Below are 61,282 nucleotides of genomic sequence, written 5' to 3' on the forward strand. Positions count from 1 at the left end.
ATACTGTCTCTTATTAGCGTAACACTCCTACCGGGACGGCCTGTTTCACTGTTCGGGGGAAGCTATTAGAGCCCCCGAAGACACAACCTGCCTGAACACCCCAATACCCCCAATCACGATCAGACTGGATACCAGGCTAACCTGGAGAAGTCTTACCGTCACAGTTTGTCTCGTCCTCTCCCGTTGAGCAGTCTTCTGTGCCGTCACAAGCCTGACTGTCGTGGTACAACTCATCGTCCCCACATGAACTGAACTGGAGGTCAATTTCTACAAGACAAAGAAGTACGGTGGCCAACAAGTACAAACCTTCGACGTCTGTGTACGACGCAGGTGTGTACTTGTCGGCCACGGTAGAGAAGTTATAACCATTTCTGTCTGATGAACTTCCATACATGTAGGTAGCAATGTCATCTCCATACAGGACTTCAGTGTTATGAACAATTGAGATTATATTACATTTCTGTCTGGCACCAAGCATGCAATCCGCGCTCTATTGTTTCTGTACATACATGTAGTCAACATGAAAGTTCATCTGAGTTGGTAAATTACATCATGAAAAACTTAAACTTTTCTTAATAGAATCACCGGGACACACAGTGGATCTGGAGGGGGTCAGAATGTTGGATACCGAACAGGATTACTTCAAGAGAGGCATAAAAGAGGCCATATACATCAGGGCACTTCAACCATCGCTCAGCCGGGACGGGGGGCGATATCAACTTCAGAAAACCTTTGACCCTTTGCTGACGTCACACGTGGGAAAAATCACGTGCCCACAGCATTTGGGTCAGATAGCTGAGGAAGACTGAGTGATTCAGTCGAAAATTTCTGGTGAGTCAAATTTTGAGTTGGAGAAAAGTTAAATTACGCCCTTAAATACATGTTACGCCCTTAAATACATGTAGTCAATGTAGTGATATACATGTAGAAGGTGAACCAACAAACCCAAACATCTGAGATGCTCCAACTTCACGGTCGCTAGCCCACACTCTTCCTGTAGCACGTCTTCGCAAATAGGTCTGCAACAAAATGTGAGTCGTTTTATAAGATCCGGTGGTTTGGGGATTGTTTGCTTGTTTAGCTGTTAGAACTCAAACACTAACTTAGGCCACACCAATTTAATTTCTTGGTTAAGGATTTGTCTAGGAAAAGAATGGAGCGGGTGGGCGAAAAAAAAAATAAAAACAGGCCTAGGCATCCTATTATGGCCTAAAATGCTACGATAGGAGCCATGAAGTCAACACACCAGGCTGGTTCAAAATTTAAACTTTTAATTTTGAACTTTTAATGATACCATTGCATTGAAAGATGGAATAACTGTAACAACAAGGATGAAAAGGACTGTTTTCAACTGTTCAGGGCGAAATATGAGCATTTTGCAGTTGATTCTGAATTTTTATTTTTATTTGCAAATCAGAAAAAAATTGAAGCGGGCGAATCCGTTAACCAAGAAATTAAATTGGTGTGGCCTTACAGTAAGTTTTTAGTAACCTACTAATGTTATTACACTTTCCTAATGATTCAAACTTCATCGCAAAAATCATTTAGGACAGCTGTTATGATGTGCCATTTATGTATGTAAGGAACGTTGTAAAGTGACTGCATTTACCTGTCTCCGTAGTTATAGGCCCGAGGCACACAACCGTCAAAAGCCGGGCAGAGACTTTCCCTTGGCCGACACGTCCTGTCACAGAAGACGCTGTGCGATGCACACCCCGAGCCTTGTGAAGAATATCAATTATGGTAAGTGGTGCCGATAATATCACACGAAATAAGGTTTCAGTTCTGTTTATGAGAGAGCGGACAGATTAACTCTAGAAGGAATCAAATGGTTCGGTGTGAAATAAATTACAATCGTCTGGTACGTATGGAATTGTAAAACAAAAGTCTAAGTTTTTTTTTTTGTTCCAACATGTAATTACCAGACGTGGTGACGGCACACTCAAGTTTCTTCAACTTATATTAATGCCGCCACCAACACAGGGGACAAATACATGACAGGACAATACTCATTTACACCTGAGCGAACTGAAGTCGTGTAAAGTGCCTTTCCCAAGGGCACAAGATCGGTGGCATGTTAGGACTCGAACCAGGGACCTCTCGGTTCCGAGTCGCGCACTCTGCCGCTACGCCACACTACCCCACAAGTTCAGAATGACGTTTTGTTTCTTTCTGTATATTCTTATCCTGCATATACAGTTAAGCTACTGTAGAATGCAAAAGCCCCGAAAGAAAATCATTTTATTCAAGGAAGACACACATGGATTGATGAAATACATGTCAGACTTCTTACCATCTATGACGAGAATCTCGACCCTCAGTGCAATCCGATTTTTGAAGCTGAGTGGGTAGAAGCGAGTGTAGAGTGCAAAAGTTGGGTGGTCCAACATGTTACGAGCATACCGGTGGCTATCGCTGTTCCCTTGGAACACCTTTAAGAAATCAAAGAATATTGTATTGCACACCTGACAGTGTAACCTGGTATCCAGTAGTCTATCTAATCTCCAAGCAGATCCCTTTCGTGGCAAAAAGCCAGTATCAAATTGGCCAGGCAGTATCCATAAGCCAGAGAAGGTCGCCGGCCACCGACGGGTGGTGGGGGTAGCGACAAAAAGAAAGAAAAAAACGGCCATACATAAAAAGGTAACAATCATTCCCCCACAACCTCTGCTTGGAGAGTAAGCCTATCGTGGTTGGGGCAGGCTGTCTTCGGGGCTCTGATAGTTTTCCCCCCGCTGAGTACAACAGACCGCCCGGTTAGGACCCTTGCTAATAAATGCCACTCCGGAAGTCAAACTCCCGCCGTGAAAAATTCCCGGCGGAACCTTAAGCTCAGGCGGGCGGGGAAGAGCTTCAGCAGCCCCGAAGAAAACCCGCCCCAGCCACGATAGACTCGATACCAGGCTACTGGTAGTGAGGAGGCTCCGAAAGTCTTGCAAACATGAAAACTTAGAAAAGTCTAAAAACAGACTCAAGGGGGCGTACAGATATTCCTTTCACATTCTGTTTTTACAATGTGAAGTTGAACTGACCATTTCGTTGCTGTCCTTGGCGCTGTATATTGTCCACTCTCCATTTATAGAGAACGCAAGCTTGTACGACGTGACCAAGTAGTCCATGTTGTATGCCCCCTGGGTGATGACACCGGCAACTTCGTACACTCTGTCATGCTTAATCTGGGGTATCAAAGGGAAGCCGCATTTTTTGAAACGAAATGACGTAACATCTGTGTGCATAACATCACCAGGGTCCATAATATCGCCACCTTGAGAAATAGTGTGCTGAAAGATATTTTTACTGCAACATATCCTAGGTATGTACATTTAAGGTGTGCAGGAGTGCATACCAAAAGTATGTTGCAGTAAAAATATCTTTAAGTCTGTTTCTCAAGGTGGCGATATTATGGACCCTGGTGATATCATGGACACGGATGTTATCGTAATGGTATTAGAAAGTCGAGTCAAGTATCAAATTTGTTTGATGGCACTTACAAAAAAGTTAGAAAATCACATTTCACTGGCAATGCAAAGTAAAGAGCCAGCAATATGTTTGTAGGTAAATTCCTACCAGAATTGAGCACTAGACTAGTTGTATTGGGTGGGCCTGTTACTCTCTCTTTGCAAGGGCTGAATTGTGAGAAGCTTACAATATACTAAAATTTACAGGTATTGGGGCAAGGGTCTGGAGCGGCTCAGGTTACCTCAATACGACCCCAGGTGCGGCCATAGGACTGTAAGGTTTGAACCACTCACACCGGAAAGGTCCCCTACTCTTTTCGATAAGTGTGGTGGGATCTTTAACGTGCGCGGGGTGTGGCTCTCCCCAAACACGGGACCTCCATTTAACGTCCTATCCAAGGGACGTCCCTATCCGAAGCTAGGTACTCATTAATATAATAATTTCACACCTGAGTGAAGTAAGGAAATTCATGTAAAGTGCCTTTCCCAATGGCACAAGATCGATGATATCGGGCAGGATTCGAACCCGTGACCTCTTGGGTCTAGTTATGATGACCAGGCAATAAGTACCTGCAGCCAATGTTCTGTGTCAGTGCGCAGAGCCGGAGACCAGCACGCCCCCTGCTGCTGTCCCTTCCCGCTGTTCAGTCGTGCCTGCCACGGGTAGAAGTCGTCCCTTCGCGATGAGGCGCTCACGGCGAGGTCGGGAACCTTCGGAGCCGCAGCGGGATCGTCGGGATCAAGTCCAACTCCCAGTGGGACGTACTGGTCCTGCTTCAGCCACGTGTTTTCCTCTGGAGAGATCAGAAAACTATGAAATAACTAGAGAAGTAACATTTGCAAAGCAAATGCATAATGTTTACCTTCGGACGTGGTTTACTCTGTCAATTCTTACTCAGACACATTCACATACAGTACTACTGATTAGTATATGGTGACAGGAGCAGAGCAGACCATGAAATTGCAACATTATGTAACCCAACACCAGTCACCATGGTGACAGATGTCAACAAACACGGCACGAAAAGTGATATTTAAGCACGCTTAAACTCATCGTAAAGGTGGCGTTTCTTCCCACTTCCCACTTTACGACCCCTAAACGTGCACGTAAAGGTTGCCTTAACGTGGACTTTCCGGTTGCCTTTCCGATGTCGTAAAGGCTGCTTAAATATTTCGCCGCCTTTAATACCTCTTAACGCAGTTCGTAAAGTTGGCTTAAATATGTGTTTTCGTGCTGTGAAATCAGGTCATAGGTCACTGTTTGGAGAGGAAGAAGAGGAAGAAACTGAGCAAAAACAACATGTTTTCCTTCGGTAAACATAAAGACGCAACTTTCTCTGGCGACACTACAATGAATTGTGACAGATAACTTGTGTCGCCCCCTGTCTCTGCTCAGGGTAGGTCTGTGAGCTCTAATGTAGACCGGTAATTAGGTCACAAGTCATCATAGTGTTGGCAGAGAAAGTTGAGTCTTTATTTCATATTATGACTTGTACCAGCACAGATGAACTTTCATGCTAAGATTAGAAAACTTATTAGATAGTGGACTGAGCGATAGGATACTTTAAGTTTAATGATTCTCTTCTTTTTTAATTCCAAAACTACTGTGGTTATGTTTAGAGCCCCCTAGAAGCTTCTTATAAAACTGCAGCAGACTAACCGTTTGTGACGTACACCTCTATCACCATGGCAACCCAGCCCGCATAGCCTGCCGGGTATAGACGGACGTAGTGTGACGTCACAGGAGCTGAGAGAGAACGGCTCACTTTGTTGTACCTGTCTCGGTTTCCTTGGAAAACCTAGGTAAAGGAAAAATAGTCTCTTTCCTTTTCCTGGATGAAAATGGACATATTGCCTGTACAAATGTGCATAATCATAAATGTGCAATTGGAACTACAGATCCTAATATGTGTTATGTCACATCTTTATTGAACAGCCCCTGTATCAGACGTATCTGTGTAGCTGGTATAACCGCCTTTCGGCGTAACACACCAGCTTCGCAGGCACGCGGCGCGGCGACAGCTGGCTATATTACACCGATCGACTTGTTACACCTAACCCTTGAACTTCTAGCTCTAGACTTTGTTTAAAGCTGTCTTGAATGACAATGCCCCTAATGTACTTGGTGACAGTGAGTTCCACTCTGCAATAGTTCTAGGAAAGAATGAATTCTTGAACACCTCAATCCTTGGTTGATAACTCTGGTACGTGAAGGCATGACTATTTCTTATTCTCTTCTGGGCTGGTATTAGGTACTTAGTAACAAGGTACAGAACTACATGTATTTTCCAAAATCCCTTTCCGGTCAAGAAAAATTCTTCGTACCTGAACGTCATCGCTGCTGTCCACGTAAGGTGCCCACGAAGCGCCGTCCATGCTGAAGGCCAGAGTAAATGACGTCACCCAGCTGCCCAGGTCCCAGTTCGAGCCACCTCCACTGATCACCACCCCTGTGACGTCAGTCGTCTTGCCCAGGTAAACCTGAAGCCAAACATGTACATAACATAAACTTAAACATAAACTAGAGAAGTAACATTTGCAAAGCAAACGCATAATGTTTACCTTCGGACATGGTCTGCCCTGTTAATTCTTACTCAAACACATTCTCATACATGTACTACTAGTATATGGTGACAGGAGCAGAGCAGACCATAAAATTGCAATATTATGTAACCCAACACCAGTCACTATGGTGACAGACGTCAACAAATCATGTCATTGGTCAGGTCATAGGTCACTGTTTGGATAAGAAGAAGAAGAGGAAGAAACGGAGCAAGAACAATATGTTTAATAAATACAGACGCCCAAAACTTGCTCCATTCAGCTTGCTACTGCATGTCTGCAACATGCTAGAACATGAGTAAAGAGACTTTTTTTACACAACCAAGTCTTTTATTCAGCCGACGTTTCGGTGACCGTCTGTCACCTTCCTCAGGCAGTTCTGTGTAACTGCTTCTGTTTAATAACTGACCACAATTGTGCATATATCCAACTCCTGTACGTTTGGGACCAAATTGTAGACAGTTTCCTGTCTTTTTCTACATCCATGCTGTAACCACGCATATATGTAGATATGTAAATATTGTACGTTTGGGAATGCATCTATAGCAGCGACACCTGTGCTGCAGTGCAATGTGAACGTCAAAATTGCCCTGAGGAAGGTGACAGACGGTCACCGAAACGTCGGCTGAAAAAAGACTTGGCTGTACAAAAAGAGTCTCTTTACTCAGTGACTTACCAACCTGATGAAACTATTCACGTACAAGAACATGGTCTTCATATCTAGGATCTAGATTCAACAAGTAAAATCTTAGAGTTGATACCTCCGGGCTTTTTATTGTATATTTTTATACAGTGTTACAAAGAATTTATCGAGACCGGACACCCGTGAGGGGTCATATACGTGGACCAGACCGAGAATAGCTTAAACACGCCAAAGGTCAACGGTCGCGACCACTTTCACGCTCAAAGGGGTGTTTTGGGGCCACCAAAAGGCACCATTTTCACGCCCGAGACACATATACAATAAAAACAAAAGCATCTGCAGCCCAATAGCAAAACATATACCGAGTCTCAAAAGAATCCGTCCACCCAAACGCGAGAAACAGCTGCGAACATGAAAATCTAAATCTCTCACAAAACCCTTCGGCGGAAGGATGTCTCCTCCCCCGGAGGTAATGACCATGAGATACCTGAAACCATTGGTCCACCACAGAACTCGGTACCCAGCAGTATCCTGGTACAGTTGTCGGTGTGTGCCGAGCCTGGAATGGGGCGAACTCTGACTTGTACTCGGAGCTGGCGGTGACATACACATCGGGAAGGTACCGACTGGTCAAACCAAGTGGGAATCCAGGAGGTGGAACATCTGTTAGGAAAAAAATAAGGTCAACAGGGAGACTTATTTGAAAGCTAGAAAGTGTACCCAGAAAATTGAACTTCAAGACGTGGCGTCGGTTGGCATAGTGGTAGAGCGTTCGACTATGAAACGGGGAGACCCGGGTTCGATCTCGAGTTGTACCCGGGACATGCCTGGACATGCGCCCCGACGTTGTGCCCTTGAGAAAGGCACTTTACACGACTTTTCTCACTCCACCTAGGTGTGAATGGGTACCTAACTTCGGTTGGGGAAAGTCGTATTGAGGTCACCTGGTGGCGCCGAATAACAGCCGCAAAGACCCTTGCGACAGTACCAATGGAAATGCGTGTGGAGCAAATATGTATCATGTGTATTATGTGATTGTATACCCTGCATCAATTCAGGCTGCGATTGCACGGGTAATGTTTGACCCATAAACCATTTATTGTTCCTTAACATCAGTGAAGCCCACTGTCTTTCACTATTATAGTAAAGTAGCTGGTGCGCCTCGTGCATAGTTAGACCAACCTGAAGTTAGCCTTCGATTCAGCCGTCGATTCGCAGCCTTCGATTGAGCTTCGATTCAACTAGGTGCGCACTTTTTTGTAGACGGCTGGCTGCAACCTTATACGAAAAAGTGTGCATCAAGTTGAATTGAGGGCCCAATCGAAGGCTGCGAATCGAGTGCTGAATCGAAGGCTAACTTCAGGTTGGTATAGTTAGAGCTGACCTATCTTTATCTACCTCCACAGTCTTCCTCATCCTCCCCTCCACTGCAGTCCGTCAGGTTGTCACACAGCTGAGACTCCAACAGGCACGTCCCGTCTGCACAGTAGAACTGCTGGGCACCACAACCTGTGTGAGTGTACGTTTTATCAAAATTGTATGTCTGTGATTCATGCATACAAATTTAGTTTGATTGCAACGTTCATCATAGTTTTCTATCTATGATAAGGCCACACCAAGTAAATTTTATGGATGACGTCCTTTGGAGACCCTAAATCTAATGCGAGAGGGCGAAAAAAAACAAGAAAGGCCCTGAAAAACAAGATGCCTAGATTTAGAAATATACTAAGAGACGACAAATGTTAGGACACAAATTGAATGAGGTGACACAGTGTAACAAGCAAGAAGTCGTTTATTCATCATCAAAAAAGCAATAAATCAGGTGGAACAGCAGTTGCCGTCCTGTCCTGTTTCTTTCATCACATTTTTGCAGGCCTGCAGAAACAAAGCATGTGCTCTTTACCCATTTCGTGTTACAAGGTTCACGTCAATCTAACGATTTGTGGCACTGTCGTGACTCTTTGGTCATAGTTACAGGAAGCCGAATTTCTTTTTTTTTTCTAGGAACAGGCCAAAATCAATGCGCGCGCGGACGTCATCCATAAAATTGACTTGTTGTGGCCTAAAGACACGTTAACTGACCCCTACCTCTGTCTGTACAGTTGATCTCGTCCTCCCCGTTGGAACAGTCCGTCACCCTGTCACAGGCGCGGTACCTCGGCAGACATCCCCCGTCACACTCCAACTGGAGACCGTGGCAGGGAGCTGTAAGTAACGGAGTGTGTGTGGGAGTCAGTGCAGTAACAACAGCAACAACATCATTGAAACGCAAATGAACAACTAGAGAAGTAATATTTGCAAAGCAAATGCATAATGTTTACCTTCGGACATGGTCTGCCCTGTTAATTCTTACTCAAACACATTCACATACATGTACTACTAGTATATGGTGACAGGAGCAGAGCAGACCATGAAGTTTGCAACATTATGTAACCCAACACCAGTCACCATGGTGACAGATGTCAACAAATCATGTCATTGGTCAGGTCAGAGGTTAGTGTTTGGAGAAGAGGAAATTGAGTAAAAACAATATGTTTTCCTTCGGTAAACATAATTAAAGTGTGTGTGTGTGTGTGTGTGTGTGTGTGTGTGTGTGGGTGCGTGTGTGTGTGTGTGTGTGTGTGTGTGTGTGTGTGTTTGTATGAGAGGGAGAGAAATAGATATATTGGTAGATGTATGACTTAGTTTTATAAATATCCTTGTCTAATGTACACTGCATATTTGATCCGATCGGTTGTGTTATTTGTGGTACATCGTGTCACACCCGCGAAGCCAAATCGGAAGCCAAGACACTTTGCGTTCAAAATCGCAGTTACGTCCTATCCGGATCCGTCGCAAACATCTTGAACTACCTCCTCGAGGTGGATTACTTTTTTATTCGGATCGGAGAACATCAATCCGGATTGGAACATTCACACTGCAAAAAAAAAAAAAATTGATCCGGATCGACGCTCAATCCGGATTCATTATTTGAATGTGAACGGGGTCTTACTGTGGCAGTTCTTCTCGTCTGTTCCAGAAGAGCAGTCCTTGTCACCGTCACACACCCAGGCGTTCTGGATGCATTCACCGCTCTCACACTGCCACAGTCCCCTCTCTGCACAAGACTCTGGAGGAAACATTCGTGTATAAATGAATGAATGAATGAATGAATGAATGAATGAATGAATGAATGAATGAATGAATGAATGAATGAATGAATGAATGAATGAATGAATGAATGAATGAATGGATGAATGAATGAATGAATGAGACTTTATTTCCGTGTCGTGCGCTATCCCACGCCCAGCCCGTGTGGGCTTATACGACACCGATTCAATAATTTATACATGAACAAAAGAGAATATTTTGTATATTTGTCAAATCATCCATAATTAGAAACGTTTGGGAATGCATCTATAGCAGCGACACCTGTGCCGCAGTGCAATGTGAACCAGTCAGAATTGCCCTGAGGAAGGTGACAGACGGTCACCAAAACGTCGGCTGAACTTGTCGCCGACACCGACTTGGTTGTGTAAAAAGAGTCTGTTTAATACTCATCTATAATTACGATCTATTGACGAATCAATCATGACATATTTGCATATTCTGGATGAATAACTTTTTCCTATGTAGCTCCGCTCAAGGAGATATTCATAACTACATTTGCCATTCCAGACAAGAACATTATATATTACAGGTTGTAAAATTTTCAAGCAACCTAAAGCTGTTCATTTTGAGGACTCTTTACATATTTTGACTTTTTTTCATGGCTGCGTTAGGTCATCGAAGCCATTGTGGTACATGTCTTTGTGGCCCTAAACACTCATTTTCGATTTTTTTGGTGGTCCAGTGTCTTTATACAGGCACTTAATTGTCTATTTATGCCATCTTTGCTAACATTTAATGTGTAGCTCTGGGTCATTATACGATCTAGTCGGGCCAAATTCTATACGATACGCCGGAATATACAATAATGCGCTATACAATTATGCATTGTTTTTACAATGGTGTGAATGGTAAATGGTTTGGTGTTTTAGAATTCTATACAATTACCCGAAATATACAATTATAAGAAATACAAATAAGTGGAATCCCCTGTATTTTATTCTATACATCCTTGCATAAGACTTACGGCACAGCAACTCGTCCGATGCATCATCACAGTCGATGACGCCATCGCACACTGCAGATGGTGCTACACATCTGCTGCTGTTTGCACATCGGAACTCCACAGTGGTACACACTGTACAACATAAATAACTTTATTGCGCAACAATATGGCATCTACTAACTTAAGCAAGTACATGCCAACTACATTTTCATAAGGCTAACCTAATACAAAAGTGGGTGGCTAGTATGAGATAGGTCTCAACTTATACAATCGTTGAAGGAGTTTCTAATATCCATACAGTCTTAAATATATATCCCTAAGTGTAGCATGTAGGGGTTGTCACAAGTCAATATGTATTTAAATTTTCTTTCCACGTTCATTGTGGTGAATGCTGGGAAAGAATCTGATAATCTAATGTATAGTGCATTGCGTACATCAATACATATAGGACACACAATCAAAAAGTGATATTCGTCCTCATATAGATTTTTCTTATATTCCAACTTGTAATCACAAGACGTGGTGACGGCACACTCAAGTTTTTTCAACTTATATTGATGCGGCCACCAACACAGGGGACAATACAATACTCATTTTCACCTGTGCGAAGTGAGGAAAGTCGTGTAAAGTGTCTTTCCCAGGGGCTTTCCAACGTGCCTTTCCCAAGGGCACAAGATCGGTGGTATGTCAGGACTCGAACCCGGGACCTCTTGGTTTCGAGTCGAGCACTACGCCACACGACCCCACATATAGTTTCACACCAAAGAGTTTGTGCGTAAACGGCTACATATTTGATACCAGGCATTATTAAATATTCAAAACACTACAAGAATTTTATACATATATTAGCAGGCCTGTGGGATCCTTTTTCTTATCTATTCAACAATATTTAACCTTCTTGACAATATACAGAACAAATCACAGGGTGGACAACTCTAGCAGATCGCTAATTTTAGTCACGCTAATAAATAACAAATAACGAAACAAAATTACAACTAACAAAACAGCAAATGTTTGGAATGACAGGTAATAATGTATCAATATAAATATTGAGTGATTTTCGCAGACAGTTCAAATGTTTAATCGGGTATGAATCGCTTGGTGTCTACAATGAAGGTTTGAGTCAAAGTTGTGGGGTCCTTCCAGGTTGTGGTGTGGTCCATTTTTTTAAATTTTTTTTATAAATGGTTTTTATTGTCCAAACAGTACCTGTGCAGTCGCAACCTTTATACGGCTGAATTGATGCAATCAATTCAAATCACAATCAAATAATACACATGATACACATATTTGTTCCACAATTTTTTTTTTTCGTGGAACTGTCGCAAGGGTCTGTGCGGCTGCCATTCAGCGCCACAAGATGACCTCAATACGACTTTCCCCAACCCATTCACACCTGGGTGGAGTGAGGAAAGTCGTGTGAAGTGCCTTTCCCAAGGGCACGACGTCGGGGCGCATGTTCAGACATGTCCCGGGTACGACTCAGAATCGAACCCGGGTCTCCCCGGTTCATAGTCGATTGCTCTAACCACTACACCACCCGACGCCATACCCTACAGTTTCCGGGTTGACATTTTGAAAAGGTACGGATAATTTAGCCTCCATCAGGGACCACGGATCGCTGGAAGAATAGTAGAAATTGGCCAAAATAAAGAGAAGAGTGGCAAAAGTGGCAAGTAAAAGGAGATTTTCTGTCACCCCAACGTATTCTGTATTTGGAAGCGATTCAAAGGACTGATCTATATATGTGAATGGACTGTAATGAAAGTAAAATATTCACAAGGATTGTTGAGCTTACAAAATGTTTTGAGTGACGAAAGTGGTAAGTAAAAAGAATTTGGGTGGCAAGGGACATAAAATTCCGACAGACGAGCAAGAAAAACAACAGTAAATGTTTCATGATCATACATGATGTCTAGATCGACCAGGTGGTTTTTCACCAGACACGCATAAAACTGCGGACAAAAATTCCACAGGAAACACTCACCTAGCCTCGGCTAAAGCCGCCAGGGAACGTTATAGAAAATTGTTCATCAGTAAAACTGGCAATACTGAAACGTCACCAAGAAGCCTCGAACGGAGGCTACAATTTTACCCCTATCATGGTAGTTGATGGGTCAAAATTGGCTAAAATAAAGGGAATAGTAAACCAGTGGAGTTAGCACGTCAGAGAGGGTACATTTGTACGTCGCAAAATGTACGTACCCTCTCTGGCCGGCTAACTCCCCTGGTATACTATTACCTTTATTTCGGACAATTCTGCTATTTTTCCAGAGATCCGCGGTGCCTGGTAGAGGCTAATAATAACCCGCTTGGAACTCAGATGGACCAGACATTAGGAACTGAGCCATCCTGTTTGTTTGCGAAGTAAAGTCATAGTCTTTTGAAACTGACTGACAGTATAGTAGTAGCCACTTGTTATAATGTTAAAACTTCCACAAATTAGTGAAACCTCTGGAACAAAGGATTTGCCAATTTTGTAGCTCAAACAAAGTAGAAGATGGAGCCCACTTTGTTATTATTGTAGATTATATAGTAATGAAAGAAATGACCTTTTTAGATATATTACTAGTATTTCCATACTTCCAATACTTGAAAAATTTATCTTTTTATGCGCTTTGATCATTCTGTACTATACAAACCCATCTCGAATTATATTTTTAACATCACAAAGAAACGAGAAGAAGCCGAACCTCTGTATTAGAGTAGTTTTAGAGCTGTTTGTAATACAAACATGTATATTACCTATTTCATCTGTTGACCTGTACTTAGCCCGATAGGGCATGGATGTACAATAAAGGTTATAATTATTATTATAATTATTATTATAATTATTATTATTATTATTATTATTATTATTATTATTATTATTATTATTATTATTATTATTATTATTATTATTATTATTATTATTATTATTATTATTATTATTAAAAGAATAAGTAAACTGAAGGTGAGCTTACCACAGCCACTCTCATCGGACCTGTCGTAACAGTCACCGACGCCATCGCAGCGCTTTGTGCCAGCGATGCAGTGATCACGGTGTCCACAGAAAAACTTGGGCGAGGGACAATCATTGGCTGTGCAACCTTCTTCATCTAAGCCATTGCGGCAATCAGGGACACCATCACAATGCCACTCTGGGCGGATACCACTCGTCATGGTACACTCTAGACAATTTTGCTCATCTTCACCGTCTGGACAGTTATCAAAACCGTTGCACAGCTGATCTGACATTTGGTCGATACATGCTCCATTCCGTTGGCACCTGACGTTGGGAGGATCACAAAGAATACTCCAGCGGTCGCAATTGTCCTCATCAGAGCCGTCTTCACAATCGTTCCTATCGTCACATTGCAAGGTTCTGGAGACACATCGCCCACTGTCACATCTGAAAACGTCGGGGCTGTCACACCCTCTGTTTTGACAGTTTTTCTCATCTGAACCGTCTCTACACACTTCCGTACCGTCGCATTGCAAGTTTAAAGGGACACAGAATGATCCACTTTCACACTTGAAATAGTTAGGCAAGGGACACACTGTGCAATTGTTTTCGTCTGAACCGTCTTGGCAGTCTTCCTGACCGCTACATTGACTGTCTGGAGGGAAACATTCTCCACTTTCACACTTGAAATAGTCGGAGTAGTAGCACTCTTTGTTTATGCAGTCTTCCTCATCTGAACCATCTTCACAACTCTCAAAACCGTCACATTGCCTTTCTGGAGGGAGACATTCTCCACTTCCACACTTGAAATAAAATGGGTAGTAACACTCTTTGTTTATGCAGTCTTCCTCGTCTGTACCATCTTCACAATCATAATCACCATCACATTCCCAGTATGGTGGAACACATACTCCACTGTCACACTTGATATCGTCGTGGAAGTAACACTCTGTGTTTATACAATCTCTCTCATCTGAACCGTCTTCACAATTATGATTACCATCACATTGCCACAATGGGGGAACGCATACGCCACTGTCACACTTGAAATATTCGGGGTAGTAACACTCTTTGTTTGTGCAATTTTCTTCGTCTGTACCATCTTCACAATTGTCCGCACCGTTACATTGTAACTGTGGAGGGACACATTCTCCACTTCCACACTTGACATAGTCGGGATAGTAACACTCTTTGTTTATGCAGTCTTCCTCGTCTGTACCATCTTCACAATCATAATCACCATCACATTGTCGGTATAGTGGAACACATTTTCCATTGTCACACTTGATATCGTCGTGGAAGTAACACTCAGTGTTTATGCAATCTTCCTCATCTGAATCGTCTTCACAATCATCATCACCATCACATTGCCACAATTGTGGAACACATTCTCCACTTCTACACTGGATATGGTCGGGCAGGGGGCACGCTGTGCAATGTTCTTCATCTGAACCATCTTCACAATCTTCCTCATCGTTGCAATGCCGGAATAGTGGAACACATTCTCCACTGTTACATTTGAAATTGTCACACTCTCTGTTTGTGCAATTTTCCTCGTCTGAACCGTCTCCACAGTTGTCCGCACCGTTACATTGTAACTGTGGGGGGACACATACTCCACTTTCACACTTGAAATACTCGGGGTAGTAACACTCTTTGTTGATGCAGTCTTCATCTGAACCATCTTCACAATCTTCCTCACCGTTGCATTGCCAGGATGGGGGGATACATTTTCCACTTGCACACTTGAAATCGTCGGGGTTGTCACACTCCCTATTCATGCAGTTTTCCTCATCGGAGCCGTCTACACAATCAACCTTACCGTCACATTGGAACTGTGGATGGACACATTCTCCACTTTCGCACTTGAAGTAGTTGGGCAAGCGACACTCTTCTTCGAATTCTGTGTCGAATTCTGGGGAGGCATGGCCGATGGACAGCAGGCATGTGAAAAGGAGCAAGCCGGTCGCCATGGTCGGCCTTACGTGGGGTAATATAGCTGACATTCCCGGTGTGCTCGGCCTTCCCTGACGTGCAGTGCCAAGATAATCAAGTCGTACTGGGGTATGGGTATTGGCCGCATATGTCGTGCAACTGAACGTGAGGCCCGTGAGGGCAGTGTTCAGTAAGGCCACAGCAAGTAAATTTTATGGATGACATCCCCCGCAGACTCCAAATCTAATGCGAGCGGGCGAAAACAAAACAAGGCAGGCCGAAATAACAAGGTTCCTACATTTTAGAATTTTGACTCAATCATTGTACAAATGGTTTTTATTCGGTGGGATCATCACATATACACAGCCAGCATCACATATCACTGCATCAAAGTAAGAAATAAAACATTGAATCAGAGCCTTTTCTTGTCTCCTCTCTTCATATTTATCTGCCATCTACGTTCCGGTATGGCAGCAGACATCTTTGCCCATTTTTGGCATGTTACCACTATCAGAAGGCAACAAAATTCTTTTTTTTTTTTCAAAATCAGGCGAAAATTAATGCGCGCGCTGATGTCATCCATAAAAATTACTTGCTGTTGCCTAACCCATAGATGTAGATGGTGTGTGCGTGCACGGCTTGTTTTTCTGACGAAAGGGCAAGGTGTAGTATACCTACGGACAGGTGGGCACTAACCCAGAGGAATGCGAGAGAAACGCCGTCAAAACCACCAACCAAAACGTTCAGTCACCCCAACGTATTTCTGTATTTGGAAGCGATTCAAAGCACTGATCTATCAATGTGAATGGACTGTAATGAAAGTAAAATATTCACAAGGATTGTTGAGCTTACAAAATGTTTTGAGTGACGAAGGTGGTAAGTAAAAAGAGAATTTGGGTGGCAAGGAATATAAAATTCCGACCGAAGAGCAAGAAAAACAATAATTAATATTTTATGATGTCTAGACAAGTTGGTTATCACGAGATGAACATAAAACTGCAAACAAAAATACCACTCGCTTACATTGTAGCCTCGGCTGAAGCCGAATGTTTTCGAAAGCACCAAGGACAGCACCAAGGACAGATATGTTTGCCTGTGTGTGGATGGCGTTCAGCACCAAGGACAGGTATGTTTGTGTGTGTGTGGATGGCGTTCAGCACCAAGGACAGGTATGTTTGTGTGTGGATGGCGTTCAGCACCAAGGACAGCATGCTTGCCCCTGTGTTTGTCTACGCTATTTTCTCATAAAGTTACACGTTGTATTCTTCTTCCATGGGAGTTTTGTCATCAATATTCTCCCCGCTTACATGTCCCAGTTTCCGTTTTAACGTTTTCTTTTTTAAGAAAAAACAAACAAAATGTGCGCTTCCGCCGCGAAATGATTTCATTATCTTTATTCAAATTATCGGCTGAGGACCAACAGGTGGGAACTACCCATGAGGCCATGGGAGCTCACAAGTTCCAAGATGGCGGCTGAACATGGAGCGGGAGAAATTTCTGCTGAAACTTCGCCTCAGGAAGACGAGAAACGTCTGTTTTAGGAGGTGAGTAGTACGTAACTTTGTTCTCTGTATCCTTGTGACCACTTTTGGTAAGTCTTGTGTGGAAAGACGCCGTAACAACACAGAAATATGCCCGAGTTTTCTAAGCATTGTGGCGTGGCACACACAAGGGAGCACATGGGCTAGAAACATTTGCATAATCAGAAATAATTTAGTCCAAAGAAAGACAACACGCAGAGTTTCGTTTAACCCCGTCCAGTTTGAGTTATATCAAGGACCTTTAAATTCCTTAGTAACATTTCACGCAACAAAAGTAACAGTATTTTGGAAAAGTTTTACCGAATAATAGTTTATATGATACCCAATTTTCGCACACAAATTTGAGCTGTACATTTTCTGACGGTGGGTTCACCTAGATATTTTAGGACTACTAGCATTCAATTCAGGACATGCATAATATTTAAGTTTCAGAAAAATTTAGAGTCCTTTTCAAGTATTTTGTCATGTATTTTGCTTTTTGCATTTAAAAAAATTCAGATTCTTGTCAAACCACATTGTTTTCTTACTGGTTCAAACTAAGTTTTTTTTTTTCATGCCTGATTCATATATAGTTTGCTGGCTATGATAGTATGATGTTTCTATAGCTGGCAATATTCTGTCAACATTTATTTTAACTTGTCATCTGAATTGTTTTGATGACAATGATAATGTGAGGTGATTTTTAATGTGATTGTTTGGTCATGATATTCTCATGTGAATATTACTGTAACAGTGTATGTATCTTGTTTATCTATGGCATCCATGTCCTGTGAACTTTGTGTATGTAACTTTGTATTTCTTTTCCACCCTAGGTTTGGGAAGCTGATACTGTATACCTGACCATGTGGGACCTGTCCATGTTCCTGTGTGTGCTGTGGGACCTGTCAGCTATCCTGTGTACCTGTCCACATTCCTGGAGATCCTATATTAGTAAGTGCATGAATATTGTTATTGCATGTTTGCATGAATTATGAATATTGTTGATGCATGTAACTTTGGCCTGTGATTTTTCTGAATGTGTATTTCTATTCCACCCTAGGTTTGGGAAGCTGATACTGTATACCTGACCATCTGGGACCTGTCCATGCTCCTGTGTGTGCTGTGGGACCTGTCAGCTATCCTGTGTTCCTGTCCACATTCCTGGAGATCCTATGTTAGGAAGTGCATGCTCTATGAATATTATTGATGCATGTAAATTTGGCCTGTGATTTTTCTGAATGTGTATTTCTATTCCACCCTAGGTTTGGGAAGCTGATACTGTATACCTGACCATGTGGGACCTGTCCATGCTCCTGTGTGTGCTGTGGGACCTGTCAGCTATCCTGTGTTCCTGTCCACATTCCTGGAGATCCTATATTAGTAAGTGCATGCTCTGTGAATATTGTTGATGCGTGTAAATTTGGCCTGTGATTTTTCTGAATGTGTATTTCTTTTACACCCTAGGTTTGGGAAGCTGATACTGTATACCTGACCATGTGGGACCTGTCCATGCTCCTGTGTGTGCTGTGGGACCTGTCAGCTATCCTGTGTTCCTGTCCACATTCCTGGAGATCCTATGTTAGGAAGTGCATGCTCTGTGAATATTGTTGATGTACATGTACACATTTGGCCTGTGATTTTTCTGAATGTGTATTTCTTTTACATTCTAGGTTTGGGAGACTGATACTGTATACCTGACCATGTGGGACCTGTCCATGCTCCTGTGTGTGCTGTGGGACCTGTCAGCTATCCAGTGTGCCTGTCCTGGAGGACCTGTCTGTGTTCCTGTTGGACCTGTGCACCGGATCACATTCCAGGAGGATCTGTGTTCCTGTCTATTCCAGGAGGATGTACCTGTGTTTCTGAGGGACCTGTCACCAGCTACGAGACAAGAGAACATCGGACTTGACCGTGAGTTCTCTTTTATATTAGAACTTTTTCAAAATGGGGTCTGCATGCCGCAATGCGTAATCGCTTGTTTTAGATTTGCATAATGTGAAGCCAGGTCGTTCTTTTTACCATTTAAACGTAAATAATCTGCATTAAAAAAATCGAGCCTGTACAAGTGACACCCAATATGGGGTTGCTGCTTTGCATAATTTTGTGCCTTGCCATTTGAATTTGCATAATTGGTGGTCGAAAAACTCGGATTTAACATCAAATGTAATCTACGTGTTTTAAGCAAACAGCTTGCACGAATGAAGAGTAATCGTGGTCGCTGCCTTCCAGAATTTAGCGCAAAGCGTGATCAGGACACCCCATGCAGACCCTTAGAAATGACAATGAAAGATGTTGGGAAAGAGCATGTTTGTGATCCTCTGAATTTCTAGTTGAAAACACCTGTATTGTTGAAACTGGCCCTCCCTTCTATATTTGTTGTCATTTCTGAAAGAGTTCACATTTCTTATACTAATATCTAGTTTAAGGTTGTGACTAACATTTTGTCGATATGCCGGAGAACACAGTACATTTTCCCATTGAGGAGAGCACTTGCAATATTGTCTGTTGTTTCATTCTGTATAGCAATGGGATATGTTTTCAGAAGCATTTGTGATCAAACTATTTTCCCTGATATCCTCTTCATCGTGATCCACATCGAATTCCTTCCTTTTCATAAACCATTTCTGAAATAAAAGTTGTACTTCATATACAAAGAAAACATATTAATCTAAAAAATCAGGAAAGCAACAATGTTTAGGGATAAATGTTGTGTAGCACTCAAAAATGGAAAGTCAGCTGGAATAAAGAGACATTTTCATGATGATTGTGATTTTTAGCTGTTCATGTTAACTGGTGGACAGGAGAGAGATGCAATGTCATCCACAGTCAAATATTATTGGCACTTTCATGGTAGCTCACAGTATTTTTAATTCATTGTTAAGGAGGCACACCCCAGTTTATTTGGCATTTCTATTCGGAGCTGCACACCCTCAAATCTATGGACCGTCTCTGCCGTGGAATAATTTGGAATAAACTGTGTATGAGATGAAAGGATATCTCTTCAGCTACAAGACCAACTGAGTTTGGTTTCTTTAGCCTTTTTAAGTTTGGTAAATCAACGAAAAAAAAAACATTATTTTCACAAAATTAAATACTTCACAAAATTAATGCACAAAATTGCAAAATTTTCGCGTAGGATAATCCCATAGAAAAAAATTTTCCGGCAGAAATTACTGATGCTGGCAGAAAGACCCAAATCTTGACTATACTCGAGTAAATTATAAAGAAAATTCTAGTACTGAAATTTTCTAAACCATCCACGGTGCGAGGGGTTGCAAATCCACTCTTAGGAAGACGCAGAGTGAAATCTAGGTCAAACGGGCGGATTACACTTGGCGCGCAAGGATACCCGGAAGTAAGGTTCAGAGCCAAAAGAAATTTTCACCCCAAAATCACAATTTCTTAGTCAACACTCTTCAGCCATGTTAATGTTTAATGATATTTCGTGGTAGTTTATGAGAAATGTCACCTCAAACTTGGACCCTCAAAACCCTTGAGTCACTTTTTTACAGCGCACTATCGCAGACCCCTGTCTCGGAAGAACTGGGGTGTGCACCGGTAAAATAACAAGTGATATGGAACATATGACAGTACAAAATGCAAAAGTCACAAATTTCTTGTACGTACTATATGTAAAATCCAGAACATAATTCAAAAGTTGTTGTGGTTCATAAAATTATGAGAAAGCTATGATAAAAATTTTTGAAGCCCTTCCTGAAATTGCCCATTAAGTTTAAACAGTAACATTTTAAGTTCTCAATCTGTAAAAGTTTAAGATACCAACAATGTGTAATTTGGTAATTTGACATAATTTGGCAATCTTGAATAATCATAACATCTCAGAGCCCCGGGAAAGATGAAGATGAAGATATGCTCGCAATTTTGACTTTGCAAAAAGCATACGAACCTAAAGTCTGACCCTGATTTACCCGAAATTCTATACGTTTTCTATTGTTCTGCAAAGGATAGTTGAAACACAATCAAGATTATTCGTGTTAACATAATTTACAAAAAAAAACACAAGGTATTCATACATGTACTAGGCATTCCATAATGTTTTATTTCAAAACAACTGCAGTATGAAATTACTGCATGTTATATTTAATATCGTTCAAATACAATTTTGTCCATGATGAAGTGGATTTCAGGGAAAATACTTTGATCACATAATGATTTCTGAAAATGTGTCCTATTTCTTTACAGAAAATGTAAAAAGGCAATGTTGTGCTTTCTTTCTGTAGAGTGAATGTACTACAGGTAAGCTGTGTGTGATGTTTGAAAGGGAGGAATTGAGTAATAAGGAATCAGCAAGATAAAATTGCATTCTATTTATTTCGCAAGGATTAAATAGTTAAGTTGGCTTTACTTTAAATGTAGTATATCATCTATTATTAAATAGTTTAGATAGTTAAACAATAAACAAAACTGTAGACAGATCTGGAGTTCCAGTGAGGGTTGATGAAAGTCCAGTGTCCAGCAGGTACGGCCATGATAGTGAGGTGGATCTCCTTCCCCTACACTTTATGGTCTCTGCAAAATATTACATTCTGAAACATTTGAATTAACATCTCACTTTAGCTTTTTTTTTTCCAAAAAGATGTACAGTTTTTTACCTTGAAGTTCATCTTTTAGGAGCAAGGGAGCATAAGTACAGACATTTAAAAACTGAGCAACGCTTAGTAAACACAAGTTTACAAAGTCATGACTCCAAAACATTTTGTTCAGCAAGGGTGGCTATAAAATGACAACAAACACTCATTTTTTCTTTCCTTAGAAACCCAGAAAACTTGCAAAAATGTTGTCAAAATAATTTATATATGCGGCTCCATCTAAACTTACTTCAGCAGTAACAGAGGTTACAGAACTCTCAAAACATGCAGCTATAATTTCTTCCAAGTCATCAACCAAACCCAGTATTGTTTCGTGAAACATACTGTAAGCAAAGTACCGGTAGAAAATTGAAGAAAATAATGATATGATAGATTCATGATTTAGCTCATATCTAGTCTTAGAGTTGTGACAGCATTTGTCACATTTGAATGAGAACAAGCCTTTTAGTTAAGAGGATTTCACTCTTAAAATGGCTTAAAATTCAACTGGAGTCATTTCTTAGGTAGTACAACTGAAAGTATGGAAAACAGTTGCAGTGAAATGTAGCTAGTTGTGGAAATTTTAGGTAGTGTAACAAACATTATAACTGTAGACAGACTGTTGCAGCGAGAGGTTAACACATTATTGTAAAAGCTTCTCTGTTAAAATGTAGCCTGCATTCAAGTTGTGGAAGTTAAGTAGTTTATCTTCAAAGAAGTTTAGAAGTTAAACAATGACAGGAAATAATGGGTGTAGTTTTGTTTTGCTGATTCCTTTTAAAGTCATGTAGATAACTTTGTTATCACTGTTAACAAACACATGTAGCAATTCAACTCTCCCGTTCCAAAATCCAGGCCTAGTCTCAAGCTCATCAAATAAAGTCTGTCAGCGTTACATTACTGTCAAACTCTTACGAGATAATCAACACGAGACGAGCCCTGCATTTTGCAACAGGAGGTTAGAACTGCTAGCCTGGGTACCATCCTATTTGTATGCCAGGGCTCCCATACATTTTATAATATTTCTTGGGGAGTATAATGGCATACAAATAGGATGGTGAGGCTAGCAGTTCTAACCTCCTGTTGCAAAATGCAGGGCTTGTCTCATGTTGATTATCTCGTAGAGTTTGACAGTAATGTAACGCTGACAGACTTTATTTGATGAGCTTGAGACTAGGCCTGGATTTTGGAACAGGAGAGTTGAATTGCTACATGTATTTGTTAACAGAGATAACAAGGTTTGTCATGCAATTCAACACAATTCCTCTCTTTCTGTATGTGGGTTCACTCATACTTTTCCAACTAACACTTTGCACCCGTACACTTAAACAGTCAAACCTCCCCAAACATTAATTTTTCCAGCCAAAAAAATTGCCCTCACAAAATTTGTCTTGTTGAATGCCAAATCGCCCACAAATTTTTGCGTTGGATAATCGAGTGAAATTTCTGCCCCAAACATTCTGGTTTAGTTTTGCCGATTCTCTTTCGTGTAAGTTTTCCCGCCAAAAAAAAAAAGCTAATTGGGACCCTCACCTGTTTAATTAATTGGATTAATTTTTCCCGCCAAAAAACTTAGTATATACACCACTCTAACCTTGAACTTGTGCCCCCCTCCCCACTCTTCCTGCCCACCTCTCCACACCTATCTTCTCCCACAGTAGTTACACTGTTCCAACACTTCAGACTTCTTTGGACATGTCACTTCTCCAAACATGTAGTCACCACACTCTGCTACCCAAACACTTACTTGGTCGAGTGTAGTTTTTCAGTCACATTAGACTTTAGAATGATCTCTCGCTCTCCTGGTCGGTCAATGCACAAAGTGTACTCCCCGTGGGATGTCTTTTCGGGAGACATTGATGCTTCGAAACATCAGTATACCAGTGCAATTGACTCGGCAGGAGAGCGAGAGATCATTCTAAAGTCTAATGTGACTGAAAAACTACACTCGATCAAGTAAGTGTTTGGGTAGCAGAGTGTGGTGACTACATGTTTGGAGAAGTGACATGTCCAAAGAAGTCTGAAGTGTTGGAACAGTGTAACTACTGTGGGAGAAGATAGGTGTGGAGAGGTGGGCAGGAAGAGTGGGGAGGGGGGCACAAGTTCAAGGTTAGAGAGGTGTATATATTAAGTTTTTTGGCGGGAAAAATTAATCCAATTAATTAAACAGGTGAGGGTCCCAATTAGTCTTTTTTTTTTTGGCGGGAAAAATTTAACTTAAAAAGGAATCAGGGTGAAATTTGGTACATTGCAAAGAATTTTAGCGGCAGGCAAGTTTGGACGGAAAAACGTGTTTGGGCCGATTTTTAAGTGTGAAGGTCCTGGAAGCTACAATTTTGGGGCAATTTGGTACATTCCACTACAGTCAATACAAAGAACTAAAGGGGCCGGCTAAGATACTTGGAATCAAAGCGACAGGCTAAGTTTTTTCCGGGAAAACGTGTTTGGAAAGTGTGAAGGTCCAAGCTACAATTTTTGGGCAATTTGGTACATTCAACTGAACAATACAAAGAACTAAAGGGGCCGGCTAAGTTACTTGGAATCAAAGTTTGCAGAAAAACGTGTTTGGAGATTTTAAGTGTGAAGGTCCTGGAAGCTACAAGTTGGGGGCAATTTGGTACATTCAACTACAGTCAATACAAAGAATTAATGGGGCCAGCTAAGATACTTGGAATCAAAGCATTAGGCAAGTTTTTTTGGTGATTTTAAGTGTGAAGGTCCAAGCTACAATTTTGGGGCAATTTGGTACATTCAACTAAACAATACAAAGCATTAAAGCGACAGGCAAGTTTTTGGGCGGAAAAACATGTTTGGAGATTTTAAGTTTGTAGGTCCAAGCTACAATTTGGGGCAATTTGGCACATTCCACTACACAATACAAAGAATTACAGGGGCTGGCTAAGATACTTGGAATTTAAGTGGCAGGCAGGCAAGCAAGTTTTTTTGCAGAAAAACGTGTTTGGAGATTCTAAGTGTACACGTGAAGCTCCATGCAAGAATTTTGGGCCAAGGGGACAGGGAATTAAAGCGGTTGGCGGGAAAATTTCAATCAACTACGTGGTCAGAGAATTCAAGTCTAAGGTCCACAGTGACAATTTTGGTTAGATTTAGATTTGGTTAGACCGTACACAATACAAAGAATTTTTCAGACACTTGGAATTAAAGGCAAGGCGGCTGGCAAAAATAGTTTTTTGGTGGAAAAATTTGGGGGAAATTTGGTCTCTTCAACTACGCAATACGAAGAATTTTTCAGAATGTTTTTTGTCAAATTTGGCTATGATAAATGTTTAATGGCTCCTCACGGAAAAGTGGCATGCAGACCCTCAGAGTAGAGAACTGGGCAAAAGAGAAAAGAAAGAAGAGAGAAATGTGCGTGCATGTGTGTGCACATGAAGGCATGTGGAGTGTTGTCTCGTGTTAACAAAGAAAACATACTCACACCTCCCCGTCTTCTTTCACATAGCTTGGCTGATAAACGTCTAATTCTTCCTCCCGCTCAGTCCAGTCTCCGGGTCCACATCTTGAAGACAGAGAAACAAAGTCAGTGTATTGAAAACAGTGATTGGCCTAATGCACTGAAAATTATGTCACAACTTACAGTTACAAGTTTATGACAAGAAAGTTGATAAAATCTTTCAACTTTTGTGATCCCAAGATTAAAATCCAAAAGATATACAAAAGGCAACATACATGTACAAAGATTCCAAAAGAGCTATCTAAGTTAAGTATGAGTGACAAAAGCAGTTTGATCAAAATATAATGGATTGACCACTTTGGTCAGGACATGAAGTATAAAATACATCATGAAAGATAAACCACTGCATCAACCTTGTCCAGAGAAAAAAATAATAAGCTATTCCACATTCAAATGAACTTTAAAATCTAACCATAGAAAACTTTAACAGGTGGAAATAAGAATACACCCATCATACGTCCATTTTCTCCAATCAAAACTGAAAAATATACGGCTCCTACAGAAATTTTCAAATCGAAAACAATACAACTTGCAAACTTTAGAAATAAGGAATGCACCTGCGTGTTCACTGTCTACAGACAAAACTATTCTTCCTTTCTTATGCCATGGTACTTTGGATTTACCTTTCAAATAAAGAAGTGACAAACTTACTTGTAGAAAATGTTTGGTTCCCCTCAGGTGTCTTCAAGTCAACTGGTTTGTCTCATCTTGTCTGGACAGGAGTTTCTCATCATCACAGGTTTCTCCCAGTCAAGACAGGAACATCAGGACACACCTAAATATGAAACAATCATTATTATTGTTAGTGATGTGAAATTATTCTACAAACAACACTGAAGGACCATAAAATATTATTAAAAAAATATTCCTTTGCTTGGATAGATGCATGTGTTAGGCTCTAGTACATATCAGAGTAACACACATCATTAAGTAATATCTGAGAGCAATGTCTCACCTGTACAAACTCTTCATTTCACAGGTGTCTTCAAGTCAACTGGTTTGTCTCATCTTGTCTGGACAGGAGTTTCTCATCATCACAGGTTTCTCCCAGTCAAGACAGGAACATCAGGACACACCTAAATATAAAAAATAATTATTATTGTTAGTGATGCAAAAGTATTCTACAAACAACACTGAAGGACCATAAAAGATTATTGAAAAAAATATTCCTTTGCTTGGATGGACGCAGGAATGTGGTAGGCTCTAGAACATATCAGAGTAACACACAGCATGTAGTAATATATGTCCTGTCTCACCTGTACAAACTCTTCATTTCACAGGTGTCTTCAAGTCAACTGGTTTGTCTCATCTTGTCTGGACAGAAGTCACCTGTCATCACAGGTTTCTCCCAGTCATGACAGGAACACACCTAATGTAAAGAATAATAAGTGTGATGTTCAAAAAACAAGGCAGTAATTTAAAAGTATTATAAACAAAAATGCTTAGGTTTTTTTTAAGGTGTTACTCAGTAGCACGTCATGCCACAATCTTCTTAACTAGAAAGAAAAGAGATTTAAAAAAGTATAAATACTATGTGTATAAAATAAGTCGTAACTAAAATCTACATATCCGAAAAGCGATCACAAAATTAAGAATTAGTTGTCATAAATTAAACATAGAAATGGGTCGATACAAGAAAATACCAAATGACCAACGGTTCTGTCCATTTTGTCCAAACATGATTGAAAATGAGCACCATTTTATAATGGATTGTACACTATACAATGGTAAGCGCCTATTGCTGTTCACCTTTCTTTCCGCTTGTTCAATTGATTTCAATACGTTAGATGCTATAGATAAATTCAACTACATTCTCAGGGGAGATAACCAATACAGTGTTCAAATAGGAAAATACATTAAAGAATGTTTCGATCTTAGAGACCACATGTTAGAGAATAGTTAACCTTTATTGTTACATCATACATATACTCTGTACGTAAGATAACGTTATCCACACATGTATGTAGCTTTGTTAGATCTTTAGTTAAGTTGTAGAAGACCATACAAAAGTCTCTGTACTTTTTTGTTGTGTCAATAAAGAACCTCACTAAAAGCATTATCTCACCTGTACAAACTCTTCACTCAGTGTCTTCAAGTCAACTGGTTTGCCGTCTCCTCATCATCACAGGTTTCTCCCAGTCAGGACAGGAACATCAGGACACACCTAACTATGAAATGATAATTAGAATGATGTAAAAACATCTCTATTGGCCACACTGAAATATGACAAAATATCCCTTGGCTTCAAGATTTAGAAACATGTTAGGGTCATTAGAGTAACACGCAACTAACATGTGAGTTCAGGAGCATATTCTCACCTGCATGTATATAGTTTTTTTACATTGAACTCTTCCCTTCACTCTGTGTCTTCAAGTTAACTGGCTTGCTGAGCTGCCCTCATCAGGTCTGGTTTGGACAGAAGACATCCCTCATCACCAGTCAGGACAGCTGACCCTCAGGATGCACCTAAAAGAGTGAACATGAACAAGAAAGAATTATTAGTTTGCTGCAAAGACTTCTATCCAACAGTATTGCTAAATGACCACAAAGGACTCTCCAGGGTTCATGGAAACACAGGGAAAAGAAGCATTTATTTTGTAAATTTACCTCACATGTTAGGTCATTTTTATGATTTGCTGATCATGAGCCCTCATCTGGTTTGGGCAGAAGTCACCCGTCATCACAGGTTTCTCCCCGTCAGGGCAGGAATGCCAGGATACCTAACAAAATAAAAGAACAATGAGTGTAAGGATCGTAAGGCAACAACTTTGAAGGTTAACATATGACCTGTTACTTTGTCTCTTTCTAGAAATGGTGATGATTACAAAGCATATATACCAGACTGAGTATGTATAGCTATAAGAACATTGAACTATTCCAACACAAAGTTACACAGAGATCAAATTTTCAGCAACCACTGTTGCCTTCTTCAGGATAATTAATGACCAATCACTTCAAAACGTAGTCTCGCGAGAGTTACGGTTACAGACACGTGATCTTATTCACACAAGACATAACTGATACGAGACGTAAGCAATCATGATCAAAATTACCAGACGAGTATGTATAATAGATAAAGCCTCTAGCCTTATGTATTACTAATCCATCTAGTGCAAAACCTACAATGTATAAGAAGGGAACTTGATACTGCAGAGTGTCATGTCATGTACAAAAATGTACATGTACATGTATGTGTTTTATTATATACATGTGTGCCTTGTAAAGTATTATCTCACCTTTTGATGCTGATATCTTGCTCTTGGGTCTTCAGATCACCTGGTCTTGTCAGCAATAGACTGTGCTCATCACTACTGCATCAGTCAGCAACCACCTAACTATATAACATTAGAAGTTACAAACTTGTTTCAAATACTGCCATCGAATTGGAGAAGGAAAATAAAATCAGTTTTTCTCACCTTGTATTTCTCTCGAGTCTTCATCAAATCATCTCTGGTCTTGTCAGGTTCAGCCATTTACATGTACAGATAAGACATCACTTTGCATCAGTCAGCAGCCACCTAAATACATACTATATATCAGAAGTTACATGCCTGTCCCATATAACACCAAAGAAATAGTAGATATAATTCAGAATTCAGAGCTTTCTCACCTGATATTCTACTTGAGCCTTCAAATCACCAGGTCTAGTCTAAACTGGTCTTGTCAGGTTCAGACAGGAGTTGTCATGATCAGCAGCCACTGAAGTATATAGACATATATAAGTTACATACTGTCTCAAATAACATCAAGGAAATGTTAAGTAAAAATGGTAAGTATTCAGATTTTCCTCACCAGTATAGCTAGCTTGATACTCTTGTATCCTATCATGATCACTTGGTGTCTTATAGTTATCACAAGTCTTGAACTTTGATAGCTAGCTAGCTGGCCCTCAGAACACAGAACAACTATATCACTATGAAAAGAAGAAAAGGTCTTTCCTCAACTGTTGGGGGCAAAATATGAGCATTTTTTAGTTGATTCAGAATCAGAAAAAAATCCGAGAAACAACATATTAAATCGGTGTGGCCTAACAAGGAAAGCAACTGTACAGTAAACACCCCAGCGCAAGTCACTAAGGCTTAATGATACTAGTAGCAAATTGCAAAGGAAGGAGAAAAAGCACATGGAGTAGATGAAACTTTCAGGTACATTATATTCCGACGTATTCAGCGGAGAAATATTCACAAGAACGAACAATAATAGAAGAAAGAACATGTGATAAACTAGAGTGAAGTTTAAAAACTCTTTTGTGCCTTGAAAGTTGATTCTTAGAGGACCCAGTCCTGTTAAAATACGCAAGATTTTGGCGGGAACAGTAAGATAATTTAATCATGCACACGTGCACATTCTATCATCAGGTGTTTTTTTTTTAACCACGTGGAAGTAAAAAGAAGGCACTTTTTGTTATAGAGCATTATTTTTTCAATGAATATGAACTCAAAACGTCCTATAACTGGCAAACGCTGATACATTCAATACTCTAGGAGCACACACGAAAAATGTTCCAGAAAACGAGGCAAAATGGACTCGATGCAAAGCCATGCCAGTGCCTTGAATTTGGAATAGCCGCTCAGAACTAACACACCCAACGTTACACCATTTATTATGGAATATAAAATGACATGTTCTCACTAGTTGCTAAGGGATTTTGTCAGAGAAAGAGTAAGTTGGTTTACCTGTAAGAACAAAAGAGGTCGTCTCCGAACCACGCCACTCCTCCCATGCCCAACTGCACATCGCCATCTTGTCTTCTTCTCCAAAATTCGCCAGGTCAGGAAATCCACATTTTCTCCTCAAAACATCGCGGGAACGACACAAATCCACCACAAAAAGTTCCCAACAATCTGTTACACACGTTGGTCAGACATTCTACCGACAAAAACTCGAAGAAGTACCCAAAAAGTTGCAAAAACTCTCAGAGAGAATTTCCGACACATACGAAAGGACGGCCATCTTGGACGGACTGTACCAAACGTGGCTTTTTCACACAGGTGTTCAAAATGGCCGTCTAATTAATATGAAGCCAATCTAATTACTAAAACAACTTCAATTCTATAAAACTAAATAGATTCAAAGTTTTAAATGGCTTAGAAATACAACTAAATGATGAGTAGAACAACATTTCTGTTACTGACAAAGTTTTAACGAATAAATAAACTTCTGTATACGTAGTAGGACCATACCATGAAACTTACAAATCGGCATTCCATTATTTTTGCGGAGATTTTCGGGCCGTAGAAAGGGAAATAAGGTTTTCGAGGAAGGGGTATTTCGGCTTCATGATTAAAAACAATTCTCCTGTACATTAGTAATACATTGGAGGCGCATATTAGCTACGTCATGCATTTGCGATGGACAAATTTACATTCTACACACGGGCAACAGTGCCTGTCCTTGGTGCTGAACGCCATCCACATACATGCACACATGCCTGTCCTTGGTGCTGAACACCATCCACACGCAGGCAAACATGCCTATCCTTGGTGCTGAACATTATCCACATGCAGACAACATACCTGTCCTTGGTGCTGAACGCCATCCACACACAAGCATACCTGTCCTTGGTGCTGAACGCCATCAACACAACGCTGAGCTATCAATGCAGTGGTTTGATTAAAAGCTCAAAATTCATTGTTTAAATATTAACCAAGCCTTTTGTGTTGACCTCATGGCTCCTATCGTAGCATTTGGGGCTATAATAGGATGCCTAGACCTGTTTTATTTTCATTTTTATTCGCCCTGTCGCTTCATGCTTTATGAAACAATCTGAGAACCAACAAATTATATTGGTGTGGCCTAACCCTACTAGTCCAGACCAGTCCTGGACAACCCTTAGGTATTCATGTATATATAATATAATGATATGTGTGAAAATCATACTGTATATATTGTGTTTAGACCCTTTTAATTCAGTCTGAATCTTACATAGAAAATCTTTATTTTTCACATTAAATGCAGGATTTTGCACTGAATAAAACACTCAAACTCTTAAACAATGAAATATTTCGTTGCTTATAAGCATATATTCATTGATAAATTCCTTACTAACACACAATATACAGTGCAGTGCCAATATTTACATTACAATAATTATGATACAAATATATCTACATGTATACTTGTCAAACAAAAATAATGAACTTTAGTATAAACACATATTTTTTGCATAGTATTTCAATGATACATTCCTGCCTTAACATGAAAGGCAACATACTTATTTACCATGATTGCAAATTCAATCAAAATGCTTTGGCCAATAGAAATGCCTCTCTCAAAATGCTTTGGCCAATAGAAATGCCTCTCTCAAAATGCTTTGGCCAATAGAAATGCCTCTCTCAAAATGCTTTGGCCAATAGAAATGCCTCTCTCAATGGACGGAATAAGTTTCACTTAAGCATCAGCTAATGGCAAGGCTTTTTATATATTAGAAAAAAAATTGGCACCTTGTGTGTATGCCTGAACAAGCATGTACTGTTACTTGATTTAAGTTTGCAGCATATAAACTTTGCAAAAATACAATGCAAGAGACTACATTGTACATCTTTGAAATGCAATAAGCTAACTGCAAAACCATGAACATAAAAACACTGCAAATCTTTTATGACTTACAGTACTGTAGTGTTCACATACTAGGTGTGTTCTAACAATCCTATATGCAGCCACTACAATTGCAGCATACATGTACAAAATGTACCTATCAAAAATTCCACAGGTTCTCATCTAGACATCTGACTTCTTGTCTTTGGGAAAAGAAAAAATCCATGTTCAATAATCTGAAATAATGTAATGGAGTTTCTAAATCTTGCTATCTTCAAAATTAATGTGGTCTACTATAATATGATGCATTTGTCAAATACACTGCTAGTTCTGTAAAAGCCATGTAAGGCCACACCAATTTAATTTGTTGGTTCACGGATTCGCCCGCTTCATTTTTTTCTGATTTGCAAAAAAAGAAAAAAAAACATTTCAGCCTCTGAATCAACTCCAAAACGCTCATCTTTTGGTCCCAACAGTTAAAGGAGGTCCCTTCTCTTCAATATTGTTACAGTTTTTCCATCTATCAATGCAGTGGTTTGATTAAAGGTTTGAAATTTAATGCTTGAATTACAAACTTGCCTGGTATGTTCACTTCATGGCTCCTTTCATGCCATTTGGGGCTATTATAGGATGCCTTGGTCTGTTTTTATTTTTGTTTTTTTGCCCTGTCGCTTCATATTTTCTCTGAAAAAATCTGAGAACCAACAAATTAAATTGGTGTGGCCTAAGGGAAGATTAATTAAAAATCTTCTGCAGCCATGAATAAAAATCTAGGAGAAATTGTTTCTATCCATTAACATCCTTGTCTCCTTCCTCAGTTGGAAACTGTAGTCCTAAGAGTTGCAAAAGTTCATAGTAAGAGAAAGTAAAGGCTGGGTTGAGGTTCTGTCCATGTTCCAAGTTACTAGACTCTGATGCTAGTCCTCTCTGGAACTTCAACTTCTCCTCCAAGATGGCCCTTTCCTTAGCCATCCTTTCTGCAAGAAGTCTAGCCTCCTCCATTCGTATTCTTGCCTCTTCTTCCTCTCGAAGTCTTCTCTCTTCTTCTTCAATCCGTCTTCTTTCCTCCTCTTCTCTCTTCTGTCGCTCGTACTCGAGACGTTCTGCCTCCTCCATCTGGGCCATCTTTTCTTCTTCCTCTTTTCGTCTCTCTTCTTCTTCCCTGGCCTTTTCTGCTGCAATTTCTGTACCAAGGAAAAACAAGGATGAATTTTAGTTACCTCTTCACTACAAGTTGCATGCCTTAAAACATAAGCAGGTGAGACTTTTCTGTTTGAGAAAAAGAACACTCCGATACCCTACATGTATGTTCTACAAATGTGATGAAATCATTTTTGATGCAAAATATCTATACGTAATTATAATTTTGCATTATTTTACATGATGTAGATTAGACATCCAGGTAAACAATACTCATAGGAAATTTGACTCATAGAAAATAAACTTCCGAGCGTTTCGAGTGACATCCACTACCCTTTTTCAGCGTCACTAATTAACTAACAGAACTACATGTACATATAATAGAAGGGAGGACTTCGTATAGACACTAGAGGACTACTCTATATGAAGTCCTCCCTTCCGTTAGTTCATTAGTGATGCTGAAGAAGAGTGGTGGATGTCATTCAAAACGTCCGGAAATTATCTCCGTAATTTATCCAGTAGTAGACTTTGAATTTCCTGTTAGCATACATATTATGTTGCTGATTTGACTCACCAGCTTTGCGTTGTTCCTCTTCCTTCTTTTTACGCTGCATTTCGGCCATCATGCGCCGATACTCGTCCTGTTGTCGGCGCTCTCTCTCCAGCTTCGCGATCTCCGCCTGCCGTCTCCTCTCCTCCTCATCCGCCTGACGTTTCTTTTCCTCCTCCATCTGCTCTTTTCTTTTCCTGAAAGGATAGACAGAATGTATCAGACACAGGACTCGAATTCTTTTTCTGCAAACCTGCACTGGTGCAGGTAACATTGAAAATTACCTGTAAACAAATTTAACCTGCACCACTCAGGCTTTGAGAAGTATGGATCACACTAAAAACTGTTCAGAAACCATTGGCATTGCCATTGTTTTCATAGATGGTAACAGTGAATGTAGCAAATAGAAATCCACATACAAATATATACCAAGTACATGGACCAGTGCAGGTTAGGTGCAGGTAGACATCAGAAATACCTGCACAGCTCCAATTTTACCTGCACCAATGTGCATAATGCACAATGTACAGTATTTCAACAATAGGCATTTATTTTTCAACAGTCACTGTGTTAAACACTAACTTAAAGATACCCCCCATTGCTGCAAAGTTTGTACTATGCTACATGTACTCTGGAGTCTTTTAAAATAAAATTGATCATTTTCTTCTTCATATAAAGCTATATAATTCAAACAACCATCAACCTTACAGAAATAAAACATACATTTACTTCCGAATTGCACTGACGGTACACAGAACTGTAAACAGTAATAACACACTGTACATAATAGTACATAAACTCAACCACAAAAATCTTTCAAAATCTGAATTCTGCAATTGTGTATAGGTGGATTGTGCAATTAAGGAAAGACTTTTAGGATGGCTAGTAAATGTAAAATACAAATTTAACATACTTCATCTCTTCATCCCTCCTCTTCCTTTCATCTTCCAGTTCTTGCTTCATTCGTTCCTGCCGTTCAACCTCCTCCTGTTCCCTTCTCTTCTGCTCTTCTCTCTCCTTCCGTTTCCGCTCCACTTCTTCCTTCCGTTTCTGAGCGGCCGCCGCTCGGGCAGCCTCTCTCTGGGCCCGTTTTTCCCGCGCTGCAACTTTCGCTGCTTCAGCTGCCTCGTTATCTTCAGCGTGATCCTGTTAGGGAAAAAAATGTTTAAAAATCATCCATAACTAGAAAGGCCGACATTTGCTTTTGAGCAAATACAGCATATTTCAGTCCACATAATCCCTCTCCATTCCAAAATGGACTGTTCCATATCATTTGGGAATTTAAAACTGCAGAAACAAGCCCCAAGATGAGTCCTTTATTTTCTGGGTGGTACCCTAAAATTCAGCCTTCCAGTAACCATTTTCTGTCAGAATTTGAGGAATTTTTTCTCCTTGAGGGTCAATATACATTGGGATAGTGTGGTTTCAACTCAGTAGATTAACAACTAGCATATTGGCTTTGAAAAAATAGGATTTCCTAGCCCTAAAAACTGCACTGTATGCCTTTAAGACTTTATCTTACCCCTTCTGCACTCTCGGTTCCTTCACTCTTGGTGGATGGAGGAGCGTTGACTGTGCCGAAGGGCAGAGGCTGGACCAGGGCAGGGGTGGTCTTCTCAGGGGAGGCACGAGATGGTGTGGCTGACGGGATGGAAGCTGTAGAATCAAAAACATTAGTCAGGACTTTTATTATCATAGCCAGAAGACGTCGACCAATCAGAAGGCTCCATTTCCCATCGGTTATCAGGTTGTAACCTCAAAAGTGGTTGGTTACTACAATAAGTGACCACTTTTTGGACTGTACCATTCATTACACTTGGGACAGGACACTAACAGTAGTGTTAAAACTAATGGCCTAGTAGAAGAGCTACATTTGTACATGAGAGATTGATTGTTCAAATGTGACCTACATAATGTCTGGAAGAATCTTTCCCCATTACATGTATCTGTTGCATGCATACAGTCTATAGCATCTTGCCCAGACTCTATCTGATTCATTACTGGAATATAGGCAACAACATATCAAACTTTTTGCCTGTCAAATGAGAGAAGACAAGTATTGTATGGTCACAATAGGCCAAATTCTTGTACAATATAGAATTTCGTGAAGATATAAAACTGGTGGAATATGAACCTTTCGTAGGAGATTCTGAAGGTGTTTCTTCTTCCTCCTCTTCTGGTTCAGGTTCAGGTTCAGGCTCAGGTTCTGGCTCAGGCTCCTCTGGTTCAGGGGTCGGTGACCTGACTATCTCTTCCTCTGCTGCAGGGGCCTCTTCTGTTAAACAATGGTGAAAATAAGGGTTCAACTTTGACCAAAGAAGCGGAAAGGCTAACTGAGAGTTATTAAGATCAACAAGACCTAGACCAGCCTCAACAGAGACAGGGGGCGCCACAGACTTTCTGCAACCTATGATCCACTGCTCACGGAGTCACGTGTGTTATCTGCGTGACGTCACAGAAGCGGTGGATTGTTCATTCCTTGACAAAGAATTTGTTGTGTTGGAAATTGCAGTTTAAACTTGCTTCATAACAGCCTAGACCTTGATACTACATGTATATTATAATATCTAAGCTGAACCTATAACCTTTATGATATGATGATATGTAAAGGTCCTTCCTACACCTTTCTGTGCATATAGGATGGTGCCCATCTCTGTTTCTATAGCCCTTGGGCCACATATCTGTGCAAGCACTACAATATTACAATCTTTGAAAAAATGTTTCCATGGTACATTTACAGCATAACTAATATATAGTATACAAACCAATCAATACAACACTGCATCTATAATGATGCTATATATGAGACATAATAAGTGTGAATGCATATGGTTTGTACAAAAAAACTGATTTAAAAGCTATGTAGCATTCATATCAGCTACAGTAACTACATGTAAAAGAGGCATTGGGCAGAAAGTATTCTTAAAGTTATCTTATAATATTGCATCCTATTACCTTCTGCCTCTGGAGCGGCTTCTTCTGGCTTCTTTTCTTTCTTTCCTTTCTTCTTCCCTCCTTTCTTGGGAGCTGGTGCTTTGGCAGCCTTGGGTACAGCTTCTTTCTTAGGAAGGACAGGCAGAGGCTCTTCTGCTTTTACTTCTGTCTTGGGTTGCCCTGTAAAACAAAATATCATATTACCCGGTCCAAAATGCTCCCTTACTTCCCCACCATTCCCTACCACAAAAAAAAAACACTTTTACTACTAAATCAAAGAACCCACATATTATAGAAGAAGTGGGTAAATTTGTCTTCCACTGCCTAAAAAGAAGAAGTCAAACCCAGTAAAACTAGTACCATGCATGTTGTAGAATATAGTATAATGCTAGACGTAGATGTAGTCTCACATACCACTGTATTTTCTTTCTTAATATGTTGTTTGTAACTGCAATTAGCCCTCGGGCAAGTATTTGCAATAAACTTGCATTATCAACAAGGTTTCATAATGAAAAAACAAAGAACCGAGTTTAAAGATGGTTGACATGTTCAATACAGCTAAGAAGAATTCTAAAGAACCAAAGCTCTGGTAACTCATTGTGATAGTAAAATTTGAGCTTTAGCTTTTATGGCTTTTATGATTGTTTGTTTCTTCAACTAGTAGTATACACACTCTTTAGGCATACACACTCTTCAAAACACATAATAACTACTAGTCTAAGGCCACACCAATTTAATTTCTTGGTTAATGGATTTTTCTAGAAAAATAATGGAGCAGGCGGGCGACAAAATAAATAAATAAAAACAGGCCTAGGCATCCTATTATGGCCCAAAATGGTACGATAGGATGCCATGAAGTCAACACACCAGGCTGGTTCAAAATCTAAACAATGAATTTTGAACTTTTAATAATACATTTTGTACCACTGCATTGTAAGATGGAATAACTGTAACAACTAGGAAGAAAAGGACTGTTTTCAACTGTTCAGGGCAAAATATGAGCATTTTGCAGTTGATTCTGAATTTTTATTTGTATTTGCACATCAGAAAAAAAATTAAGCGGGTGAATACGTTAACCAAGAAATTAAATTGGTGTGGCCTAAGAGTTAACTATATTGTTTGTACATATACTTACCAATAACAAATGTTGGTCTGTCCTCCAGTGAAGAATGACTCTTTGTACTCTTCCCACTCTTGGCTGAACCCTTGCCTGACTTGCCTGGTTTCTCAGGCTTTTTAATGCAGAAAAAAATCACATATTAAAATACAATATACATGGTACATTCACAATTATAGTCTTGCTGTTCAATATGAATCAGTCAATCAATCTACATATCAATTGATATAGGATGGAGAAATTCTGGAAAATATGCCATCAACTGTTTCTCTTATATTAGTTTTACTTTCAAAGTTGCGCAATAATTCTGCTACACAAGTTGTTACTTTTTACAGTGTAGAAAATGTCAACAGTGCAGAAGAGTCTTTTCAACAAAAGTGACAAAAAATGGTCACCGTGTTTATATCACACAGACAATGTGTGCAACACAGAAAACTGTAACTGTGGACTGAGGTGAAGAATTTATTTCCTACCATAACAACATCACAGTCAGCATGTATGAGATACAGGCCTGATAGGCCATTAGAAAACATAATCATTATGTTATTATTGAACTACATGTACATTTTGTACATAACTTTAACACCACAACTTGTTTACTTAGAGTTTCTAATAATACCTTTCTCTCTTCTGTACAGTCATGTTTGAAAGAGAATTGTGTACATTTCAATTGAAATGTGCAACATACTAATTGTTAGAATTAAAATATTGTATCACATAAATTGTAATGTATTAAAGACTTCATTTCTATACAGCCTCAATGTTGAACTTTATCTATAGATCATATTTGACATTCATGAATATTTTTTTTAAAGGGAAAGTACTGAGAAAATGATTTAAGACATTATCTTACCGGAGGTTCTGGTGTTTCTTCCTTTGGTGGTTCAGGTTCTTCTTTTGCAACTTCTTCAACTGCTACCGGAGATTTTGGCTTCTTCTTCTTCTTCTTAGTTTCCTTTTCCTTTGGATGTTTCTCTGCTTTTGCTAAAAAAAAAGCACCACAAAAAATTGTCTGTCTGAGAAACATTTCTAGGACAGAGACTTTTTGCCTTTGTATATGAAAAAAAGGAAGTTCAAGAATCATACAGGGCTCAAAATACTTGGTGCATGTGCACCTTAGTGCACCCAAAATTGGAGCTGTGCACCCAAATAATTTGTAGGTATTTTTGGACATTTTTTTTAATATCCTTGGCATCTAAGTGTCAGAACGATAATAAAATCTTTCTTGTAGTACTTGTTTAAGATTTTGAAGTTAGCTCCCATTTCAGATTCAAGCTCAGAGGAGGAGCAGCAAGATCTGTAATTAGGTTTTGTTTTATATGGTGCACCAAAAATTTTTGTGCACCTTAAAATTTTTAGGTTGGGTGCACCAGTGCACCTATGCCCAAAAATGAATTTCGAGCCCTGTATAAGGTACAATGTAAATATTATAAAAGAAAAAAAAGACGGTTTAGGGGTAGATTCAAGCACATTATTAGTCCACATCTCTACCTGAAAGTGATAAACACAGTCATAGTTAACTGAGTAGTAGACTATAACACACACATACAAGTGATCAAACACCTGTTAATAACAAAGAATGTTAATTGCATTGTTAATTGTTCCAACCATGTGCTCACGATTGGCAGAATGTCACATTTTGTAGGTTAAGCCAGGACTAGTGGAAAACACCACTGTATGGTAGATACACAGAACTGCCTTCTACAAACTTTTGACCTCTTCACAGGGTGTTGCATAAGTGAGAAGATAAACAGTTACTGTCAGTGTAGTATGAAATATCATGGTAGAAATGTGTTTTGGCAATGGATACTTTTGCAACACACTGTGAGCGGATCATCTCTGACTTTCCTAAATTATGAAAGTCAGCAAGATTTTGAAAATCTATCTAAAGGCAGAAAAGTGCACCCTCCCTACATGGTTTTCATTTTCTACTACCTGGGCTTTCTTTCTCCTTTGCAGCTGGTTTTTCCTCCTTCACTTCTTCTTTCTTAGGAGCCGGCTCTTCCTTTGGAACAACTTTTTCCTTCTTTTCTTTAACAGGCTTTGGTGGCTCTGGTTTCTTGGGCGGCTCTTCTTTCTTAGGTTGCTCAGCCTTCTTGGGTGTCTCCACTTTCTTGGGTGCTTCTTCTCTTTTCGGTGTCGGTTTTGGTTGTTCCTTTTTCGTCTCGGCAACGGGAGCAAGTGGAGCTCGAGCTTTTGGCACAACTTCTTCCTTTTCCTTGATGGGCTTTTCCTCTTTCTCTGGTACATCGGCTTTGCCATAGTTTGTGACATCTGGCTTTAGGGGTTCACTTGGTTTAGCAGCTGGTTTAGCAGCTTTCAGGGATGCTGTTTTAACAGACTGAGCAGCAGAAACAGCAGAAGCAGCAGCAAGACTGGGCTTACCTGCTCCGAATAGAACAGCAATTTAAAGTTAACTAGAAAGGTAACATTTGCAAAGCAAATAGTATTACATTATGTTTACCTTTGCATGAAATCTGCTCTGTTAATACTTACTCAAACACATTTCATACATAATTTTCAGATAGGAGTCTAAATCCCTCCTGCTGTAAAATTGCAACATGATGTAACCCACCACTAGTTACCATGGTGACAGACGTCTGGTTCAGGTCATTGACCTTTTTGGTTTGAGGAAGAAGAAAAAGAGGAAACAGAGCAAAAACAATATGTTTTCCTTTGGTTAACAATAATATACAACTTTGAAAAGAAACTCTGTAACTCTATGCTATGTAAAGGTTTTATTGTGAAATGACTAGCAATCTCTGTAACTTGGTTGCCTAAAAAATGGTTACTGAAAAAGGGTTACTTACTTGACAATTCACTAGCTTTAGATGATCGTCTGGAGCGGATGATGTTTTTGCCTGTCGCCTCGTCTCGGACAATCTCAATGTCTTCAGGTGTCAGAGACTCATCCTTAAGTTGCTGTAGAGTGTCTGCATCAACTTCAAAGTCTTCTCCTTCCATACCAAGCAGGGCTGAAAGGAAGAAAAAACACATTCAGATTTTTAAATCTGACAGATTTTTAAATCTAAATAGCTGTCTTTTTTTGCCCTGTATTAAAATAAGGGGCAAAAAAAGACAACTATATGCTTTATTCTTGTTTAAAGCTCTGTGAACATGTCCATTTTCCTCAGACCGTGAAGGCAAAGTGAAACAAGCTGCTAGGGGGACAACACCCACACCACTTATTCCTGACAGGAAAAGCTATCTGTCACAAAAAGTCCAAGACCATAGCTTGCTCAGGAAAAAAGATACAAAAACTGGAAGTTCTGTTTCAGTACCAAGGTCAGCCACCAGGAGGCCCATATTTGACCTTGTCTTCCTACTACCTACCAACATACCAAATATCATCACAACCCATAAACTTAAGGCATTCTGAAGTTATGCTGACTACAAATGTGTGGAAACACGCACATACACACATACAGACACACCAAAAACAATACCTCCATTTTTAATGGAGGTAATTACAGTATATGTTAGCATTGATTCATACCTGCTTGTTTTTTCATCTCCCGAGCAATTGCCACCAGCGGTCCGGCCGATCGGCTCATCTTCTGACTCAGCTGGCCGGCTTCGGGAAGCGGCCCGAGCACGTCCACTTCTATCTCGTTTCCTTCGCCGTCGTGAACCATCTCTTTCTCCCGCTGTTTGGGCTGAGGGTCGGCCGACCGTGCACGCGGCGGGAGGTCCTCTAACCTCACCATGTCGTCAACTTCTCGCCACAGTCTGGCAGCAACCTGAGGGTACAATGGAGTTTGAATAGAGTGATCCGAAGTGTCCATCACAATTAGAAGTTCAACCAATGAGAGAGTGGCAATTAGCGGTTCGACCAATGAGAGAGTGGCAATTAGCGGTTCAACCAATGAGAGAGTGGCAATTAGCAGTGCGACTAATGAGAGAGTGGTGGCATGTCCGTCAAATATTCGGGAACCTGTGGAAAAATGTACATTATACAGAGTTTGAATAGACCGATCCCGAATGTCCATCACAATTAGAAGTTCAACCAATGTGAGATTGGCAATTAGCAGTTCGACCAATGAGAGAGTGGCGGCATGTCCATCAAATATTCAGGTGTCCCAGCATGTTTTTTGAGGAGTATTGTATGACTTCAACTTGAAATCAACTTTATTTTACTTATGTTCACTCCTAGGTGCACTATAATTGCAGAGTAGATGGGAAATTCAGGGGGATTTTTCCGAATCCAAAAGCCGAGACGTGTGCCTAAAACAAAACAAGGGCTGACATTCTGATGTTGATTATTTTTCTATTGTCCCAGAAATGTCCCAAAGTGACTTTTTAGTTGTCTCAGCCTAAGTGGTCAGGGGCCATTGCACCACCTTTAATTTTGAGCTCTTGGTACACCAGTAGTAATACTAAAGAATCACAGTACTTACCAGAGCGTCTGTGCCGAGGTCTCTCCCCGTGCCTTGCTTCTGTAGGACCGCGGCGGCGATGGCGGCAGCGTGCTCACGCAGGGACTTCTGGGAAGCGGCCAGTGACTGTGACGTCCGACGTGACCCCTGGGACTCCCTGTCGCTCGCTTCCTTAGCCAGCGCAGCCCAGTCTTCTGAAAGTGTGCAATAAACGAAAAGGAATGTTTTCAAAACCTCCAATGAGTTTGTATTCTAAATGATAGATATTTACATCAAAATATTGAAGATAAAAGAATTAAGGGACAAAAACTGCTAAATATGTCTCAATTATACTACATATGGAGATACGATCGTAACATTATGAAAAAAATTAAGCAGAACGTTGACATTCAATCATATGAAAGATGACGGTCACCATATTCTGCACAGTGAAATTCAATGTGAATTATGCTGTACATTTAGTAAAACTTTGTTGTGGCAACGATTTTTGATAATTTTTCCATAATTTATATTGCATATTTTCATATTCTTATAACCTGATTTACATTGTAATATTGCATGTAAACAGCCAACACAGTAAGATGAACAAACACAATGTTTTTCATGTTAAGATTATAACTTTGTTGCGGTGATAATTTTGTATAATTTTTCACGATTTACCTTCTTCCTCTTCATCTTCTTCTTCCCCCTCATCCTCTATAGGAGCCAGACTTGGAGCATTACTGGCCAGGTTGGGGTTACTAACGGAACTCTTGACTGAGCCCTTCTGTGAGCGCGAGTCCTTGTCCTCCTCTGACTTCTGCGATTTCGAGTCGTCCGACTTCACGCTACGGGCCGAGAGGAAGGCCGAGGCATCAAAGTCGCCACTGGTAACATCGATTTCTAGGGAGAAGACAAAAGACAGTTATAATCATACTTATAACATACATGTAGACCGACTGCCAGTACAAAAATGTATGATAATTGTACTAAACAACAGCCAAATAACATTATACCTCTTTAAACTTTTGAAAAACTCTGTATAGTAGATTACCCTTAGACTCTTAGCTGCCTACAGATGCTGTTATATACTAGAGTTCCCCGATCTCATACCTTCGCCAAATGATGTTAATCTTTATAACTGACAAAGTTTAGATTAGATTATTCTCCCCTGATTTAAGAAATAGGAACCTAATTTTCATGAATTATATCATTTTATCATAATCTCAACCAAAAGACAGTCTTATATTAACAAAGAATGCATTCTAGCATTTTTGTAATTGTATACATAATACATAATTGTAAAATTTTCTCATTAATTATGCAAATTAAGTCATTATTAGCATAATCAACATCTTCCTGTGTTTCTCTCGTTGTCAATTACCAAATTGAATGTCACAAGCTTCAATTGTCCTATCATGGAATGCAGCTGATTTATAGAATTTCCCCATAAATTATGCAAAGTACATCCATATTTGCATAATAGTCACATAATTATATTAAGCATCACGTAAGCTACCTACATACCAAAAATCACGACGATCCGTCAACCGGTTCTTGAGTTATCCCCTTTTGAATATTTTCAAGAATTTATCCCTGCAGTTCCAGAGCAAGCCGCTAGGGGGCCTAAACTCACGTCACTTCTTTCCCAGCACAAGAGCTACCTACCATCTAAATTTCATCACCGTAGCATGTCTAGATCATGAGGTATCAAAACCGGAAGTTCAGCTGCAGTACCATAACAAGCCGCTAGGGGGTCCAAAATCTAATCATTTTGAGGTCTCATCAAGACCTACCCACCTACCAAGTATCAAGACAATCCATCAAGGCCTTCTCAAGTTATCGTGTTTACAGACAGACAGACAGACACACACACACACACACACACACATACACGAACGCCCCTGAAAACATAACCTTCTTGGCGAAGGTAATAATATTATCTTATACAATGGTATTTTAGAAAGCTAATGTTTTAAACATTGAAGCATCATCAAAGTTGTATGTGCTATGTTTACACAATTCAGCCTATATAAGTACAAGGTACAAAAGATGCTCTATAGTCCAACATTGTGCTTTTTCTACTTATAGTTGACTGTGAAATAACCATTGATAAAGTGAAAGAAAATGACCTCGAGCCAGTTTAGCTCACTGAAGATCATCCACGTACTGGTCGTGACAGAGAAGACAGACGCTATGTACAGTACAGATCACGGGATAAGCATCATCGGGATTCGGGATTTTGCGGGAGATCCCGCGGGAGTTTGCGGGATATCACGCGGGAGACTGCAGGATATCCCGCGGGAGTTTGCGGGATATCACGCGGGAGATTGCGGGATATCCCGCGGTATTCTTTCGGGAGGCCTGTCGTGTCCCGCGTACAGCGTAGCGAAAAAACTTGGTGCGAGACCCCGAAGTCTGCCGCGGCTCGGAACGGCGATGGCGGCGTGTCAAATGTTTATTTTTACGTCCTGCCGGGCGATCTGTGCCGGGCCGATGGAGTCTGACGCCAGTCAACTTTGCTACAATTTTGCTACAATTTTGATGGTGTTGAAGCATAGGAATGTACGAAAATAATGTGTATAAGGTGTTTCTCACGCGGTCATAGTTATTATAAAACTGCTACTTTTTTTTCAAAGCTATTGTTCAGCGCAAACTTTAACTTTAAGAAACTACCGTGAATGAATACAATGTAACGTGTAGTAATCCCTCCGTCTCCGGTAAATTCGGCAATATTGTTACCAAGAAATAAAAATTATGAGGCGTACCGGCAGTAGTTTGTGGTTGTGTTTCATAATCTTGTAGCTGTTGTCTTCTCATGGGTAGCTTGCGTCAAGAGGTCTCCGTATTAGTATTAAGAATTGCGACAATTACAAGTTTGCCCATCAAAATCCCGGGGCGTGCGTCTCCCCCCTCCCCAAAAACTCTTGCATCAACAACGACTATGTCCATAATTAATTTCGATAGATTGCTATCACCCTGAAAGCAAGTACTTCCACGCGGCTGGCAAAGTTTCTTTCGGTAGGAAAACATTCTACTTCTGTCAGCTACGGGGTCAGCCAACTAGATGAAAACGGAGTCGATTTTTAACAGAACAACGCTATAAACTTAGCGCACGCCCAAGACACGGGAGAACCCGAAAAATAAATAAACACGGGAGAACCCGAACTAAACGTGTTTATGCAAAATTTGACGCAAATTAATTCGTTCTCAGACCATAAAACTTGAAATTCACTCGGTACACTCCGTGGAACTAGCCTCCTCACATGTGAAAAACGTTGTTTTGGGATGAAATTGGGATATAAGAAATTTACAATGCCGCATGCCGGCCGTGCAGGGCGGAAAAAGAAGCTACAATCCGACGTACGTATAACAATCGTCAGGCGGTGTTTCTTTGGGGCGGCGCATCTGACTCAACTCTTTGAATTCGCGGCCCGGCTGGTGGGCGTGTCCCCATCTGCGCGCTGTGATTGGCGCGCCAGAACGCCACGTGGTCAGGCGGCGCCGGGGAGTCTGCCAGCGCCGCTGCTGGCGACGTGCGGTTTCTATGGCGACGCGGCGTGGGAACGCCCGGCCCAACACTGGGGGTCTGCATGCCCTTTTTCGTAAGGCGTAATCAGGCGTTTTTTAATTCATTGTCTTCGTAAACCGTAGGCAATCTTCCCTAAAATCAACGTAATTCGTAATCAGTACATTAGCCGCAAAGCGTAAAGTCGTAATCAGCTCTGAAACTTTAACTTTATAGCGAAAATTTTGCGTAATTCGTAATCACTAACCCCCATGCAGGCCCTGAACACTGCGTGGCGCACGAAATGTATCAAAGTTTGAGGCGTAAAGAACTCTTGAATTATGCTTCGCCCCCTTGTTTTAAACAATGTTTAATCTCTCTTCCGTAACTCCATACGTCAACCTCCCCTATCTAGGAGAAAAATAAAGAACTCGAGTGGCGATTTGGCACGTCGATGCGTTAGATTTTTTAAAAATCATATCTGAAATAGCGCGGGTCGGGTGACATCAAAATAAAGCCGTCCACGTCGCAAGGCCGGACACAAAACTTGTTCAAGAAGGTTGTATTACTTTGTTATCGTTCTATATCTTATTAAGCCACCAGATTTTCGATATTAAAAAAAAGAAATGTTTGGTTAAGAATACTATTTGCTCTACTGTTATTTGTATGCATTGAAAACATACTAAAACATGCACGCATCGTCTGTCTGCGTAAAAATCTGTAGTCAACGCGGTTCAACTTCAAGTAACAGCGGCGCCGGCCCTTCGGAAACCTAAAGTCTCACACCGAAGATCGGGGTTGCGGGAGAGGATTTCGTACCGCGGGATATCCCGATAAATCCCGCAGGAGATCCCGCAAACTCCCGCAGGAGATCCCGCAAACTCCCGCGGGAGATCCCGCAAACTCCCGCGTGATATCCCGCAAACTCCCGCGGGATCTCCCGCGGGACTTGATGCTTATCCCGAGATCTGTACTGTACAGTATTTACAGGTTCATTGTACCAGGGAAATTTCCCTCAGCTAGCTCTTTTTTGACAAACACAATGAACAGTGGACCACAGCTTAACGTCCCGTCCTAAGGACTGCGATCCTAAACAGCAGCGTGCATGTCGGGTGAGCGACAACAGCCGGGATTTGAACTCCTAACCTCTTAGTCCAGAGGCAGGATCGCTAACCACTGGACTACGCACGCTACTTGATACATTGACATACAGGATACATTGACATACATGTATAAAGAATGAAACGTACCTTGTCTTCTGGAATAGCCGTAGATCTTAGATGCTCTCTGAGACCCTAAGGAGGGACCAGAAGCCACAGACTGGACCTCGGCTGGTTCTTCTTCTCCTTCAGACATGTGGCCAGAGTCTTCAGACATACGATCATCCTCTGTACATGGGGAAAATAAGACTTCAGTTAGTTTAGAACCTTAAACAATTTTGAATAACTGAAGATCAATTTAGTATTACAGGCAGACCCTTGGCAAACCATCAGTACTGAAAACTTACTGTTAAGTACTGATCAACTACTAACAGTAAAAATTCAGTAAATCTTCAGTAAATCGTCTTTTACTGTTTTACTGAAGCATTACTGGTAAGTATTTATGTCTCTATTAACTGTTGGTGTTTTAACCAATTTATAATGTAGATAGCAAACATTCTTAGCTTGACAGTACATTGTAAGTAATTTGTAACTGTAGTCATTAAATACTCAAAAAAACAGTGACTGATAAAAAGTAGTGGATTGCTACCGGTAATTGAAACTGACAGTTTTCAAAATCTATCCAGTTGCTTGAATGACAGTTTTCTTAAGCATTCTTATTATCTGAATGTCTAACCTTTATCAAATTAATTAAAATTAAATAAATGTAGTCATTGATATTCAATAAAAGTTTCCGTCAACTCTTCTTTTGATAACCGTTTGTATCAAAAAGTAATCAAATGCCAATTTAAGAATAGACTATTTGGATATAGCTACTAGGAAAAGATATATTTAGATGTCATTTTACCTCTCTCGTCCTCTGGCTGTTGTGATCTCCCAGACTCAGAAGCAGCTTTAATGGACCCTCCCACACTCAGCACCTCCCCCCCTGGTGCAACAATGACACTCCCCCGATGACTTCCGTGCTGACTACTGCTCTCACTGGCAACTGTTACAAGAGAAAAGAAAAAAGTTCAGTTACTTTGTAGTACAATAGAAGAACTACATTCATGTACTATTAGGAGTTTCAGGCAAAAAATGATAAATATAAATTATATGCATTAAAAAAACTGCAATATTATACTGTACTGAAAAGAAGTCCATACTGTAATGCAAAGAAAATTACTTACTGTGCTTATTACTTGATACATCAGCAATGAAAATATCTCATCATTCTTTATAATCACTACTTGCAGATGTTACACACTGTCTCTAACTTTAATAACTTTATACAAACTTCAGGGCTCCAAATTCATTTTTGATAACAGGTGCACCATATGAAATGAAATAAATAAAATGTCTGCAAAAACTATACCTATGTTTCATTTCAAGAAAAGTACTATAAAAATGATTGTATTATTTTTTCTGACACTTAGAATAAGTTAGATGTGACTACCATACATTTAACACCTTTACATAGTATATTTAATTTACCGTTAAACCATGGAGGTAGTCTCTTTTTCTACCTCCATGGTTAAACCTAAAAAATTGGGTGCACAGCTCCAAATTTGGGTGCACTAAGGTGCACATGCACCCAGTATTTTGAGCCCTGATCTTTAATATGCACTAAGAGGGAAGTTATGAGATATTATATCTTCATTTGACTCACCATCTTTCTTCTTGTCTGATCGTCCACTGAACTTGGCAGCTCGACTGTTGTTCTTACTGCCCCTCATGGACTGGTGAACGTGGGAGGGGGGCGCACTCAGACTCTCCTGGCTACTCTTTACACTACCTGCATCTCCTCCTGTGGAATCAAATTTGAATATCACAGTACATTTAACACAAAGTTTCATTTCAGTTGTCCCGAGTATGCAAATGACACACATCTATGTCTAACCATATATTTAGCATAAATCAATGAACCACATGGAATGAAAAGACTATAGATGAGGAAGATTTTACAAAATGCATTTTATACAAAAGCTAAATGTCTTTTGAAAAAGTAACTCAAAAATGGCAAGTCTACACCTAAGGAAAATGAAAAAAAAAAAAGGTCCCGTTCCACTCTATGCAGAGCGTAGGGGTGGTGCCCATCTCCATTTCCGTAGCCCTTGGGCGACACACTTGTGCAAGGCACTACAGCAGGGGGCTAGTCCGCTGATAGTGCTGTATGTTTGACCTTCCCACACTCTTTCTCATATGTGATGAGTGCTTAAAGCAGAGAAAGAAGTGTGTACCATTTTTTTTAAGTCTTTGGTATATGATCCGGCTGGGGTTTGAACTCACGACCTTCCAATTACAAAGCGAGCACCAATTGAGCTATTGCACTATTTTCTTGTGTGTGTGTGTTTGTTTCTCTGCACATAGACTCAGATAGTGTTGAAGTTAAGTGAATGCTGACTTACCCCCAACACTGCCGTCGCCTATACTTTTCACCACCAGGCTCCTGTTGCTCTTCTCACTGCCAGAGACGCTCACACCAGCCACACTGCCAGACTGGCTCCCTCTTCTCTTCTTCCCAACATCTCCTACTGACTCTGCTACAGAAACAAAACAGAAGTGTCAAGAGTCAGTACAAAAAGTACCAGTTATCGACCAAGGATTGAGGTGTTCAAAAACTCATTCTTTCCTAGAACTATTGCAGAGTGGAACTCACTATCAACCATTAAGGATTGAGGTGTTCAAAAACATCTTCCTGAGAACTATTGCAGAGTGGAACTTGCTATCGACCAAGGATTGAGGTATTCAAAAACTTATTCTTTCCTAGAACTATGACAGAGTGGAACTCACGATCAACTAAGGATTGAGGTGTTCAAAAAACTTAATATTCTTTCCTAAAACTATCGCAGAGTGGAACTCACAGTACAGTAGGGGCACTATCATTGGATAGCTTTAAACAATGATAAGAGTTAGATGTTCAAAGCTTAGGTGTAACAAGTTGTTAGGTGTAATGTAGCCAGCTGCCGCCGCACCGCGTGCCTGTGAAGCTGGTGTGTTATGCCGAAGATCGGTTATACCGGCTATACCAATACAGAAAATGTGTGGCCATAGCCTAGGAACAAGGAAGCAACACTCAGAGCACAACATTTCTACAATGTGTTCTTTCTTACTGTAGTATACTAGATGTCATATCTTTACCTGCCAAGTTGGCCAAGTTTTCTCCAAGGCTTGCTTGTGATGGCTGCTTCTGTGGTTTTGGTTTCACTGCTGCGGGTTTCTGTTCTGCCCCTCTTGGTGTAACTCCACCTCCCTTTGGTGGAAGTGTCTTTTTCACCTCCTTTTTAGGCACTACAGTGTCTTCAGCAGTTGGGGGAGGGGCTTCAATCTTCTCCACTCTTTCCCTTTGGGGAGTGGGAACTTTTCCAATGACAAATTTTTCTACTTTCTTTCCAGAGGAAGATGCTTTGGATGCAGGAGTCTCCTTTCCTTGAGGAACTGGTTTTGGCTTAGGTGTGACGACAACTGACATTCGTTCTTCAGTTCTTTCTTCCATCTCTTCTTCTTCTTCTTCATCTTCCTCTTCGTATTCTTCATCATCTTCCTCATCTACATCTATTTCATCTTCTTCATCTTCATCCTCCATGTCTTCTTCCTCATCTGGCTCTTCCTCTACTACTTCTCCGATCTTACTACCAAGAGAGGAGCGAGCTGAAGATTTGGAGCGTTTGCTGGAATGTTTGCTGGACTGTTTCTCCAAGGCAGCTGCCATTTTCTCTTCCTCTTCTGCCCGCCGAAGGATCTCCTCTTCGTCCATCTGTACCCAGCCATGTTCATCATCATCTAAGGACTCATCTGTGGTGCCTGTTGATTGGACAAATCATTAATTAGATTAGATGATGCTCCCCTGTCAGAAACTTATGGAAAAGTCAGGCTGAAACATCTTGAAATTCCTTTCTGAAACTGTAAGATTTTATTTGGTACTTACTTTGCCATGGCTCAAATCCAGTTGCTGCCATGGTGGCTCTAATCTCAGGACGCTCCTGCAGGGGGGTGCTCTTCTGGGGGGTACCCCCTCCGAGGTGATGCAGGGGGGTTGGCGGTTCCATTGTGATTGTAGGAAGCTTCTCCGGCACCTTGTCTGACACCTGTCAATCATACCCAAAGACAAATTAATACTTCATAATGCAAATCAAATTGGTTGGAAGAATTACTTTACAGTACTTTTAATGTTGTGATGTTATCAAATCATGCAATGGTACGATGTAAGAACTTTGAAAGAAAACTTACCTCTCTTGTAGACCTGGTATCCACACTGCCCCTCTTTATTCCCACTTTGATGGGAGGGAGGTTGGGAACACTCGAGATCTCACTCTGTACTTCTGCTACATCCCCTTGCAAAACATCTGTCTGGTACCTGGGATTAGGAAAAAGTAAAATGTCAGAAAAAATCATGAAGTCGTAAAGGAAAAAGGGTCAATTTGTGTATCTTTTGTACCTTTCAGTACTCAAATGTGTTATATGATGACTTACCCAGTGTCACTTTGCTTGGCCATCCTGTCCCTGGCTATGGGTGGTAGTACCGGTGGGAGGGTTCCTTCAAAAGTGGTCCCAGAGTACTGCCTTGAGGGAGTGGCCCTGCTGTGATCTCGTGTGGAGAGGCTGGGGTAACTAATGTGGGTCTCTCTACCAGGCTGGGTGGATGCAATGGACGCTCTTCTCATGGCTGAAATATGAAACAAAACTTGATGAAAACACATTCAAATTGTTACAGTAGTACTAATATAAGCAAATTATACAAGACATTGTCCTTTGTAACAAAATCATTCGAAACATTCAAAAATACACCTTCAGAGTTTTTGTCCTTTCCTTCTAAACAATTCCTACGCAAACAGCCCAAAACCTTAAAACTGGTGTCAGCAGTGGGATTGATGTAAGTATGTTGCCAGGGATGTACCTTGACTGTGATTGGGCAATACAAACTTACTGGGTTCTGACGTGAGCCCACTTCCTTTCAACATCCCGGTGTAGTACTTGGCCTGTGAAGGGTTCCCCTCCGCACTTTCCGTTTCGGGGATGTCTAACGTCAGGACGCTGGCGCGGCGGTGGTAGTGTGGGAACGTGGGGACCGGTCTGCTGGGTGGTTTGGTGGACGTCACAAGGGACTGGAAAAATTAATTGGATTAATGTGAAAGGCTTAAAATTTGTAAAATCACTCAATCTCCAAATACAGTTTCCACATCATTTGTCTTAATGCAGCATTTGTATTTCTGAAAAAAAAATAACATTGAAAAAAAAACACTAAGTCAAATATTCTTCAACATGAATAAAATTCCATGAAAGACATGATTTCCAGATAGCCAGCATTATCAATATGTAAAACCATATTTCATATTAAAGATTTGTAGTCAATGTAAAACATTAGACATTTAGAGACAATTGTAAGTACTTAGGATTTAGACCCATGTGCACATGGCCATATACAATGATCATGATAGCTATAACAGGTTAAATCAAAATCAACAATGAATTCTTAACCATTCTGGAATTTGTAGAGGCACTTTAATACATATTTTAAATTTTACCTCGATGGCCCTCCTCATGTCTACTTGTGTGGTAGTAGATGCATTGTCCTTGACCTCTTCATACATGTCTTCCTGCCCCCCTCCCTCACGACTGGACAGTTGGTGTGCGTATGCAGTAGCTAGCAGCTCTGTCAGAACCTAAACCACAAAGAAAAAAAATCAGTATCATATTATCATGCTAATCTTATATGTCAAAGTATAACTAACTCAGTCTACAAGTATGTTTACTTTATTGTATAGAATGTTACATTGGACTTATAACTTCTAAGCTACATGTAAGTAAAACTACCATTATTCAGAAATATATAATGTAAAATGGAGTACTGATACAAAAATCATGGTAGTCACATTACTATAACAGCATTATTTCTGAAATTCAGAATTGCACCCATTATTTGATAAACCGTTCTATCATTTAGATGTTATTTTTGTGCCGATAATTTTGTATATTAGATATCTAACATGATCTTGATCCAGTCTTAAATGTACCTCACAAAAGAGCTAATCTCCCACTGGTCGTAACAGAGACGACAGATGCTATGTGTAACAGTGGGGGGTTTATAGGCGCTACCAACTGACCCAGCCGATGGGTCTAGACCTTTTAGCCAAGTGGTTAGAGCGTCGGCGTGTGGCCTGGAGGATCTAATCTACTGGTACATTGTACCGGGAAATTGCTCTTTTCGAAAAAAGACATATTATATGGTGAATTTATGGGGTTGACATTAATATTGGAACCTTATGACGACTTTGATTTATGGAATCCGATATGCTTTTGTTTTCACGCATTGGATTTTATTTCACTATTTTGTCAACCTTTTGTTGGGCCCCAATGGAAAGTAGCTTCATAGCTGAATTGGGCTACCCAGCTGTTTTAATGAAATAGATATTAAATGAATTGTATACCTCATGTTTTTCCCCCAGTCTGAGCTCATTGTATGGGAGTTCCTTAATGTGTCCATCCTCGTGTAGTACTGTCTTGATCTGTCCAAAAGGACTGGGGTGGTGGGGAGGGGACACAGGGCCTGCCACGGACTCCTGGTCCACTTCCATCGCTGAATCTGGGGTCCCACGGCCTGATAAACATTCACAAACATTTGCACATTAATATTAATAATTAATAATAAGTATTTTCTTTGATGCAACCTAATCTTTTGCTGAAACCTTGCCTTTTTACATTCATTTGAATCATTATAAGCATTCAATTATGTGTTAAGTGCACCCATGGCAGGAAAAGAGTTAAACACAATGTTTAAAAATTAAGACTTTTTGACTGTCACGGAACTATGCCCTTTACATCGTATATGTTACTGTAAATCACATTATGTTTGGGGTAGCGAAATTTCACGGTCTGAGAAAAATGTTTGCGGAACTACATCTACGTGGTGGCGGCAGATGCAGAAGAGAGAAAGTCGGTGAATTATTTGTTCACGGTAATTATCTAATTCACTGTACATGAGTGACCATAAAAAACGCGAATATAAAAGTACCGCAAAACAATTGTGATTTACAGTTTATATTATGTAAAGAAACTCATCATGATGACATGAATGGTTGCTACTCACCAGAATCTATCATGTCGGGTTTGACCCGGTAGAACTCATAGTTGCCGAAGTTTCCGGGAGACTGCATCATGTTGCGGTTGAGCCGGTACGGCGGAGGCATGTATGACAAGTTCTCGTAGCGCCGCTTGGTGGACAGGCTGTGTCCGAAGGGGTTTTCTCTGTACAATGTCTTGTCAGATACCCTCCCTACGAGAGAAAAAAAGATGGTGCTTGATGACAAACACAAGTGACATGGAGACCAAGAGATCCCTTTTCGAACTTGACCTTGGTCTTCTAAACGGTAACTTGCCCACCAAAAACTATGAGCATCAATTTACAAATTCTCAAGTTATCCTGCTAACAAGAAAAGAGACAAACACAAAAGGTATACTGCAGTGACATAGGGACCTCCCACGAGGCCCATTTTTGAACTTGACCTTGGTCTCTCCAACGGAAACCTGCCTTAAATTCTATCTATTGAAGTACACGTTACCTGATGATTTTAACTTGTTGAGCATACTGTCATCCCAGAGTCTGGACCAGTTGGAGATGTATCGTTTTGCAGAGAACCCTGGCCGCACTTTGCGCGCCCACAGGTCTTTCTGCCGATGGTGCAGGAATTTGAGATACAACTCTTCATTGGAATTAGTCTGAAAAGAAAAAAAACATGTTATACATAATTGTACACAACTATTTCTCAATAACAAATCCTAAAACAACAAACAAGTAGAATATTCACAAATATCCATTATCAATTTAATGACAGATTTTTTTCAAAGTTTATTTCTGATAGCTGCCAGATTTAATGTTGTAAAAAAAGTTTTAATGCTAGTTGATTTATACTTAAAACTAATTCATAAATAGAAAAGCAAACTTTAATATTTCCCTTTTGATGACACACAATGATTGTAGCTAATATATAAATTGTTTATAAATGGGTTGTCTTTTTACAAAATACATGTATATTGACATTTTACATTCTATACATGACTGTGTTAGTGACTTACCGCCTTCCCATACTGTAGAATTGCTTTGCTCAGATCGCTGATATTTTTCAACTGGAAGGAATCCTCTATCTCAGAAAGTCTTCTCAATTGCCGAGCCCTTCTTTTTCTCTTCTCCACCTTTCCTTCGTGTGTTTTGTGCGCTAAGTCTTCAGAGTACAGTAACAGTGGTCCTTTTCTGGTGCTAAATGTCCGTGGTACGGTAAGAGGGCTGGAAAGACGCTCGGTGTGCGCTGTCGTTGCTCCGCGGATTGACTTCGTGTGATGTGTTCCACGAGAAAGCTGACGGCTTTCAATCGGCGGTAGGAAAAACTGACTTCGGGATTCTTCGGAGGGAATGTTCAGATAGTCCTGTACAGGAGAAAGAAATTCGAAGTGTTTTACAATTATAATTATGAATTTCATAATTATAATTGTAAAACATTCGGGATAGAAAATAAACTTTTTGGGATTGAATACAAAGGGCTATTCCATTCGTGAGTACAGTACTTTTAAAAGGTGCCTGTTTCCATCCCACCCCCTCTTTTTTTATACTACCATTATAAAATTGCTTTGTGATCATTTCCTGTTACTTTTATTTAAATGGAATAGCCCTTTCCAATGTACATGTACATTCTAAGAGAGAGAGAGTAGACCACCACCACTTTACGTGCTGCCACCAACCACCATCACCACTAAACAACTGTGCACAAGGACAGGGAAAATACCTTTATAATTAGACTAATTTTATAAACTTATGGCATGCCTATAGAATGCTGTGTAGAACAGTGTGAAAAGCATGCATGCAGTCCTTCTACACAATAGAGGCTTGCATGGACTCTAACAGAGGATGTAGTTGTGGGGTTAAGAAAGACTTAGTTAGAACATACAGTAGTTAGAACTATGGTGTTTTTCTAGTCTCATGCCATGCCTAGTGATGAAGCAAGGGGGGGTAAAAACCATGTCATGGGGTCCAAGCGGGTAGGAGTGCCTAGTCTTGTGCGAAGCTTTCCATTTCCTCTTGCGATGCTTGTGGCGTACTTTGAATTGTGGGAACATATTATAGTAGTCCTGGTAGTGACAAAAAGTAACGCCAACTTTTATATACACTTTTGCAGCAGAGCAAAAAATAAGATTATAAATTATTAAAACAAAACAAAAAAGTGGAAAGTTTGCGACTGCCACCCATTCTGCAAAGCAAGTTTGTTAGGAAAAATGAAGATAACATTGAACATTTTCATTTATGAATTAACATTACCACTAAGCATGTAACTATTGTCTTAAATTTCAGTATTTTACTTTTTAAAACCTTGGTTACTAAGCCATATCGAAAATTTCTTTTGTAAGAGAAAGCTCTCAACTGGTGCCTACTAAGATTTAAAGCTTAACTGTAACACCATTTCGTGCATTGTAAAATTCTGTGCAACAAATCTGGGCACGCTATGCATGTAGTAACATATTGAAGGGATCACATACGCACAGTGACTCAACCATTATTTGAGGTAATATAGCACCGAAAAGCTGTAGACACTAATACCATACATTGTGTACGGACTACCAATCATAGTTACTGGTTAACCGAGATTTTATTCCAAATTGGAAAGACACCCTAGACGCTTAAATCCACGGAAAGCTATGAATAGGCCTGCCAAAGCCGTACTATAGAAATTGGCACCTTCCTTTCCGTCCGTAGCCATACAGTTTATTCATGTTGGCAGTGTGTAAACAATAAACAATAGCAGTCCGTGATATTCGATACCACCTACCGCGACACGCTGCGTGCAAACTAACAAAACAGGTGGCAGCGGAGCGTGTAAATAAAAGCGAGAAAAGACGCTTATGTTTTCGTCCTTTTCTTTCACACTTTGGGTGAAAACACAAAACTTGTTTGGTGCTTTTTGCTAAGCCTATTACGGCGTCCAGAAATAACGAGATTAAAGCAGTGATCCTCCTATTTTTAGTGCTAAAAGAGATACACTTTGTTTGCCTTGTAGCATGGCAACGGACATGTTAATTGCGTTAGCAACGTCAGCAAATAAAACCAACATGCCCTTCTTTTTTCTACCAAGGCATATAGGTTAATCAACTAATACCTTTCCTCACGAAAATGGAAGAATGGAAAAATTAGATTTGCAAGACCAAACTAATGGAAGGATGAAAAAGACAATGGGTGAAAAGTAATAGTTTAACTGGTAAAACGGGGTTGATTGTATGGTATTTTGCTCGCGAATGGACTGACTCCAGGACTTGTTTTGTCTGTAAGAAACCACTTATACCTGCATTGAAGTAACATACAATGAGCGTTTTCTTTCAAAACATCTAAAAACTGAGTAGTCTTTCTTTTCCATACACACCTATAAGTCGTTGAAATCCTTGAACGTTAGTAAAATGGGGTTGAGACAAGACATAAATGAGGTCCACATTGCTGTAAACAAAAACTGCTTGATCGAATTGTTCCGTGAAAGTTGCGGGGTAGAATTTGCCAATCACGCTCTGCTTGGCCGACCGCGTATAATGGGGTCGCTGCAACTTGAACAGGTGTGCCTTGTGCACGAAATCTTTTTCATTTCACGGGCTGCGGATAATGTGTTTGACCAGCTCCCCGGGCTTTGAGCCCCGCACCCTTGAGTACACCTCTCCGCGACGCACGCTTTTTATATTTATAGCCACTCCAGTTCCATTAGTCTTGGCAGTTTTTTCAAGGCGTTGGAAAAAAAGCAAACAGTTACGGTTCATAAAATGGTGGTAGGAAATTTGGCAACAGCTTTGGAATATAACATTAATCAATTAAAGCTTGCAACTAGTAAAAGTTGTGTGCATTTGGTGTATTTTGGTAGCTGAGTGCCCCAACCTTTTTTTTTCTTATAGCTTCAATGTTTTTAAACTGAGCTGGGTTTTATTCCGATTTTGGTACTGTTTTCCAATTGCTACTGTAACAATTACTATTTTCTTGCAATATTTTGATGACTGTTTCGGACTTTCATTTCTTCACTGCTTCCTTTTTTATTCTGATGACTGCAAGAAGATTTAAATTATTATAATCACCTACAATTTATAGTAACTGTACTGATTTTGATAAGTTTAACTTTAAGCTGTGTAAAAAATGTTTAAGCTGGTGTGTAAAACTAAAAGCTACAGATACAGGACTGGTAAAAGTATGGTAAGGATCTCATGTTTTGGTTTTAAAACTTTAAATGTTAATGCTAATCATATAACACCATCTATACCTTACAAAACTGGTTTGCTGTTGTTTGGGACAATAACAACAACGTGATAAAACAATAAATCAGGATAAAGTTAAAGATTATACATTGTTGATCATACAAACCACATGTGATATGATTCCCACACTAGCACGAACTTGTCGACAAAACAAACATAACGCCATGTTTAATATTCGCTGTATTATTGTGTCAATATGTAACTTCCGCCCAACCTGTACCTGTGATTTTTGTTCTGGAGTGGCTAGAAAAAAAAATCGGTGTTACAGGCGATGTTTTGATTTCTACGTCCAATTTTACATTTTTTTATAGTTTTTCTTTCTCCTGGCCAATCTTACAAAACGTTAACTTCTTTGTAAATGTTAAAAAACTAGCTAAATATAGCAAAAACTTGCAGGCTGTGAAAAGGTCAGAATTCACGGATTTTTCCTACTCACCTCTGGTTCTAGAAAGACATCTACTTTTTCCTGGCCGTTGCTGGAGACTTGGCCGATCCCGCGGCTCAGTAGGGACAGGTTCAGGTTCGACATTTCGTCAGAAATCGTGAGGAAAAATCAAGAAAAAAATCGTTCAGTGTCGTCTCGTAGCGTCCATTTTGGATATGTGCAACAGGCTTCGAAGACCGGACGTCCCGTGTCGGAATTCACCCCCAAAAATCGCGAAACTGCTCCACAAGTCGCGACTTCCTTGCACCAGGCGGTGTCTAAACTACTCAACTGTCCTAGAATATACCTAAAATGGTAAAATTTGGAGGAATTCTACGCCAAATCGGCAAAAATCGGTGGTCGTGTCCGAACGCTCACCACCGCACTACCCTTCGATACCCGATCGCCATGATGTTTCCAATGGTTGCCAGGGTGTCACGTGACCTAAATCGCGCCTTTTGATTGGCGGAAAGTTGATAGCACCTGTCCTGGGGCAATTCGTCATTGTCCTAGATAATTGCCATGTGTTTGTTCTTTCCGGCCATAAAATGGCAAAATATTTGTTTTATCTGCCAGTATAGGTTGTAAATGTCGGAAGATGTTATAATTGTTCATCACAATTTGTTTAAACGGTGAAATTTCAAGGAATACTTGTCATTATGTATGGGATTATTAGTGTGAGACCTTACTCTAATTTCATCCATTTCTTTCTTTTGTTACATTGCTTTCATCCACTTATATACTTTGGACGTTCATCTAATTTCGTCCAGTTATGTGCTCAAAACAACACCTGGCATACCAGTTAAAATCCCTTACGCTTGCGATGTTGACAAAATAAAGATCTCTTTTACATATGTGTTGATGTTTTTCAGTTTTTGAAAAGTATGTGTGGGAACATGTCAAGCGGAATATTTTGTCTGTTTTTGTAAGCATTGTGTTTGGAAGTAAAGCTGATCAAACAATGTGGCGACAACAGAGAGCTTTTCAGGTTTAACATGCCGGAGGCTTTTCAAATGTGGCCTAGCAACTTCCATCGGTTTATATTGATGAAAACGAAAAATCATAGATCAACTGCAATTTTAAAGTTCACTATAGGTACTACCACAATACAGTAGATTTTAGATGTAGATTTTTTTTATTAAAAAAAAAGAAACAGAGAGAGAGTACAAAGTACCGGAGTGGAAAACTCTAGCCAATCGCTAATTTTAGTCTCACCACTGACAAAATTATGCAAATTAATAACAAATAACAAAACAAACGAGTAATTCATACATTAATGTGATCATAGACAATTCTGGACGGTGTTGTTTTTTTTACTGCAAGTTCATGTATTTTCGTGACACTAAATGTCGTGATAGAAGGGGGAAGTAGCATTTCGATGTATTTTAAGTTGAAACAATTCTGTAGTACAGTAGTAGATTGTAATACATGTACATTGGAGATACATGTACATGTACATGTTTACAGAAAGTAGTCACCACAAAAATAAGACCACTGCAAACATTTTAAGATTTGCAGTATTAGCAGCTTCAGCCACTGAATTTTAGCTTTTTCAACTGACACATTCACTGCACTGTACTACGTTTTAATGGTTTATTACCTTCGCCAAGAAGGTTATGTTTTCAGGGGCGTTCGTGTATGTGTGTGTGTGTGTGTGTGTGTGTCTGTCAACACGATAACTTGAGAAGGTCTTGATGGATTGTCTTGATACTTGGTAGGTGGGTAGGTCTTGATGAGACCTCAAAATGATTAGATTTTGGGCCACCTGGCGGCTTGTTATGGTACTGCAGCTGAACTTCCGGTTTTGATATCTCGTGATCTAGACATGCTAGGGTGACGAAATTTAGATGGTAGATAGCTCTTGTGCTGGGGATGAAGTGACATGAGTTTGAGCCCCCTAGTTGCTTGCTCTAGAACTGCAGGGGGGTTTAATGGACAAATGTTTAAAGGGTGATAACTCAAGAACCGATTGATGGATCATCGTGATTTTTGGTATGTAGGTAGCTTGAGTGATGCTTGGCATAATGATATTACAATTATGCAAATATGGATGTAATTTGCATAATAAATTAGGAAATTCTATTTATCAGCTGCATTCCATAATAGGAAGTTCAAGCTTGTGACATATGTTATTAAGAATGATACAGGCAGATATCGATTATGCAAATGAAGACTTAATTTGCATAATTAATGAGAAAATATTATAATTGCATAGTGGTAACTGCCTGGAATTTTATACTTGGGGTGTTTGAAAGTTAAGTTAAGGTGAACATAATTAAACATAACTTATTCAAATAAGGACCTCATTTGCATAATTTATGAGAAAATTTCATCATGGCATTCTTTGTTAAGATAAGACTGTCTTTTGGTGGAGAATATGATCAACAGATATAATTCATGCAATTGAGGATCCTATTTGCATAATTAGGGGATTAATATATAATTTCTTAATCATAAAAGCTAACATCATTTGGCGAAGGTATGAGATCGTGGAACTCTAGTTTGTAGCTATTCCTCTGTGCAGGTGCAGAGGGCGATTCCAGACTGACAGCTGACTGAACTGTGCCAGGATGTCTCATCTAGGTCGATGTTTTAATCTCCTCAGGGGAGCAGTCCCCAGGGTAGTCTCACAGGTAGGTATTATAGATGATTTTGTTTCTAATGGAAGTAATGACTGATACTACTCTCCAAGCAGAGGTTTGGGTTTTGGGGTATTTTTAGCGTGTTTTAGGCTTTTTTATTGGGGTTTCTCTTTTGCACTGAATTTTTTCCCACCAAACCCAACGTTGCAGGCAGTCGAAAGCTTCAATGGGCTATAAACCTAATCACTTCAACACATTTCAGTCGTTCTGCAAGGAGGTGTGAACCAGACTCATGAATAGGCACAGTCAGCAGGAGGCGTGTGGCCCAATGAATGCCTTTCTGACTGGCTAGATGTGTGATAATCCACCACAATAAAATGGATATCCCTAATGACAGTTTGATGGTTCCCGGGGAGGGGCACTATCGCCTGTTTTGAATAGCTTTTAATTGGTTTGCCCCTCCCCTGAGTGCCGACAGAGGTTGGGTTTGGTGGGAAAAAAAATTC

The 61,282-nt window shown here is 40.2% G+C and overlaps 2 protein-coding genes and 1 long non-coding RNA gene across 3 annotated transcripts in view; all 3 read right to left on the bottom strand.

Moving 5' to 3' along the window:
* The window catches only part of LOC109480331 (SCO-spondin-like), a 20,300-nt gene extending 4,627 nt beyond the window's left edge, over positions 1-15,673 (bottom strand). Inside the window, exons 1-14 of the mRNA XM_019782526.1 lie at positions 15,443-15,673; positions 14,732-15,103; positions 14,129-14,623; positions 13,720-13,924; positions 10,778-10,888; positions 9,656-9,772; positions 8,752-8,868; positions 8,062-8,172; positions 7,151-7,326; positions 5,784-5,939; positions 5,119-5,257; positions 4,029-4,252; positions 3,033-3,176; positions 2,294-2,432 (exon numbers count right to left, since the gene is read on the bottom strand). Of these exons, the coding sequence (XP_019638085.1) occupies positions 2,294-2,432; positions 3,033-3,176; positions 4,029-4,252; positions 5,119-5,257; positions 5,784-5,939; positions 7,151-7,326; positions 8,062-8,172; positions 8,752-8,868; positions 9,656-9,772; positions 10,778-10,888; positions 13,720-13,924; positions 14,129-14,623; positions 14,732-15,103; positions 15,443-15,673 (2,737 nt within the window). The remainder of the gene's footprint in view (positions 1-2,293; positions 2,433-3,032; positions 3,177-4,028; positions 4,253-5,118; positions 5,258-5,783; positions 5,940-7,150; positions 7,327-8,061; positions 8,173-8,751; positions 8,869-9,655; positions 9,773-10,777; positions 10,889-13,719; positions 13,925-14,128; positions 14,624-14,731; positions 15,104-15,442) is intronic.
* Positions 15,674-25,890: 10,217 nt separating this feature from the next.
* Positions 25,891-26,544, bottom strand: LOC109480650. The gene is made up of 3 exons (XR_002140848.1): positions 26,476-26,544; positions 26,175-26,295; positions 25,891-25,994 (listed from the first exon to the last, which is right to left on the bottom strand). It is a non-coding gene; the product is annotated as an uncharacterized LOC109480650 (long non-coding RNA).
* Positions 26,545-32,263: 5,719 nt separating this feature from the next.
* LOC109480557 (titin homolog) lies at positions 32,264-58,630 on the bottom strand. The gene is made up of 28 exons (XM_019782784.1): positions 58,207-58,630; positions 54,573-54,920; positions 54,059-54,215; positions 53,587-53,772; positions 52,928-53,097; positions 52,025-52,162; positions 51,427-51,604; positions 50,973-51,165; positions 50,730-50,856; positions 50,428-50,587; positions 49,641-50,303; positions 48,908-49,042; positions 48,169-48,306; positions 47,368-47,508; positions 46,611-46,748; positions 42,534-42,755; positions 41,895-42,067; positions 40,994-41,237; positions 40,308-40,472; positions 39,433-39,882; positions 38,351-38,481; positions 37,516-37,612; positions 36,402-36,560; positions 35,581-35,721; positions 34,969-35,102; positions 34,360-34,592; positions 33,471-33,643; positions 32,264-32,940 (listed from the first exon to the last, which is right to left on the bottom strand). The coding sequence occupies exons 1-28, from the start codon at positions 58,297-58,299 to the stop codon at positions 32,543-32,545; spliced, it is 5,685 nt and encodes a 1,894-aa protein (XP_019638343.1). The 5' UTR covers positions 58,300-58,630; the 3' UTR covers positions 32,264-32,542.
* Between the last annotated feature and the right edge of the window lie 2,652 nt (positions 58,631-61,282).

This window comes from Branchiostoma belcheri, unplaced genomic scaffold (genome assembly GCF_001625305.1).
Source record: "Branchiostoma belcheri isolate BF01 breed outbred unplaced genomic scaffold, Haploidv18h27 scaffold108, whole genome shotgun sequence".
NCBI lineage: Eukaryota > Metazoa > Chordata > Leptocardii > Amphioxiformes > Branchiostomatidae > Branchiostoma > Branchiostoma belcheri.

What these genes read in the sequence shown, in the direction of transcription:
- LOC109480557 (XM_019782784.1), bottom strand. Translation starts at nt 58,299, where the DNA reads ATGTCGAACCTGAACCTGTCCCTACTGAGCCGCGGGATCGGCCAAGTC. An exon ending in GCCAAGCAAAGTGACACTGG is followed by an intron (nt 50,857 to 50,972) that starts GTAAGTCATCAT and finishes TCCTAATCCCAG; the next exon opens with GTACCAGACAGATGTTTTGC. An exon ending in TTCAGAATCTCCTACGAAAG is followed by an intron (nt 35,103 to 35,580) that starts GTTCATATTCCA and finishes TTGATTCTACAG; the next exon opens with CTTCCATCCCGTCAGCCACA.